Source organism: Lactuca virosa, chromosome 7 (assembly GCF_052849685.1).
Source record: "Lactuca virosa cultivar CGN04683 chromosome 7, Lactuca_virosa_CGN04683_v6, whole genome shotgun sequence".
Taxonomy (NCBI): Eukaryota; Viridiplantae; Streptophyta; class Magnoliopsida; order Asterales; family Asteraceae; genus Lactuca; species Lactuca virosa.
Genome location: NC_136432.1, coordinates 208853036 through 208925124, shown reverse-complemented (window position 1 = coordinate 208925124; position 72089 = coordinate 208853036). Strand labels below are relative to the sequence as shown.

The 72089-nt window shown below is 33.9% G+C and overlaps 3 protein-coding genes, 1 non-coding gene and 1 pseudogene across 4 annotated transcripts; 4 read left to right on the top strand and 1 right to left on the bottom strand.

Annotated features, from left to right (window-relative positions):
• The first annotated feature begins 22415 nt into the window (after window positions 1–22415).
• On the top strand, window positions 22416–23605 carry LOC145125317 (cold-regulated 413 plasma membrane protein 2-like). The gene is made up of 4 exons (XM_079060787.1): window positions 22416–22715; window positions 22832–22939; window positions 23025–23095; window positions 23212–23605. The coding sequence occupies exons 1-4, from the start codon at window positions 22522–22524 to the stop codon at window positions 23463–23465; spliced, it is 627 nt and encodes a 208-aa protein (XP_078916913.1). The 5' UTR covers window positions 22416–22521; the 3' UTR covers window positions 23466–23605.
• A 2656-nt stretch (window positions 23606–26261) lies between these two features.
• Window positions 26262–27529, top strand: LOC145125545 (cold-regulated 413 plasma membrane protein 1-like). Its single transcript, XM_079060989.1, has 4 exons — window positions 26262–26573; window positions 26682–26789; window positions 26867–26937; window positions 27079–27529. Exons 1-4 carry the CDS (start codon window positions 26377–26379, stop codon window positions 27327–27329), a joined length of 627 nt encoding a protein of 208 aa, XP_078917115.1. The 5' UTR covers window positions 26262–26376; the 3' UTR covers window positions 27330–27529.
• Window positions 27530–29810: 2281 nt separating this feature from the next.
• LOC145127501 (uncharacterized) lies at window positions 29811–30361 on the bottom strand. Its single transcript, XM_079062689.1, has 2 exons — window positions 30130–30361; window positions 29811–30007 (listed from the first exon to the last, which is right to left on the bottom strand). Exons 1-2 carry the CDS (start codon window positions 30359–30361, stop codon window positions 29811–29813), a joined length of 429 nt encoding a protein of 142 aa, XP_078918815.1.
• Window positions 30362–36570: 6209 nt separating this feature from the next.
• Window positions 36571–37519, top strand: LOC145125763 (cold-regulated 413 plasma membrane protein 2-like; annotated as a pseudogene).
• A 10216-nt stretch (window positions 37520–47735) lies between these two features.
• On the top strand, window positions 47736–47809 carry TRNAI-AAU (transfer RNA isoleucine (anticodon AAU)). Its single transcript has one exon. It is a non-coding gene; the product is annotated as a tRNA-Ile (tRNA).
• Window positions 47810–72089: the final 24280 nt, after the last annotated feature.

Genomic DNA, 72089 nt, shown 5'->3' with positions numbered 1-72089 from the left:
TTTTCCTTTCTTCCCAAATCGCATAATGCCTTTCCATGGGGATACCTTCAGCATTACGAAATCACCCACCTGGAATTCTATGGGTCGTCTCCTCTTTTCTGCATAGGACTTTTGTCGATCCTGGGCCGCTTTCATTCTTTCTCGTACAATTTGAATCTTATTGGTGGTATCTTGAATCATTTCAGGGCCTCCAAGGATTCTATGTCCTACATCACTCCAACATAATGGAGTACGGCATTTACGATCATATAATGTGTCATATGGTGGCATTTTGATTGAGGTGTGGTAACTGTTATTATATGAAAATTCGACAAGAGGTAAGTACTTATCCCAGTTACCACCGAACTCCAAGACGCATGCACGAAGCATATCTTCTACTGTTTGGATTGTTCTCTCCGTCTGACCATCTGTCTGGGGATGATAAGCTGTGCTGAGAGCAATCCGAGAGCCCAATTCACGTTGCATACTATCCCAAAAATGAGAAGTGAAGCGAGTATCACGATCGGAAATAATCTTTAGTGGCACACCATGTCTCGCAACAATTTCATCCAAATATACTTGCGCATATTTCTCCATTGGAGTTGTTTCACTCATGGCAAGAAAATGTGCACTCTTAGTCAGTCGGTCAACAATTATCCAAATGCTATCATTCTGTCTTGTAGTCTTTGGCAATTTGGTAATAAAATCCATGGACAACTCCTCCCATTTCCACATAGGGACATTAATACCTTCTGGACTACCATATGGATTTTGGTGTTCCGCTTTGACTTGTAAGCATACTAAGCATTCATGCACATATCTTCCAATGTCTCTCTTTAATCCAAGCCACCAATAATCAGCCCGTACATCATAGTACATTTTACTTGTACCAGGATGTATTGACAGTTTAGACGTATAGGCTTCATCCAAAATCTTATGTCTTAATCTGCCAATCTTTGGAATCCACAGTCGATTCTTAGACACCTTCAATCCACGTGGATCATCGAGTAAAATATCAGCATAATGTACCATCCCTTCTTTCTTCACATTTTCTGGCTTTAAGGCCTCTGCTTGCCATTTTTCTAGTTCATCAAGAATAGTGAACTTTACTGTAGTGTGAGTAATAACATAACACACTATTACGATAAACCTTTCTGCTAACATAACACACACTATTAGGATTTCACAGTCATAGTCTTTGATCAGCTCCATAGCTCGTTGTTGTCTCATATTCAAAGTTTGTTGACTGAATATATACTTGAGACTTTTGTGGTCGGTAAACAATTGGCATTTTGTACCAAAAAGATAATGTCTCCAAAGTTTTAGGGCAAATACTACTGCAACGATTTCAAGGTCATGGGTAGGATAATTCTTTTCATACTCTTTCAGTTGTCTTGAAGCATAGGCTATTACTTTACCACGCTGCATCAATACATAACCGAGTCCCAACCTTGAAGCATCGCTATACATGGAAAAATCATTATCACCTTCTGGGAGTGATAAGATCGGAGCATGACTCAAAAGATCTTTTAGAGTTGAGAAAGCTTTTTCTTGGGCTTCACCCCATTCGAACTTTACTTCCTTTCGTATAAGACTTGTGAGAGGTACAGCTATGCGTGAAAAGTCTTTAATGAATCTCCGGTAATACCCCGCGAGACCCAATAAACTGCGAATTTCAGAAGCATTACGAGGCGTTTCCCAATTCTGAATGGCTTCAATTTTGATAGGATCTACTGATATATCGTCACCAGAAATCACATGGCCGAGAAATTAAATTTTGCGAAGCCAAAATTCACATTTGGAGAATTTAGCATATAATTTCTCCTTTCGAAGAAGTTCTAATATTTCACGAATATGAATAGCATGATCAGCTTTTGATTTGGAATAGATTAGAATATCATCAATTAATACGATGACAGATTTATCGAGCATTGGGCGGCATACCCGATTCATCATATCCATGAATACGGCAGGAGCATTTGTCAAACCGAATGGCATGAAAAGGAATTCAAAATGCCCATAACGAGTACGAAAAGCAGTGTTCGGTACATCCTGCTCGTGTACTTTCAACTGATGATAGCCAGATCTCAAATCAATCTTCGAGAAATAGCTAACACCCAGAAGTTGATCAAATAAATCGTCAATGTGAGGTAGTGGGTACTTGTTCTTGATAGTTACCTTATTTAGCTCACGGTAATCAATACACATTCGCATCGAACCGTCTTTCTTCTTGACAAACAATACTGGAGCACCCTAAGGAGAGGTACTCGTTCAAATAAAGCCTTTGTCATGTAATTCCTGCTGTTGGATCATCATTTCCTTCATCTTAGTTGGTGCAAGACGATAAGGAGTCTTTGCAATTGGAGCAGCACCAGGTACAAGATCAATTCGGAATTCTACTTGCCTATCCGGAGGAAGTCCAGGCAAATCATCAGGGAAAACATCAGGATATTCATTAACAACAGGAACATCATTTACAATTTTCTTCCCTCTTTTGAGATATCAACTGTATAGGACAGATAAGTAGAACACCCCTTCGATATAAACTTACGAGCTTTTAGGAAAGAGATTATTTTAAGAATTTTAATTCTTTGTTCACCGTAGACACAAATCGGATTCTCCCCTTCAATAGGAATGCGTACTATCTTCTCATAGCACAAGAGTTCTGCACGATTCTTTGACAACCAATCCATGCCGAGAATAATATCAAATTTAGGCAAGGAGATAGGAATCAGGTTAGCATGAAAATTTTAACCTTCAATTTTTATGGCACAATCTCTATACACTTTATCAGCAAGTAATGAGATACTTCTTGCTTTGTCTACATGAAACGGTTGAGCGAGTGCATAGCAAGCAATTTGAAAAGAATGTGCAAATTCATCAGACACAAAAGAATCTGAGGCACCAGAATCAAATAAGATGTGAGCAGGTCTAGAGTTGACGAGAAATGTACCAGTCACAACAGTCGGGTCTTCACGTGCCTCCTCCATGGTAATTTGGAATGCACGGCCTTTATCTTTTGGCACTTCCTCCTTTTTAGTTGGAGTACTCTTTGGTTGTTGAACGTAAACTTGACTCCTCGCCGGTTGTTGAACAGAAGCTTGACTTCTCGCCACTTGGCTAGTAAGAGTAGGACATAAGCGCTTCCTGTGGCCAGTAATACCACAAGCAAAACATGTAACATTCTTCATCGGGCAAACAGACTTCATGTGGTCTATTTGTCCACATCCAAAACAGATCACTGATCCTTTCTCTAATCTGCATTTTCCCTGATGATTCTTTCCAGAATTTCGACACGATGGTGACTGAAGAGAAAAGGATTGTGACCTACCACGGCCATGAGAAGTATTATGAGATTGCACTTGTTTACCAGGATCAGTTCGAATAGATTGAGCTGGTGGAATAGAGGAAACAGGAACAGTTCGATCAACACATGGATGCTTCGGAACAGAAAGAGTAGCACCACGTATCTCTAAGTTATGCTCGCGCTTTCGGGCATACTCAACAACTTTATCAAAGGATAGAACATCTCGATTGCTCACGAAATCATAGATTTCATATCGTAATCCTTTCATGAATAACTGAATTTTATCATCTTCAGTTGGAATATACTTTGTAGCAAACCGTGTGATTGAATTGAGTTTCATATTCATTCACGGTCATTCCTCCTTGTTTAAGCTCAAGGAATTCTTTCTCCAATCTTCTCCTCATGTCTAGAGGACTATATTTTTCTAGCAAGCGATTTTTGAACATCCCCCAAGATAAATTCTCCTGGTCATACTCGTTGAGAGCTTTAAATTTTGCTTCCCACCATACCAAGGCTTCTCCGTTGAACATTGCGGAAGCATAATTAACTTTGTCTTCATTAATCACATGAGAGATACGGAATACTTTTTCCGTGTTCTGGATCCAGGTAAGAACAACAATGGGATTAAGGGCACCTAAAAATTCCGTAGCACCACTACTCTTGAAAGTTTTAAATGAGGGACGTTTCGCCTCCCCTTTTGAAGATTCTCCGATGGCTTTCTCTTTGCCTTTATCATCATTCTTTTTGTGTTCTTTGAGAGTTTTCCGAATAACACCAGTAATTTTACCCATGATTCGTTCCTCATGAGGGGATACTGGAGTATTTACTTCATCAGGACGAGGACATCCACCCACATCTGGTGTATGGCTACCTTCCTGTTCAGCCATTATTCTGAAAATTTGGAGTAACATAATAATTTATAATATCAGGATTTATTATTACCTAATATTTTACTTAAGTCTTTCCTATGGTTTGTATCCATATACTTACAATGAATTCGTTCATATATTGAACTTCCGACGGTTAAGTCTAAATATCAATCCATGGGATTTAGTTCACTTAAACTACTGCTCTGATACCATGATTGAAACAACCCCTTTCTCTAGACTTTATTATTACTCCAAACATGCTACATGCATATTCATAAAAATAGTTTACATATATGGTTTTATTACAAAAGATTGGATACAAACCGACTAACGAGTTTTTACAAAGTTTTATATATATTACATAACTTCCCAGGAATTTATACACTAAATACAATATATATATATATATATATATATATATATATATATATATATATATATATATATATATATATATATAATATTATCTATTCTACATCTTCTACCAGTACATGACTATACTGGATGCTTATCACCTGCAATAGTTTAAACATTGAGAGTGATAAGCGGGTGATGCTTAGTGAGTTCAATAACAGTTACAATATAACGTTATGCCATATATATATATATATATATATATATATATATATATATATATATCAATATGACAGAAGCAAAGAGGGACAAAGAACAACAAAGACAAATGAGTATCATATGACAGGCTTTCCATATCAACGAATAATCTGATTCAAAGATTTGCAATCAATGAAATACAACAATTTCAACATGATATACATCAATAAGACTTTAGCCCATGTGGCATAGAAAAGACACGATTTCTTAATTAACATTTTGGCTAGCAATTTATAGGCTTTCAGCCCTGCCTAGCCTTCTGCCAATGCCAAAGTGATGCTTAATCATTCACTTCATGGTCAAAGGCTACATACCATAACATACAACTGTCCCTATATTGAACTCACCGTGAAATATCTGATTGATAAAATGGTAATTTGGGCAGCATTCGCCTCTAAAAACGAGTTTCTTTGACGAAACAGGGGATTTTAGTTGAAAACTGGGCCTTGCGCGGGCATAGTTTCAACTTGAAAAGATTATTTTATCGGATCTTCGGAGCGTCGGGACTTGCTTCAGGTGTCGGGGATGTTTTCTAGGCTTCGGGGGGTGTTAGGGTAAATTGAGAGAAACTAGAAGGTGTAAAAGTGTGAAAATTCTAAACAAAATTCGGGCAGCCTCGCATCCTATTTATAGGGAACCAAAGCACCTGATTACGTTGGGTGTAATTCCTCGGTACGCGGGGCGTACTGCCTCGCGCATCTCTACGCTGGCCGTACTCCTTCGGAACAGCCTCGAAGTTTGTGCCCAAAACTTCAAAAATTTGTATCTTCCGCATACGAGCTCCGTTTTTGACATTGTTTATATGCACACGTAGGTGAAATTGTGCTCTACAACTTTCGTTTAGACTCTGTCGGCTAATTTTGACTTTATTTTTAATGTTATATTTTTAACGAGCCGGGACAGGAAAAGTCCGTTAAAAATTCATAACTTCTTCATCCGACGTCCGTTTTTGTCTGTCTTTTTACCGTTGTACTACTATTGACGAGATCTTCGATTCTCGTTTAGGTTGTGTAGGCTAAAAATACTCGATCTTTATTTCGAGTTTCGGGCTGTGTACTGCTATGCCGATTCTTAGAAAAATCATAACTTCCTCATACGAAGTCAGATTTGGACGTTCTTTTTATGAAAATTCTCGGTTTAACGAATACTAAGACTTTCATTTAGATCACTAAAGCTAAAAAAATAGTTTATTGAAAACTCACTTTTTACGTCATTTGACGTTGTGCCGGTTCTGTCGCGAATCTTTAAGGAGTCATAACTTCTTCGTTATAACTCGGATTTCAATGGGATTTTCGCCTAAATGTTTCTAATGAGAATATCTACAATTTTCAATAACATTATTTTTACGTATTTCCAACTTAAATTTTACATTTTTGTTAATTTCAATATTTGCCTTTTGATTGGAATCTCATAAGACTTCCAATACTTCCCGAATGATTCTAAACATAGTTTTACTTCAATTCTCATAAAACTATCTTGTTAGAACTCAATGCTCAAAACCATATAATATTTAATATTATTTATTAACAAAACACGATAACTGAACGTGTATGTTACAGCCGGTTAACCACACACGCTCCACTAACGACTTAACAAGGTGAAAAGTGCAATTTCAGGGGTTAGCACCATATTCACATTTTTCCTAAGTAACTAAGATTGGGAATTTATAAGTTTTTAGTTACTTAGTATTTCATTATACTTTTAATGAGAATTTAAATGTCCTGTCAAACCCGTTCGGCTAACGACCCTCCACCAGTCAAGGAAGCGGTGGGTGAAAGTGGACACCCATTAAACTGCCATTTTATAGGCAGTAACCTTATACCCCCCTTATAGACCGGCTTCGTGAATGAGGCCTACTAACGGTAAGACTGACTTTACTCTTATATGTATAAATAAATATTAAACCTATAATATTATAATAGTATAAGGGCTGAGTTTTAAACTTTTAAAATTCTAGGGTTTGGAACTAAAGTATTCAAAAAGTGAAACTTTACAAATTCCAAAACTTGAGGGCAAGTTTTGAAACTTATCAAAACTTTTCAAATCCATAACTTATGAATTTAATATAGGTTTTAATGAAAAGACTTATGAAAATCCCTAACTTGAGGACAAGTTATGGAGTTCATAAAACCATTTATGTGAAAAAGACTATTCAAGTTCATAACTATGATTTTAATGATCTCTTTAAAAGAAAAACTTTTCATTTTCCATAACTTGAGGACAAGTTATGGAATTCATCAAAACCATTTAGATCAAAAAATTCTAACAAGAAAATCAAAAGGTTTGTGTATGATCTAAATTAAACTCATAAGAACAAGACAATTCATATCAAACAAATTTCATGTAATTAGTCTAACCATATAAACTAATACAAAACATGAAACTTTGACAATTATCTTTTAAATTGGATAAGCGTGATCATTACCACATCAAAAACAGGTTTTTAAGTTCAAAATCGGTTTAGGGTAATGACCCTAGTCCAATTTCAGCTTTAAAACTCGAAAATCTGCATCCAGGAGCACCAACTCGTCGAGTGCATGAACTGACTCGGCGCGTTGGTCAGATTATAGGGTGGACTCGTCGATTTCCCAAGTGGACTCGGTGATTCCACTGTCCAGATAGAAAAAATTCAATTTTTTAAGCATTTGAAAGCAAGTAGCATCAAGTATATTGGAAAAAAACCCTAGGCTCTGATACCATTGTTGGGTTTTGAGCATTCTAACACTCCTATGGTGTACATGAAACCCTAGATGCTTTGGATCTATGTTTTCTCTAATATACATGCAAACTTTCAATTTCCAAAGCATCATCCTAACTAGCATACAATAGAGTATAAACAACATGAAATACAAGTTAAATGACATACCTTTTAGTGTAGTTGGAAACCTTGGACCTTTAAGAACTTAGTGCCCTAAGTGTTGCACCTAAAATGGAATCACATAACACCACCAACAATGGAGGAACTTGAGAAGAGATTCCTTGCACACACAAAATCGGCTATCCCTCTTGCAACTCACTTAGGTTCCAATTTTGGTAGCTATGAGGCTTCTTATATAGTGTGACACAACTAGGGTTACACCATGGAAACCCTAATGTGCATGACTTTCCACATTCCTTAGGCTCCATGGGTTTTAACCTCCATCGAGTATCCATGGGTCACCTCATGGGTTTAGCCCAACATAAAGAACTATGGATCATAAGCCCACTTTATAAGAATGAATGATTTACACAATCAATCCTCATATATTTAATTAGTCTCTTATGATCACACAATTAATTCCAAATTAATTCTTGATCAATACTAATTAAATAATATGATTTCTTATTAATATATTAGAACTTATAATATATTAATAAACCATAAATAACCTCTTCTCAATTATCTATCCTTCAGATTGTTCCGGTGCCATGCAAACCAAATGGACCATGCTACTCTCGGGTCAAGTACATACCAATTATAGTTATGGACTTAGACACTAATCCAACACTGAGTGCTAGTGAATGCTACGGCTACCCCTGTAGTCTTACAACACTTTCCATACTATCTGACTGTTAGTGAATTCTACGGCTACCCCTGTAGTCTTACAACACTTTCCATACTATCTGACTGTTAGTGAATGCTACGGCTACCCCCGTAGTCTTACAACACCGTCCATACCGGGTCGAACACGCACTCGACCAAACACTCAACTGAACTTGAGTCCTAACTGAAGCTCTAACCTGGTTCTCAAAACCTGCTATCTGATGCCAAGGAAAAGCAGACCCAAATGTTGGAACGTTTTCTAAACTCCCAACTCACCCAATCCTCAACCTAGACGGTCACTCGACCGCCTTTCTCCCTATCGGGGATGCGAAACTCATCCTAGTTTCACACCTATTACTGCTCCTAAGTACCTGGTCAATTCTCCCCCACTTAGATTCGACTAAGTCTTCACGGCACGTGAGAATTGAAGGATTCCCAATCCTTCTTGCTTTCCACTAATCCACTGATGACAACCTGTGATTACCAAATGCTAGCGATCAATCACCGGTTAAACCATAAGATCACCCATCCTCTGAAATCCTGAAGATTACTCTTGAAATCTGGTCCAGTCTGACACCTCATTCCACCTCTCATGCTGACTACTAGAGGTCTTAACCTTCACCCTGGCTGACGTATCCTTGTTTCCACTTCCAATCTCGCAGCTCCACTAAACTTTAACCGAACATAGCCTATGTGATAGTACATCTTTCTTGAATATCCAATGTCTGAACACTTATGCATCTAACACCCGCAACTGACACCACCATCTTCATACTACCAGTCCCTTCCTAGCAATGGTAGCGCCTTGAACTCCAAAGTTCTTCCATAGGCAATTGTCAACCATACTCGAACAAATGGTAGAATCATTGAACTCTGACTTCACTGGAGAGTTATCGCTCTAACCCTGAGATACCTCGACCATTCTGAGGACATGGTGCAAAACTCCCTTCCGATATCGATGACAGGAACTAAGAATAGGACCCTCTTTCCTGAAGGACTCTAAGGATTCACAGACTTGGGCTCCATATGAGCCCCTAACTGCCCTGTGACAAATTTGTACTATGAACCGAGAAAACACTGAACACCGTGAACCAACAAAAGGGAAGCAATCTTACACTAACCACTAGTAATTCACGGTATTCAATTGGCATGTGACGATATTTGATGATCTCAACCCAACAAGAACAAAGAAATAAACCAGGGATACACTTACTCATCCTGATACGGTACCCCAAACCACAGCACAATTTCCACAACAATGTGCAGATAAAACTGAAAGAAGGCAAGGTTACATACCCGCAACATCGCCTGCTGGAGTTCTGACTTCTCCTGTCTGACACTGCAGGAACTAACTCCTTCTGTTGACATGACCAACCCCGCTACAAATGTAGCAGCCTAAACCCCTGGAATGTCGAACTCCCTTCTGTACTTTCCCACACGTGTAGCACTGTCTCTGGCCCTGCTGGCCTTTCACTCGATGATCAGAAGTCATGGGTCTCTCCTCGGGACCCTCTACTATATGCACCTGGCACGACCCTCTTTTCTCAAATTGCTCCAAATCGATCTCGCATCCACAAACTCTTGGAAGTCGTATCCTTCAGGGTCTGACACCCTGTCACGCTCACTAGCTCACTTGCCAATAGCTGAGCTGAAACAGCTGGAACATCCTCTGTCCCCAAACCGGGTCACAAACTCCTCCCCGAAGCTTCTCAGATTCTCCAAGACTCTCACCGATTCGCGTATGGATCCTGTGCTTTCAGTAGTACGGGCCCAATACTACCTGCCACACCTATCCATACTTTCCTCAGTAATCCTCCTGAATCCTCCAAGTCACTTCCCCAAACTAATACATCCAAGTCTCACTAAACCTCACTACTAACCCACTGAAACATATCCTAGGCTTTCTTAGGTTCCCGAACCCACCCAGTCCTCAGGTGCTGAAAGATTCCCAGTAATGTCAACTAGCTACCTCATGAATATAGTCGCATGCAACAGAGATCAGATAATCCTTCGAGTAAAATACCCGTCCCTAGAACGGTTGGACTCAAACAAGATCTGCGCAATAGGGTCAAGTCCATCACTCTGAGATTATTTGGCCTGTTTCCCATGTGACTTAGTATATTCACTTAGTAGCTAACTCACATCACTAAGAGTCCCACAAAGCACAAAGCAAACAGCATTCAAACAATGGAAAATCTAACCATCATACTCCAATCAAACCATTCTATCCTCTAATCAGGAATCTGTACATGCAATTCAAAGGCTTATACAATCAGGCATAACCTAAACAGGCTATCCTATCACTGACTGATCAGTACTAGCATGCAAGTCTACAAGCACATACAATAGGCATATAAGGCATCCTCCCTAGATCCTTAGCCTTAATCTAGCATGCAGTTCTCATAATCATATCATATCATAACATAACATGTATGGGTATCTTGGGGAAAACTTACTTGAGCTCGGCTGATTGCACACATCACACATCTTGTTCTTTTTCAAAGTTCCTTTTTCTCTTCTCAAATTCTTTTCAAATTTCTTTTTATAAAAATGATTTTTCCTTTGAAAATTTTCATATCAAGTCCTTAGTTTGAGTTCAAATACACCCGAGAGTGTGCCCGAATCCCTCAAACCAAGGCTCTGATACCAACTTGTAACATCCCAAAATTCAAGACCAAAAATTTCGTTTTTAATTAAGTTATTATAAAACCATCAGTATAAAAACATTCATAATAATATCACATGTCAATACCAAAGTGTCGGTAATCAAAACATGTTATCATAAAATAATATCATAGTGTCATCCCAAATATCTTATGTGTGGAAAATCATAGTGTGATGCACTGCGATCGAGCCGACTCCTTTTCTTTGAAAATGAGTACCTGAAACCAAAACTATAAACCATAAGCACGAAGCTTAGTGAGTTCCCCCATCATACCATATACCATATAACAAACATACTGCCAGGCAATTTTGGGGTGTCTGACCTACCCATGTCAAGCCATTCTGGGGTGCTTGACCTACCCTGCCAGGCAATTCTGGGGTGCCTGACCTACCCATGTCAAGCCATTCTGGGATACTCGACCTACCCTCCGGTTCATCTAAACCGGCTACGGGGACTATTTCACCCCTACTACTACTACCATATAATAACATAGCATAAACATATTGCCAGGCAATTCTGGGGTGCCTTCCCTACCCATCGGTCCTCACGACCGTGACACGGGGACTATTCCCCCTACTACTACTATCACATATCATCATATCATGCTAGCACATAAAATATATCAGGTAGCAACAAACCTAGATAATTATCACAAAGACAATCATCTAACAACAACTCCTACTAGTGGGTCGGCATTGTGGTCGTAGACCCACTTCTACTGGAAGGTAACTCACCTCGCATTGCTGAAGTCCCGTAGACAAAACTCTAGCTGCTGGATGACAGGTTCTCGAACTTTCAATCATCAAAATAACACCCAATCAACAATTGGGTTCCAACATATACGCATAAGTCCATGCCTGGGGTAAAAGGCTACTTTACCCCCAACTTAGCTTGACTTAAGCCCAAGGCCCAATCAAAAGGCCCAAAAGTCAACTATAGGTCAAAGCCCAACATATGGCCCAATTTTCCAAATTGGGCCCAAACCTTTACATGGTCTTATTCTAAGGCCTAACCATTTATTCTAGTCCAAACATTTAGCATTCTAATGGGCCAATATCTCATAACCATTAAGGCCTAAATTACGGCCCATCTATGACCTAATTTTCCAAATTAGGCCCAACCCCTCATATGGGCCTTACCCTAAAGCCCATCTAAATATTCTGGTCCATATGATTATTCTTGGATGGCCCATCAATAGCCCAATCATCAAAGCCCAATGGAAAGGCCCAACTCAAGGCCCAAATGCAATTAGGGTTTTCACATGAAATGATGATTAGGGTTAAGTGTTCCTACTAAACGCATTAAGGACTTAATCCATTAAGTCCAATATTGCTTTAGGTTAATTGCAAATGATTATCAATTAATTATTTTAAGTTATTAATTAATTCCAGTACGGGTCCCGATAAATCCCCAAGATTAGGGTTTCATAACATTAGGGTTTTCCAAACCCTAATTAGGGTTTCCAACCCAAATACTAGCCCATTAGTCATGTGGTTAGGTTTTAGGTCAATTAGGGCTTCATTGGGCCCATTAGGGTCTCATTAGGCCCATTAGGGTTTCATAAGTCGGGCACCACCCACTACCACCTCGGGTAGTGGTGGTCAACGGCGACTCATGGCGGCGGCCACCACCTCACAGTGGTGGTTACGAGTTTTTTTATTATTCTAGCATCGGTTACAATCTTACAAAGCAAAAACCCAAATAACACACACACACACACACATCCACCCTAGGGGTGGCCGGCGGTGGCACATGGTGGCAGCCACCACCTCACAGTGGTGGTGGTGGCCTTTTCTCGGTTTTCCGGCCAAACAAACCATACACACAAACACACCACAACTGAAACACACCCACCCACACTTCTGTTTGCAAGCACCCAGTCACCCTCCAGGCGGCATACGGCGGCGACATCATACGCACGAATGGCGGCAGCAGCAGTTAACGGCGGTGTAGACGGTAGTAACCACCATATTCGGCTGCCATGGTGGTTCTTCACGACCCTACTCGACCGAAATCCCACACACACGAACACAACAACACGTCGGGGTGGAAAACGGTGACCAGAGCAACTGAAACGTGCCATATGGCGGCAACAGCGGCGCTTACGGTGATATTTTGCGATGTAACAGGAGCCTAATGCCCGACGGCAGCTTGTCTTCAATGGAAACGGGCAGCGGCGGCTGAGGCTCTATGATGGCAGCCGGAGAAAGAGAAGGAGAAGAATGGCGGCTCAGGGTCTTTAGCGACAGCAGTCAGGCGCTGGAGGCTGACGGTTCACACCGGCGGCAACGTTATCAGCTGATGACGATAGTCGGATGGGGTCTCGACCGGTCGGAAAGGTAGGAGGTAGGGTGGTTGCTTGGTGGCCTCTAGCTGGTCGGAGAACGGACTAGATGGGTGGTGCGGCGGCCGGTGGCTAGGAGGGATAAGGTGGCGGCTGTTAGGAGAGTTAGGGTTAGAGTTTCGGGAGGGTGGTGCTTATATACCCGGTGCCCTTAACTAGTTTCCATAATGCCAAAAATAGTCCCTCCTTACCCTTTTTCTTTAAAACTCAGTCCATATTTTACCTTTTGAACCCCACCTTCTGAAATCCCTTACAAATTCGATCCATAATTTACCAAACAGACCCTTAGCCTCCAAAATCTCTTCAAATGAAGTCCCAGAAGTTACCAAGTAGTCCCTGCCTTCAGAATTATTTATGAAACCAATCTGAAACTTATACTTTTAACCCCCGAGTTCCAAAATTGTGACAATTAGCTCCTCATGACCAACACTTTGCTATATAATTACTGATTTTAGGGCTATTATACATTGATCAATTTATTTATTTATTTATTTAATAAACGGGGTGTTACATAAACTTTCTAATAAATCTTCCTTTTATAAAATAAGATTTGAAGTTTGATAATTTTATAAAATCTCAATTTTAAACTTATATATTTTTAATCATCGAAATTTATCGTTAGCTACTGTTAGCTAGTTTAAAACGATAAAACTTGTTTAATTTTTAAAACTATTTTTACAATCTTAAGTTAAAAAGTAAATTTCACTAAAACCAAAGTCTGTATGATGTTATTTATGTTCAAAATATTTTATACATGTGAAATGTTATTTAACAATAATACCACAATATCAACATAAATTTAAGCAATACAAGAGTGCAAAACATATGTGCATAAACTAACCATCTAGTGATATTTTTCTGAGTCATCATAAATATGCGAAGTCTATTATGAAAGGGACATTGAGGGACCAAAAAATCTTGTAAAAGTCTTCATGCTCTCACGTTCTTCAACACCTTGTAGCAAGTTTATAAAAATAATTTTATAAAGTTTAGAAACATTAATAAAAACAAGTTTGTAAACTTTTAATCTTCAAAATGGCCATCATCTTCATTCTAGTTACATTTATATAGAAATAAACTATTTCTAAAACTAATATGTTACTTCCAAAAATAAACACAATGAAAACTATCTATTTAATTATTACATACCATATGAATAAAGAAATATTACAACTATTTTAACAAAATCAACACAAAGATATTCACAAGAGGTCCATGACTAGTTTATGCACATCATATATTTATATACATAAAATTATATAAAACAACACTTTGTTTTTCTAAGACAACTTTTGGTGACAAAAAATGTATGTAAACTTTTGTCACTAAAAATTAATATTTACAAAGTTGTCATAGAAAATATGTATGGATTTTCTTACAAAAAGAAAATCATTCATGTTTTTCAAAAACAAAGATAATAACATATTATAAAATAATCTAACCAAGCTTGCAAAAATAACACTGATACTAATTATTGGGTTTATTCAAAAATTGTCTAATTATAAAGTCAAAAATGACATGATTAGCAACATAAGCAATTTTAGATTTAAATAAACTAAAACCATTTACCTACCAATGATCATTTTGCTAAGCTTAGAAAGTTTAAAATAATCATATAAAGGAAAGAGTTTACAACATTTGAAGATTTGGTTCCTTTTGGGAATTAAGAAGTTGATGAAGATGACATTAAACCCCAAAGAAGAAGCTCTTTATAATGTATCCACCAAGCCAGAATCAACCATCAAAGATGCTAGTCTTCACTTGTAAATATTTTGCTCTTAAGCTTTAAGAGTTCATACCAAATGAATCTTAAAGAAAAGCAACATATAATCTCTTAATTCTAGCATGAAAATTGCAAGAAGAAGAGAGGGAGAAGCGTTAATTAATCTTGAAAATATGGCAGCAAAAATGTAACACCCAATTTTCACTTTACTGTATATTTTAATATAACTTCTAATTCCAAAATTCAAAGTGTTAATACTTTGCGTTTTAGCGTTGTGTTCCATACGAAAGTTGTAGTAGACGTCAATATGAATCTATGGATATAAAGAACTTCGAAAACAGAGTTCGTATGAAGAAGTTATAATTTTTGAAAGATATAACGCGTTAGTCTTTGTTTAAAATTATAAAATAAAAATAGGTTTCTATTTAGTTGTTGAAGTCTAAAAGAAAGTCTTAGCACTCGTAATTACGGAACCGAGGATTTAAAGAACATCGAAAATATAGCTCGTATGAGAAAGTTACAATTTATCGAAGAAAACTAGAAAATAGTTGGCAGGGACACGTGGAAGAACCAGGGCCAAGAAGCGCACCAACCACAAGGACATGTGGCAGCATCAGAGACCACCCAATCTACCAACAAAGTGCAACGCGCCTATGGGAAGGGCGCGACACGCCTTAAGAGGCATCCTATAAATAGGAGGCAAAGCCTCCTCATTTCTTACACCATTCTCTATCGGATTGGTGAATGGTCTAAATATTTAGTTGTTATAGTCAGTAATCAGAATAATATATTATAGGTTGTTATGTGTTGGTTGAGCCGTCTGCAAACCATTGTACTTAGCAACTTTGAGATTCTTCAAGTGAGTTTTCTCACTATACTGTTTATTGCAGTATGTGTCCTCAGTATGTTAGGTATGTTATAGAGCATTATCAGGCAAGTATACTAAGTTAGTCAGTTATTTGTTGTGTTGGATTGTTTATCTGTCTATCTGTTATATGCGTGTTGACATATTATGTTGTGAGTTGAGGGCGGACCAACTTTGTACTGAAGGCTAAGAAACTCAGGCGGACCAACTTTATGCTGAAGGCCAACGGGGCGGGCAAACTTAGTGTTGAAGGCCATTTGTGTATGTGTTATATATATATATATATATATATATATATATATATATATATATATATATATATATATATATATATATATATAGTTTGAGGCTCAATCGAGAACACCAAAAAGATTGAGAACGGGAGAACGGTTCTAAACCAATCAGTATATAATGGTATAAATGAAATTTACATTATAATTAAATATGAAAAAGTCAAGGCTAATTAATTAATTCCTAAATTTTGGGATTATGACTTCGGTTACCTAAAGTATCATGTTAATTGATTGTTGTTGCCACAAAGCTAGAAATGTTGTCGATTTATTTTATTAATTTACTAGAAATTAAGAAAACCCTCATCTTGCAATATTGTTTTTTATTTTTTTTATGATACATGAATATGCCAATAATTTGAAAATTAATAATTTAATAATTGTTCGTATATATTTATTTCAACCACTATTATAATCACATGTGAACACAATGATAATTCTAAAGGAATTAAACATAACTTACAAATAAAAAAACCAATAAAATTCTAATCATAAATAAATAAAATGCAAATTACATTAATAATTAGAATACGCGTTTATGTTATTCATAAAGGAATAACAAAAAAAATACAATATATTAATTTGCTATTTTCTTATAATCATAAATAAATACAAAAAAAAAATTAGAATTCAATAATTTACTATTATTTTAATCATAAATGAAGAAGTGGTGATCATTTCCACTACGTAGTGTTTTTTTTCATATTGGTACTCTAACATTGCATTCAAAATTCTGATGTACTAAAAATTGTGTTCAGAATTCCGATCTTGATTTTCTGTGGACATTTTCAAATTCAAAATAAATATCAATACCATTAACTAAATCAACAAAATTTAGAAAAATTAAATTACATTAACATGAACAAAATTAGATCTAATCATAAATGAAAATTAAGCGTCTAATCATATAAAAATACACATTAATAAAATAAATATTACATCTAAATGCTTATGCTTGTAGTTATATTCGTAAATGAATATACACGTATCGAGTAAAATTTACAAAAAACAATGAAAAATTACAAAATATTACTATAAACAAAAACTAATGATCATATAATCATAACTTAATAGAATTTTCATTTGTCTATTGTAAACACAATTTTGGTCATGTGTCAGATCTTATGATCATGTAAGCACAGTTATGGTCTTTGAAATATGTAATCATCGATAAATATGAAGGCTCACTTACAAATACAAAATAGCAACAATTAATAAAAAAAAGCTCATTTAAACTATGTTATTATATATATATATATATATATATATATATATATATATATATATATATATATATATATATATATATATATTAACATAGTTTATTTTTATTAATTGTTGCTATTTTGTGTATATATATATATATATATATATATATATATATATATATATATATATATATATATATATATAAAGAATTTTCCCAAATGAATAGTAAAGTTGTATGTTTTTTTGTCAATTTTATCCTTCATTTTTTAGCCATTTTGACATTTTTGGCCATTGCAATCAAAATTTTTACATTTTTAGGAACCTTTTAATATTCAAAGTTTGGCCACAAAACTTTAAGGAATTGACAACTTTGGTCCATTTTCTAAAAACTTGCTAATTCCAACCCCTTTAATTTTTTACCCATTTTGACACTGTTGGTCCTTACAGTCAAAAGTTTTATATTTTTTCATAAAAAATACAAAAAAATTTTACATTTTTTTTGGAATATTTTAATATTTAAAGTTTGGCCACAAAACTTTAAGCAATTGACAACTTTGGTCCCTTTAATCAAATTTTTTACATTTTTTGGAACCTTTTAATATTCAAAGTTTCGCCACAAAACTTTAAGGAATTGACAACTTTGGTCCATTTTCTAAAAACTTGCTAATTTCAACCTCTTTAACTCTTTAGCCGTTTTGACACTTTTGGTCCTTATAGTCAAAACTTTTACATTTTTTCATAGAAAACACAAAAAACGGTTTGGGGCGAAGCCCGGGTTTTTCCGCTAGTTAGTCATTATAGAAAACAAAAATAGCAATGATTAATACAAAAGACTCATAAATAAAAATAGCAACGATTCAACAGTAAACTTGCATCATAAAGGAAATTATACCACATAAACAATAACTTAGTAATCAAAAATGATTATAAGAAGCATTATTTGTATGCCCTACAAATCAATCACCAAAGAAACAATAATCAGACTACTTAATTAAAAATTCTTTGCTAATAATGAATTTAATTTTAAAGGTTCTAGAAATGTACCATACACTAATCAAAATTCCCCAGATACAAATGTGCTATGTTCCTGTGTTGTTTCCGTGTTGAGGGTTAGGGCATAAAGATCCAAAAGGGACACAACAAAATTTTCGACCACCAGGTTTTCCCTTGGATCCTTGCGTCACCCTAATAACATCGTAACACAATCACATCACCATCAACATGCCTCCGGTAGCCGAATAGAAGGAACGAAGAAATTGATTAGGGTTAGGAATTGGAACAACGGCTTCCCAAATGATAGCTATTAACTAGATTTGAGAGGATAAGAAGACAAGTTTGTACTATTTATCACTTTTCTTCCTCATTTTAACAATGAATGATGGTCATTTCTTCCATTTTATGTCATTGTGGTTTGCCTGCATAACTTATTAGAAGATATGGAGCAGTGGAGAATTTTACTGGAGGGGAGGCTATCATCGGCAATGATGGTGGCGAAGGCAGAGGCGATGCTTGTTCATTCTCCGTCTGTGAAAGTGGCGTCGTGGATGGCGGGGACGTAAGTCGAAAATGGTGGAGTCAGTGATGAAGTCGTAGGTTTAGGTATACAGAGAGAGATTGAGAGATTTTAGGAGTTGTTTAAAATAAGGGAAGGATTAATTACCCTGAAATCATTTTCTTATTTTTAATTCAAATTAATTGAATTTAAACATTTTAATAATAACAAAATTTCTAATTAATTATAGCCTTAGATCTAAGATAATAGATGGTTGAGATATGTTCTTGTGTTCTCAACCTTTTTAGTGTTCTCAAATGAACCTACTCCTATATGTGTGTGTGTGTATATATATATATATATATATATATATATATATATATATATATATTGTGGTATGTGGTAGTGTGGAGAACCCACTGCTTACAGTTATTGAATAAATGCTTTTAAGGTTGTTCCTCTGGTCAAGGAAAAGCTCCAGAGTGATTCTACTCGTATCAAAGGAATAATTATGTTTTTAGACTTCCGCTAAATTATCTTTTATGTTTAAGGAATGTAAGACTTTGATCTTTTAATGAAAAAGAAGTTTTTGAGTAATTCTGTTATGTTTTTAAAATGAAATATTTTGGTTGAAAATTCGGAATGTTACAAAAAAAAAGTGTTTTTAGCAAAAGAACCAACATTTTTTTCTTCTAATTCTCTCCTTTTCTACTTACAAGTGACTACCAAAGTCAAGCATCACATAAATGAAAGTATGTCATGAAAGAAAGAATATGGAAGTGTAAGATACAAGACCACACTCCATCTCTTTCTTTTACTAGTCATTTTCGGCTTTAGTGAACTAAGTCAAGGCCAAGATATGTTCTTCATTTAACCATGTAACTAGTAGTTAGATCTCAAGGACTTACTCTAAGTGTCAAGTATGTTGTACACACCATATATTATTATACCATATAAATATAACTCGTTTCATATTATCTTTTATTATTATTTCATAGAAAAAATAATTTCCAATATGTTGGTAAAATATTAATTTCATAAAATAATGTTTTTCCAATTAAATACAAGTGTTGATATTTATTAATAATCAAAATTACTCTAATAAATAATCAATTAGTAGTAGCTTTCTATAAGGTGTGACCATATATGATCATATGTCATTAGGAATATCATTCTATAATAACTCTTAGGCATAAAGATTTTTCACAAATAAGGACTGAAACTCATGATTGTCAAGCTCGCCCTTATGATCACATTGAAAAGATTTTATTTCAGTATTAAATTGGGTTTTCACATATGCACGAAAATGTAAAAAAAATTTAATGACCTCAGATTTGTTGTGTAACGGATAAATCCATAGAAAATGTGAATAATGATATAAAAATAAGACATAACTGTTTATTCCGGTAATACTCGATATGGGAGAACTCCAAATATCCGAGTGAATAATGTCAAAATAATGAGAAACAACTGAAACAGACGAAGTAAACGACAACCTAACATGATTGCTAAGATGGCACGAGTTACATGCAATAGAAGTACTGTTTTTTATTACATGTGATAAATTTATTGGAAAGTAAAAAATGAAGGACACAGGGAGCTCAATAGGTGGGCAGTAGGGCTGACATGGGGTTGGTAGCCGACCGCAGCCATTCCAAGGAGGTGGGAACCAATACCACAACATCTGCATTGGCAATCGTTGAGGAGACCGAGGAGATCTGACTATTGGCTAACTACAATTGTCGTTGGTTGGTTGTCGACGCTTGTCCCGGTGACCACCACAACTATGATTTTGATTATACTGGTTGTTGTTGCTACAATTTTAAGAGGTTGACTGAGACCTGGAACAGATAACACTATGGGCGGAAGCATGATCAGAATGAGACGAACTAATGGGACGGTGACAATCATTCTCTTTTCCTCAAGAAGAAGGGTGGATTATGCTTGGAGTAAGGTGGGAAGTGGCTCCTTATGATGAATAATGGTGGCAATGTGGTAAAATTTGGGTGAAAGCTCCTTGAGAAAATACGAAACAAGGGTACATTGCGAGACCGGGGAGCCGATGTTGGCAAGGAGGTCGATTGTGGTCTTCATCTTTTCGTTGTACTCATTGATTGAGTGATCATCCATGGTCATTAGATGAATTTCATTGTCAAGATCAATTATATGGATGTCCTTATTGTCATGAAATAAAGCTTCAATAACCATAACGAGTTTGCAGTAGAGTCAAGTTTGGTGACCATATTAAGAAGAGATTAAGTCAAAGTTCTATAGATGCACATCTTAACAAGAGAATCAATGGTCTCCCATTTGGTGTCATCATCATTGGTGGGTTTGGAAGTTCCGTTTAAGTGGCCAATAACACCAAAACCGGTACAGCTGAAACAATTCCCTCCATGAATCATAATTGAGTTAGTTCACATTAACAAAAAGAGGAACATATGTGTTGATATTGGTGATGACATATGGCTTCATTTTGGCAGCAGTAGGGTTGTTGTTGTTTTCGGAGGAGCTTGGCATGGTGACACGAGAAATTGAGAACTAGAAAAGCAAGAGAGAAAGAGGGAGAAAGAGGGAGAGAGAGAGAGAGAAAGGGAGAGATATGAACGACCGATAGATGTAAGAAGTGAAGAATGGTGGTCGTAAGTGTGCGGCCGACGATTATGGTTTTAAGAGGATCTATTTAGGGCTTGGATACCATAAAGATGTGTGTAATATTTTCCTTGGTGTACTTTGCAGTGATACGAGAATATAAATAAATAATACAATACATTTGGGCTATTGTTCTAACTAAGCTAATTGAAATACACTATATAATACTACATAATATAACATACAATATAGACATATACACTAATACTCATGTAACTAAACTATTTAAATTGGTTGTCAACCAATGTTTTAAAAACCTGTTCGAACCGGCCGAACCGAAAATCGGAGACGATAGTCGTTCAACAATGGTCGATTTTATACTAATTTTTAGACCGGATCAAACCGAATGGTTTCTTCAAAAACAGGGTTGAATCGATGTGATAAAACCGGTAAAAATCTGTTTGAACCAATTTATTAGACTTAGATAATTGGATTTTACCTAGTCCCTTAAAAAACAACTCATTTCCAAAGAAAACTGAATAGATCGATCGATTAGGTTATTCGAAGTGTACACAACTCGAAGGACGAAACACTTCACTGCCATATATAGACCGACGGTCACACCAATTGAACCAACGGTCGAATCGGTAATCAGTCATCTAACCGGTTCAACTAAAAGATCAGTTTTTAAAACATTGTTGTCCACTTAAGTTAATGAGTAAAAAATCCCAATAAACATGTTAGTTTTGGATTGGATTCGAATTGAATTCAGGGGTTGGACCGTATCTTTATGAGCTCTAGTTTTGAAGGACTATTCTGGTAATAAAACTAATTGGGGGGATGATATCATAACTTCAATAAACAAAAGGGCGATTTTTGTAAATTATTTATGAAAAAAATGTAAATATCATGTCGACGGTCTTATTACAGCATTAATTATGATATCAAGAAGTATCACCGTGTGTACTCTTGACCTCAGTTCCTACTTATATACCTCGGCTCTTCCTCTTCCACAAATCTCATTCATCACGTTTAATTCCTATAGATCACGATGAAGGGAGCTAAGAATTACTTGAAGATGTCGACCGATCCAACTCTATCAGAAGCAGCATCCAAGTTAATCAACTCCGATTTGAAAGATATCGGAGAAGCTACGAGGAAATTGGCTGATCATGTCATCAAGCTCGGAGTCAGCGGTGGTTTCATCACTACCTGCCTCCAATGGCTCGCTTGCTTCGCCGCCATGTAAGTACAACTCTAGCTTCGAATGATCGAATCATCTTCTTCAGTTCATCGTGTTTAATTATTTGATTTTAATTGGATCTAAATTGACAAATTTTGCTTGATGTGTTGTGTTACAGTTATTTGCTGATACTCGATCGAACAAACTGGAGGACGAAGATCCTTACTTCACTTTTGGTCCCCTACATCTTCTTGACTCTTCCTGAGTGGCTCTTCGGAATTTTGCAGTAAAGTATCGATCCGATAATCGAAATTTGTCTCTCGATTCATCCTTCTTCGTGTTTTAATCAGAAACAATTTCGTTTTTTTCAGCGGAGACATCGGGAAATGGATCACTTTAGTCGGAGTCGTATTGCGCCTCTTCTTCCGTGAACATTACCCAGGTCTAGTTACCTAAACCATAATACAATCCCTAATTTAGGTTTTCAATTGAAATCGATTGCAATGAATTTCGTTAATTTGAAATCAAATCTCATTACGATTGTTCTGAAAAATACAGAATATCTAGAGTTGCCGGGATCTTTACTCCTTTTGGTTGTGGTAGCTCCAAACTTCGTCGCCGGCTATGTCAGAGTAGGGTGGATCGGAGTGATTGTCTGCTTGGTTATCGGATGCTATTTGCTTCAAGAACACATCAGAGCTTCTGGAGGGTTCAAGAACGCTTTCACTAAGAGCAATGGCATTTCCAATACCATCGGTATCGTTCTCTTGTTCGTCTTCCCTGTCTGGGCTATAATCGGGTTAATATTCTGAGATGTTTTGTGCTTTCTGTGTATTCGATAACATGAATCCTTCCATTGATGTGTGCATTGAAGGTTCGTTTGTATTTATGTGATGTGAGTCTTTTTTTTCTGTGATTCGAATTCGCTAAATAAGTTTGATTCATTCTGTTCTCTACTTGGTGTTAATGCATGGGTTGAAGCTCCAAATTTGTTATGGGTATGGAATTGACTTAGGGTATAGTTCTTTGTCAATATGTAGTTCAAAAGGAAAGAAAAGAAAAAAAAAATAACTAATTTTGTATTAAACTAAAAGTAAATGTCCCTTCCCTTTTGGGATTGTGGTTGACAAAATTTTGAACCCCACAAAACGCTATTCGAGCTAAAAAATATCTAAAACACTAGAATAAATTGTGATTTTGGTCCATATTATTTACTAAAAAATACATGTTTGGTCCAATTTTTCTCATCCTTACAACTGGTTCAAATTTGAAACTTCTACATAAATTTGGTTCTATATGGATTTGGTTGATTCAGTTAACTTCTCTTAAGTTGGTCACATACACGACACCTCCTCATATGAGATGTATTTGTCATTTTAGTTTATTTATTTCCTGTTATTTATTTATTTAAAATTAAAAACTTCTCGCCCACACTACTAACATAGCCACCGCACCAGGGTTCATGAGGTGGTCGGTGAAACCCCTCAAATTTGTAGTGCAATGTAAATTTTTTGGGAATTTTTAAGGTGTATCACGATCTAAAATGTGCTAACCTTGAAATTTTGTCTTGTGTCAACCTCTCTCTCTATATATATATATATATATATATATATATATATATATATATAATGACATGACATGACATGACAGTTTTATTGGGGCCTAGTTTGTTAATTAATTAAATGTTTAAATAATTAATAAGAAACTTATAGAGTTAAGTGGTTCAAGTGTAAAGATCTGTAAGTCAGATGTTTAGTATAATTACCAAACTTATGGATAATTATTTAGTGACCAAGTAATTATCTCATAATGTTCAAAACTCTCCTTATAAATAAAGGAGCCTTAGAATGAAACGCGAGTGATTTCCAACCCTAAATTCGAGTACCCTCTTCCCAATCTCGAAAATCTCCCAAACCTCAAAGATGTGGCGCGTCGACGACGAATCAAGAATCAGTTTTGGTGTTCAGTGTATTCATCTGATCTAGAAGTGTCAAGGTTGTTGATCTACTTTTCGAATGCGACTACGAAAAAATGGTTCTGGTTTTCGCTCTTTGCATCCTCTCCATCAAGAACTATGAAGATTTCAAATGACTGCAAGGGTATGTATTCATTATTATGCTTCTTTATTTTAGTTGTATTAAATTTGGTTAAACTTGGATCCTCAATTGAATTATGAGATCATTTTAATATTGCTTATGTTGTGTCTTTGTTGCTCTGTTGTATCCCCACAACCCAACAACGATTATACGACAATATTATTTTTTGGACAGAGAAAATATATAGTTAAGTAGAGAAAATGAAATAAAACTACAATAGAGAAAAAGAAATAAAATTATAGTAAAGTAACGTACATATTACCAAAGTAACATTTTTTTTATGGAAATTTGTTAATTCCAAATATCACATGTGTTTATTCCAATAATAATCTATCCAAAAGAGATTGTTATTTGCATAAAATTCAAACACATGTATGGTAAAATGTGACAATTTTTCCATGTTAATATTAAATTAGTACTATAAGTTTTTTAAAAAGTTTTAAGAGATTTCTTTTTAAAAATTAAATTAAAGGAAAAGCTTTATTCATACCTTATATTTAAAACAAAATTTTCAAAATTTAAAAGTTACTTCAAATAAATAGTTTTCTAGAGCTTTTAGGATTTTAGAGATTTTAAGTTTTAATTTTTAGATAATTTTACTTTTAAAAACTTTCAGCTAGTTTATTGAATACTTAAACTTTGTTTGACGTGATTACAACTAGCTAATATGTTAGATTTTTTTAAGCATTTTTAAGTTATTATGTTGGACAAACAAAAAGTAATTTATAAGATAGCTATTTAGATTAGCTTTTCAAGATTTTTTTTTAATATTTTAAATATATCAATAATTAATTAGAAAAAAACATGTTTCTCTAAAAATCAATTTATGCCATTTTATATCTATAGTTAATTTTATGAAATGTTATTTTTTTATCTATTATCAGCTAATTTTTCATATAACAATTAATTTTTCAGTTATTATACCTAACATATTCATAAATAAAAACTACGTATCTATGAATGAAAGTAAGAAGAACTGCTTTCAATTAAAATTCCAACTAAAAACTGTTTATTTATATCAAGAAAACCACATATTAAGTTGGACTAAATTCTCACACGTAAGCAAATTTGACCTTATCTCTTTAAGTCTTAACCATGTTCCCTTTGTTGTATGTCATCTCGACATTGGATGGAATTCGAAATTGAAAAGACAAATATAGCATTATAATAATATTATTAAATTGAGAAAATACAAAAATCATACTTGTAATAATATATATAAAATCATGAATCCCAACTCTTAAAAAAATTATTTAACTTTTAGATCGTCTAACTTAAGGCTCCATCTATTAAGTTTATATAAATTATAAAACAATAGTTTTATCTTCATATTTTGTTTATGAAAGTTGAAGGAGTTAAAGAAAAACTATGTAAAAAAATGTAAGGACTATTCGGATAATAAAACTATTAAAAGGATGATATCGAAAATTTCAATATACATAAAGGACGATTCGTATAAATTATATTTAACATTTCATATTTTCGACTGTTTTATGATTTTATCACTGTGCGTAAATTTGTTCTGGATCCTACTTATATCTCCGCTCTCCCTCTTCCACAAATCTCATCCTTGAAATCAAGTTTTCTTCCTCCAAATTCATCACAGATCAAAAGAAATTTCAACAACATGTTAAAGGGAACTAAGAATTACCTGAGAATGACAACTGATCCAACTGCATCAGAAGCAGCATCCAAGTTAATCAACTCAGATTTGAAAGAAATCGGAGATGCTACCATGAAACTAGCCGATCATGTCATGAAGCTCGGAGTCACTGGTGGTTTCATTACTACCAGTCTTCAATGGTTCGCTTGCTTCGCTGCCATGTAAGTAAAGTAAATTTCATCATCATCATCTTCATCATCATCATCGTCGAGTTTATTTGATTTTGAACAGATCGTAATTAATTTTTGCTTGATGTGTTGTGTTTACAGTTATTTGCTGATACTAGATCGAACAAACTGGAGGACGAACATGCTAACTGCACTTTTAGTCCCTTACATCTTCTTGACTCTTCCTAATTGGCTCTTCGGAATTTTGCAGTAACGTATCCGACGATCGAAATTATCTCTCTATTCATCCTTCTACGAGTTTTAATCAAATTGTTTCGTTTTTTCAGCGGAGATATCGGGAAATGGATCACTTTAGCCGGAGTCGTATTGCGTCTCTTCTTCCGTGAACATTATCCAGGTCTAGTTACAATAACACAATCGGTTTCAATTTCACTCATCCCCAATTTGATCCGATGTGATCTAAAAAACTCCGTTTCTGTTTTCAATCAATTTCGTTTTTATGAAATCAAAGCTCATCACGATTGTTCTGAAAATGCAGAGTATCTAGAATTGCCGGGATCTTTGCTCCTATTGGTTGTGGTAGCTCCAAGCTTCGTCGCCGGCTATGTGAGATCAGAGTGGATCGGAGTGGTTGTTTGCTTGGGTATCGGATGCTATTTGCTTCAAGAACACATCAGAGCTTCTGGAGGATTCAGGAATGCATTTACCAAAAGCAACGGAATTTCCAATTCCATCGGTATCGTCCTCTTATTTGTCTTCCCAGTTTGGGCTTTGCTCGGCTTACTGTAATTTAACACCAGTCTTGTTTTCTGTGTATTCGTTAATCATTCATGAATCCTTCGATATTGATTATGTGTGTATTGAATGTCTCTTTGTGTTAATGTAATTTAAGCCTTTTTTGTTTGTTTGATTTGAATCCATACCTACTGGGTTTGATTATGTTCTACATGGTGTTAATGACTTAATGGATCGATTTTGTTCAAAGGGTATATTCAATGGTTTTGTTTGCTTTTGAAGACAATGGCATCTAACAAGATGTCTAAACATAATTAGTTAACAGTTTCAACTTTTAACTTTCAAGATTTAATGTTATACAAACTATTTCTTTGTTTCTAGTAAGCGCCCTTTTAAAATAAAAAAAAAAAAAAAAAAAAAGCCAGGATATTTCTTTGTTTCTGGTAGGCACTGCCGCTCTAGGCACGTTGTTTCCATCTATATAAGTATTTAAAAAGGTAACCAATTTTCAATATTATTTATATGTAGTAAGTTGAAAAAGAAAATGGTCGTTGATTTATTTTTGAATTATTTGAAATTGTTTACATTTTATTTTTATGATTGGTTACAATTGATCATAAAGATAAAATATGAATAATTCTAAATATATCAGGCATAAATCAAATCTGGAAAAAAATTAAAAATTTGTTACCATTTCTCAATATTACATAAATAAATACTTTTACCTTGATAAATCACATTTTTATGTTTTTTATTTCAGGACTTCTTAATAAATTTTATTACATTATTTTTAAGCTTTAAATAATATATTTATTTTCACTACAAGATTTAAGGGCATAACCGACGACATATGTCACCGCCAAAGGTATCAAGAGTTGTCGCAATTACCTTTACTGGTGACATTCTGCAACTAATATGTCATTGATAATGTTTCGTTGAAACTTTTCCGGCTTTATATCTCTTGATATAGGTTGAAACAGATGTTTTGTATATAATGCAAAGTTGTAGAAAACGCTAGACGTTAGCTAGTCGGTGGACTGGGGTATAGGGATTAATCGGCTTGGCGGAGATTAATCGGATACCATTAATTATTAAGAAAATTATTCAAAAATTTATAAATCTAAGTTTAATCTTAAGAATATAAGTAAATAAGGATAAAAGTTTAATAATAACTTAATAAGTTTAAGAAGCACAACAAATCATCATCCAAAATAAGCATAAAAGTTTAATAATAAGTTTAACTAAGACACAAAATCATCATCCAACAAGTCCATTAATAAGTTTAAATAGCTCAAAAATAAACACACATTTTCTTCTAATCTTCTCCGCATACTTCCATTATTTGAACCACATCCGACTCGTATTTGTCTTCTTCTAATACTTGCTCTTCACTTTCGGACTCGAAATCTTCATCTAAAAGTTCCCTCGTTCTTGGACTTTCTCGGGGTGCTTGACTAACATCGGTTGCTAGAGCTTCATCAACCGTTTTTGGGTCTACTTCATCTACATCACAATCATCGCAATCAACAATCCATTCTTGAGCCGAGAAAGAATGATTTGCTAATAGCACTTCCATGTTTCTATCTTTTCTCCTTTTGTTTTTTTCCATTAAATTAGCATCGAATTGAACATAAACAAGATTGTTCAATTTGCTTGTCTCCAATCTATTTCGTTTCTTCGTATGTACCTACAAATTTAAAGACAACAAATACTTTAAACATGCTTAATATTTAAATTTTATAAAATAGAAATTTAATGCTTTATATTACTAACCCCTTCAAATGTGCTCCAATTCCTTTCACAACCCGAGGAACTACTAGTTAAAGAAAGAATCTCATTGCAATCTTTGTCAAATGAGGAGTTGTGCCACCAAATAGTCCCCACCAACTAGCTATGGTTTTGAAACAAAAACACGTTATTAATCGATAAATATCAAAATTTTATAAAATAGATAAGTAGATAACTAAAAGGAAAACGAATTACCCGGATCAAAGTCGGCATCGTTCACTTTACAATGTTTAATTGCAAGATCGCAACTAAATCTATCAACTTTTTTCTTGTACTTTGGCAAGTCAATAGTTACGACTTGCCTTTGCATCTCTAAATCTCCACGAAATAATGTATCAAAAAAATCAAGAACCGCATCCATTACATCGGGATCATATTGGAGTTGTGGATCCTTATAATGATAATATGGATTCAAAAGATAAGATGTTAAATGTAAAGTTGAATCTAGCCGACCTTTCATCTTTGTGTTTATGATATCTATAATAGGCTTGTAATGTTTCTCGTTTCCACCCAAAGATTTGATAATTTCTTCTTTTGCAACTTTAATCTCCCCGTAAACAAAACCCATTGAGGGCTTCCAATCCGCATCAACCATTCAAACGACTTTCACCAAAGGGGAGAACACCTTTAAACATTGTGTCACACCGGACCAAAATTGGACACTTGTCACCGTTTTATACGAGGCGATCCCTTTAGGCTTACCGGAAAATTTACATTCGTCTCATTCATTGCTAGAGAACATATGTCTTAGTTGTTCCTTTTTTCGGACAAACTTTGTAATGTTAGAAAGGCGGAAGCAAATCTTGTGACTCTCGGTCGGATAATTTCCCTTTTGTTGGTGTAACTTCTCATCATCGCCAAGGTTTTGTGGTGAGCATAAATGAATATGGTTAGTTTCTTTGCTTGATCTGGGATTTTCTTAAACCTTGGGAGTGCTCTGATACCTTGAAAAAATAAACACGATTAAATAACAAATTATAATATACGATTAAACATTTTTAAACTAAATAAAGTAATAAACAAATAAAATAATAAATACAACAAATAAACAAAATAATGTAAATACCTTCAAGCATAAGTTTAATGGTATGTGTCGCACATGATGTCCAAAAAATAGATGGTCTTTTCTCTTTTAGCAACTTCGCCGCCCCCATATTATTTGTGGCATTATCGGTCACAACTTGAACAACATTCTCGGGACCAACTTGTTGTATACAAGATTCCACATACTCATATATGTGTTGGCTTGTATGTGCTTCACTGGAACATTCTTTTGAAGATAAAAAAACGGTACCCATCTTCGAATTAACACATAAATTCATTATGCTTCTCCTCTTTCGATCGGACCAAGCATCCGTTATAATCGAGCATCCATCCTCTTTCCATTCATTTTCGTTTTTTTTTTCAATAAATTTTTTGTTCTTTCAACCTCATGCTTTAGAAGTGGGTCACTCAAAGCATATCTAGAAGGACAAGGAAGCCCGGTTCCAAATTGGCCAATAACCTCCAAGATCATTTTGAAGCTATCCCTTTCAAAGGCATGAAAAGGAATCTCACTCTCATATGCCCACCTACTAATGAATTTATGGACCATTAATATTCTTTCTTTCCGGACAATATTGTTAAGATCAACATTTTTTCCCTTTCCCGCCTTCAAAGCTCCTTCGGGGTTTATTACGTTTGCAAAGTTATCCATGGGGCCTATAACATTTGGTTCCTTCGACCCTAAAGAACTTTCTACTTCATGAAATTCTTGTCTCGCCTCCACCCTTAAGCCTTCATTATGCACTTGTTTAACTTTCTTTTTTAACTTCCCTTCATTAAGATAATTTTTACATTTCAATTGATCATCTTTTGTAGAGTTTGGACATGAAGACACATTACCCGTCACATGAGCAATATGTTGTTTCATTCTATAAATCCCCCACTAAATGTTTTTCCACACAAGATACATTTCAATCTATCCATGTTGCTTTTATCCGGGATAAAACCATAATCCCAACCAACATCATCCGAATTACGTTTATGTGCACCGGTGGCGGTGGATCCAACAGATGGTGTAGTCGAAGCATTAGATGTCATTGACTGTCAACTGTTACAATAATCAACGGTTATAAAAAAAACATCACATTAACACATTTAAAATGAATTAACAGCTTAGAAATTCTTGACAGATGCAGTGTTTTTGATCACAGATATGAATTAACAAAAATCAAATGTCATTTTTCTATAGTGGTATACTGGTATGTAAAAAAAATTGATTTTCATCACTATATGGATTTTATACAAGTACACCATCCATTTTGAACAAAGCTAACTATCATTATGCAATCATCTTTAGGAGGTAATTCAAGAAAAACAATCATCTGTACTATGAGCCCAGCAATAATTCATGTTGAACAATCAAGAAACACACTTTCAATTGCAAGCTGTGAAATGGAAGTAAGTACAAATGCCCAGTTCAATACGTAATTTCAAAAAAAGATTTAGTGAATCATCTTCAAACAGAATGAGATAGATTGGAAAGTGAGATAAGAACTCTAGGTTCTAATCGTTTCACATCATGTACAGATGCAGAAGCAAATAGATGATGCACGATCACATGTTCACTAACAAATAACAATTCACAAATAATAATATTGACATGGAATCTGGTGAAATCAAGCAACGAAAGAAAGAACAAACGAAAGTAGCGTGACTTTGAATCTGGCTCGCATGGAAATCAGTAGCCCAAATAATGAACAAGAACCAGTGAAATCAAGCAACAATAAATCGAATATTGAGTCGTCCAGAAGAACTAACCTTCGTCGATGATAAGAGTTGGTGTCAGAGGTTTTCCAGAGCAGTACACGGCGTCGGAGGAGCAGGGGCGGACTCAAACACGAGTTTCCTGAGCGAGCTTCGAAGTTGAGAATGAGACGACGGGCTTCTCTAACTCGAGAACGCGATGACGAAGTTCGAAGTTGAGCAGGGTCGTACCGGAGCAAAAGACGACAACGTGATCGGAAGAATAGGATGTCGGCGGTTCAGTTTCTCAGTCTGTTCAAGGTTGAGACGAGAGAGAATACGTTTTCCTAATACTTCGAATGAGTAAATTTGGAACCAACCCTAGAAAAGTTTTCAAATTGACATTTTTGCCCCTAATTTTTTTGAATTTTCGTTGACCGATTTTGACCGTTTAAAGCGCCTAGCTCCGATTAGTTCCGAATTTGACCGGCGTTGACCAAACCGATTACAATGACCGATTAGCCATAAACCTCATCGGTGGAGCTCCGCCTAGGCGGCCGCCTAGACCGATTTCTGCAACACTGATACAATGCCTACAAGTAGCGGTGCGTTCACATTTCACAACACTTTGTATTAAATAGCATAACTGTTTTTAACATATATATATAGTACATAAATTATTATAATATGTGGTTGGCTAAAAGATGTCCCATTATAACCTATAAAATTGTAATTATAAGGAGGAAGAGCATAACCGAAAAGACCCTTCAATTATCCTCCTGATCGTTCATATATTGTATCATTTGCATCTTATGGAAAAGATATTGAAACCACATAATTATAGTCCCTTAATTTATGGAAAATTATCATATCCATCATACTATAAATATTTAATTCCAAAGACCTGATACGTCATTATGGCAAACATTATGGTACACAATATAAATGTACATAACATGTACTAAGTATTACAAAATAGTCCTAAGGCTACAATATTGTGCTATTTTCCAACAAAAAACTCTTCAATGGGACTACCATTAACAAACACCGACAATCTAGAAGACTTCAACACGCCATAATCCACCTTTTTCATATATAACCAAAACCAAAGGAGGACATAACTTCAAATAAAAAATCACATGAAATGGAGTCAAGCATTCTCAAAATCAATCTTGAAGATCATAAACTTTTTCTTGTACTTTCTGAAGCAGTCTGAAACCTCATTCACCTTAATTCATCATAAGAGGTCCATCTAAAATATGTCTTCCTTTAATAAAGGTTGACTGATCAATCCCCACCACCAAGTCAACCACATTTGCCAATCTATTAACAAGAATCTTAACAATGATTTTGTATTGATTACCAATCAAGCTAATCAGTTGGAAATCCTTAGGAAATCTAGGATCAACTACCTTTGGAATAAGATGTAACGCCCGTAGATCCGGGCTAGTCAATTTAGAGATAATAGGGGTCGAAAACGACTTTTCTACAAAAGATAATTTAGAATAAATAATCTTAACCAAGTTGTAGAATATGTCGCAAGGGTTCCGTACATATAAAGAACACCGAAATCCGAGTTATAACGAAGAAGTTATGGCCCGTCGAAGTTTTTCGGCAAAACCGGCACGACACGGGAGACGTAAATAGTGAATTTACAATAGAGGACTTTTTAGCCTTAATGATCTAAACAAAAGTTGTAGTATATGTTAAACCGAGAACATCCATAAAAAGAACGCCCAAATCTGACTTCGTATGAAGAAGTTATGAATTTTCTAAGATTTGGCATAGCAGTGCACGGCCCGAAACTCGAATTTTAGTTCGAGCGGTTTTTGGCTTACGCAACCTAAATGAGAGTTGAAGATCTCATTAATAGGAACTCAACGGTCAAAAAAGACAGACGAAAACAGAGTCCGTATGAAGGAGTTACGAATTCTTCGTGGTCATTTAACAGTCTAATCTCATCCTACTGTTAAATTTAAGATCGGTCGAGAATTAGTCGATGGAGTCTAAATGAAAGTTGTAGATCTTGTTTTTACCTACGCGTAGAAAAAAAAAACGTCGAAAACGGAGCTCGTATGTGAAAGTTACGGGGTTTAGAAGTCGGTAGGGTGCTGCTGCAAAAGAGGTGACGTGGCTGATTATGGGCCAAGGCTTTCTCCCCAAGGCAAGCCACCAGAAGGTGACATGTGACATGGACTCGACGAGTAGGAGGACCTACTCGACGAGTAGAGCTGTTTTCCAGCCTATAAATAGAGGTGTCGGGTTCCCTCATTCTTCACACCATTCCAACCTCTTCTCTCTCTCTCTAGAACCTCTCTCTAGCCCCTAAACCCCCCAAAAAGCCTAGGGAACCTCCCTAGCACCCGAAGGAAGCCCCGAGGCTCCCGGAGTCCCGAGAAAGGAGCCTTTCGGCTCGGGAACGCTGCTCCGGCGAAGCCCGATTTTTTGAGAAAAACTCGCTGTAAGTGCGTTACGCCTAACCTATCTTTAGTATAGCTTATGTTTTAATATAGTAATGTTATTAGGACCTTATAATAATTATTTGGACTATTATTATGAGTTATATAGTGTTGTTTAACGCTTATATAATAATAATAATAGCTAGACTATTAATTAGTCTCGGTTAACGTTAGACTAAACCCTAGTGGTATTGATACTAGGTTTTGTCAAGGGAAAATTGTTTTGAGATAACGAACCCCTGTCCGAGTTCCGAGTCACCACCTTTCAGGTGAGTGCATAGTCACTTTCATCTTACACATAAATATGAAGTATTTAATATAAATTACGTGCTATGTGTGCATATTGTCTGTATACTTGCCGTCTGTGCTGGGTGAAAGATTTGTATACATGTTTTAAATGATTTAAACTGTATATGTATTTTATATCTACAAAATGTGTTGGGTAAAACATTGGTAGATGAAATAGTTGCTGTGTGACAAAAATAAAATGATGAGAAGTGATATAGACCATGAGATAAGGGTGAGAGGTAAACCATGAGAGAAGCCTTTTACCCATGTGTTGGCCCCGTCATTCAGCAGAGTATGGATGACAACCACGGACTATTCTAGACAGTGCAGTGGACACTAGCAGGCTCGCAACCTGTAGGTGTTTTGAACTGTGTATTCACCAGATGTACTCTAAAAACCCATTGACATGTATTGCGAGTGGATTCTCGGAAACGATACTGTCGATAAACGAGATAAAAACCCATTGACATGTATTGCGAGTGGATTTTCGGAAACGATACTGTTGATAAACGAAATAGCCCTGACAACTATGGATTTAGTGTCTATTGAGCAAACCCTGGCAACTATGGATTTAGTGCCCGTTGAGTAAACCGTGGCAACGATGGATTTCGTGCCTATTCCTTAGGATGATCCTTAGGAACGAATGAACAAGAAATAGTTGATTCTTAGGGTAGATCCTTAAGAGTAAATAAGATAATGGGGATGGGTAATTGGGTTAATTGTTTGATGATTAAACATAATAATTATATTATTGTGGGTTGAAAACCCTATGTACTCACCAGGTTTCCCAACCTGACCCACTCAGTTTATTTGTATCACAGGTGTCGATATGAAGTTACATTACACTGAGAGATTTAAAAGAGATGTAGATCACTAGTGTAAATGAATGTAAGTTCTGTTTATGCTTATGTTTCTGTATTGACGATGACATCCCAATGTTTTAAAATGAATAGAAATACATTTCTTCGGAAATGTTTTGATAACGTATTTGTCATGTTTTTCTGAGAACAAATTCCGCAACATTTTTATTAAAAGAGGTACTCTGATTTTTATAAAGCATAAACAAAATCGGCCTTTTCTGACCGTGAAAATGAGAATGTCACATAAGAGTTATAAAAGAAAAAACTTGAATTATATAAAAAGATTTGTTTGGGAATACGAGTTTAAAGCTTAGATTTAAAACAAAAAATTCATAATCTAAAAACTATTTCAAATAATTTTTTAGGGTTTTTAAAATTTTGGAAAAAAAAAACGTGTATGTATCGTGATTACTACACCAAGAAAATTACAAATAAGTTGGATTAACTTCTATATACACCTAAGCAAATTTGAACATATATCTTAATCATGTTCTTTTTGGTTCTATCTCATGTCAACATGGGATGCAATAGCGATGACCGTAGGACAAAACTTGTAATGTTCCTTATTTTCTGAAAACTAAATTTGATCGAAAGTCAATCCCAAGTATCGAACCGAATTAACATGATGGTACAGAGAATGATACCAATTTTCAGTGCTTTTACCGGTACCGACGGTACTGAATCCCGAATTCCATGATTTTAATGTACCGAGTACCATCTTTTATGTTTAAATTCGGTACGGTTCAGTACCGATTCCGATACAATACCGGTACAGGATCAAGATTTGATACTAACTGCTTTCTATGGATGCAATTCAAAATTCAGAAGACAAAGATATTATTATAATATTATTAAATTGAGAAAATTACAAAGATCATCATATACTTGTAGTATATACAAAATTATGAATCTCACCTCTTAAAAATTTTAATTACCTTTGTGGTCTGAAAAAATTAATTTTGGATCATCTAACTTAATACTCCCCGTCTGTTAAGTTTATATAAAACAATAATTTGATCTTTATACTAGTTGAAGAAATAGTTATATAAAAACTATGTAAAAACGTTTAAGGACTATTGAGCTAATAAATATATTTAAAAGTATGATATCGTAAATTTTAATCTACATAAGGACGATTTATATAAATTATTTTTAAAATTTCATCCTTCAAATCACGTTTTCTTCCTCGAAATTCATCACAGATCAGAAGCTAGAAATTTCAACATGATCAAAGGAGCTAATAATTACTTGAGAATGACGACTGATCCAACTGCATCAGAAGCAGCAACCAAGTTAATCAACTCAGATTTGAAAGAAATCGGAGATGCAACCAAGAAATTTGCCGATCATGTCATGAAGCTCGGAGTCACCGGTGGTTTCATTACTACCAGTCTTCAATGTTTCGCTTGCTTCGTCGTCATTTAAGTAAAATGCATTTCATCATCATCATCATCTTCGTCGAGTTTATTTGATTTTGGACAGATCTTAATTAATTCTTGCTTGATGTGTTGTGTTACAGTTATTTGCTGATCCTAGATCGAACAAACTGGAGGACGAACATACTTAGTTCACTTTTACTCCCTTACATCTTGTTGACTTATCCTAACTGGCTCTTCGAAAATTTACAGTAAAGTATCGATCTACGATCAAATTATCTCTCTGTTCATCCTTCTTGGAAATTTAATCATGATTGTTTTGTGGTATCTCCAAGCTTCGCAGCCCGCTATGTGAGATCAGGGTGGATCGGAGTGGTTGTCTGCGTGGGTATCGGATGCTATTTGCTTCAAGAACACATCAGAGCTTGTGGAGGATTCAGGAATGCATTCAACACAAGCCATGGAATTTCCAATTCATGTCTTCCCAGTTTGGGCTTTGATTGGCTTACTGTAATTCAACACCAAGTCTTGCTAGTGTGAGATGTTGGTGAATTCGTTGATCATTCATGAATGATGAATCCTTCCATTGATGGATTGAATTGGTGAAACTTTAAATGGTAGAGTATATTCTATGGTTTTGTTTGCTTTTGAAGTCAATGGCATCTAACCGGATGTTTGAACATATTTAGTTAATAATTTCAACTTTCAAGATTTAATGTTAAACAAAGATTTTCTTTGTTTCTAGGCGACTTTTGAGTGGAGAAAAAAAACAAAAGTATTATCACTTATTATTATATATATTAAAGTTATGAAAAGTTTTAAAATTATATATATTAAAGTTATGAAAAGTTTTAAAGTGGTTGTCAATTTTGGTTATCCAACTTACAACATTGACCCTTCATCTTTATGCTTTTGTTCACAAACAACCCTTTCACTTTGGTTTGAATTTTTCATAACCCTCGCCTTTTACTACATATTATTAGTATTTAGTCTTTTGGCAGAAATGGTCCCTCATCATTATTATTATTATTGTTAGACAAAATTACACGATTGGTCCTTGTGGTTTACCAGATTTAACATTCTCTTTTTGGTTTTAAATTAATGTTTTATTTATTAGAAAATACTCACCCAATACCATAAACTCACCCACCATCTGCAATCACCACCTCCACCACCACCGCCAAAATTACATAAATGGTCCATATGGTTTACCCATGGTGACAAATTCATCCAACTTACAACATTGACCCTTCATCTTTATGCTTTTATTCACAAACAACCCTTTCACTTTGGTTTGAATTTTTCATAACCCTCGCCTTTTATTACATATTATTAGTATTTAGTCTTTTGGCAGAAATGGTCCCTCATCATTATTATTATTATTGTTAGACAAAATTACACGATTGGTCCTTGTGGTTTACCAGATTTAACATTCTCTTTTTGGTTTTAAATTAATGTTTTATTTATTAGAAAATACTCACCCAATACCATAAACCCACACACCATCTGCAATCACCACCACCACCACCACCGCCAAAATTACATAAATGGTCAATATGGTTTACCCATGGTGACAAATTCATCCAACTTACAACATTGACCCTTCATCTTTATGCTTTTGTTCACAAACAACCCTTTCACTTTGGTTTAAATTTTTCATAACCCTCGTCTTTTATTACATATTATTAGTATTTAGTCTTTTGGCAGAAATGGTCCCTCATCATTATTATTATTATTGTTAGACAAAATTACACGATTGGTCCTTGTGGTTTACCAGATTTAACATTCTCTTTTTGGTTTTAAATTAATGTTTTATTTATTAGAAAATACTCACCCAATACCATAAACCCACCCACCATCTGCAATCACCACCACCACCACCACCGCCAAAATTACATAAATGGTCCATATGGTTTACCCATGGTGACAAATTCAGTCCATACTACCTGAAAAGACCAAATTACCCTCACATTAACGGACAAAAAGCAACCAACATGCTACTTTACTTTACAAAGCAATACCTTCCGACCCCGGCAACGCCGGGGAATCTTTTCTAGTATCTAAAAAAAACTAGAGTAAATTACAAAAAATGTCCCTAAGCTTTATCAAAAGTCGCAAGATCGGTCCCTACTTTTGGTATTTTCCGAAAGAAGTCCCTGTGTTCGATTTCTATTTCCAAACCGGTCCCTCTCCATACACCTGTTTCATCCACTATGTTAGACCCATGTGCATGCACGTGAGGGTAATATCATATTTATCTTTGTTTCTTTTTTTATTAATCTTATGCTATATTATATTATAAAGTATTTCAGTCATATTTTGAATTTTAAGAGATATAAGTTATAAATTTTTTTATATAAATCATTTATGCATAAATAATTTATTAATATTTGTTAAAAGTTTGAAGATTTGAATTAAGGAAAATAATTAAGAAATTTAATTTGGAAAAAAGAAAATTTAAAATATTAAATTCATATATATAAATTTATTTACATTTCTTAAATTAGACACCAATATTAATTAATTTACATCAATAGTATAAACAGACAATATAAATATAAGATATAAATATAAATAGTTTATTTAAAAACAGTAATTTTTTATTATATAATAACAAATAATAAAATATAATAATTATTTTCCCGTACAAGACTATTCGCCAAAAAATCTATTAATTACCGCCGCTTTACGCGGGCAAACATCTGGTTATCTATAACTATTTTCAACTTTAATTATAGAGATTCTCTTTAATTATATTCTTATTTTATTGGCTTTGAATTCAATAATGACATGTGTTTCTATTTTCTCATTTATCATAAAAAAATCATTTGTTTCACTAATTTCTTCTAACTCTCTAAGACTGGTGGGTGTCATACCATACTCACCACACTACTCACTATCACGTCATCGCCACATTACTTTTTCACGCATTTCATAAAACTGATGGATGTCATACCACATCTTAGCATATTATTAATTTTTTTTTATTTCTTTTAAGTGAATAAAATATAATTTAATAAATTAAAATTATATACAATTAATATAAAGAAAATACTTCAATAATTAAAAAAATTACACACTACATTAAATCGTCATCGGTAGAGTCGAACAACTCGTCTTCATCAAAATCGTCCACATCGGGATTCACTCGAGCATTGAAGACGTGTTCCACCAAATACGCATGAAGTTTGTGGTGTCCGACTCGGTCGTATACCTCTGATATGTTCGCCATGTATGTGTGTATACACATTCCTTCGTCGTTCGCTCTGACATCCTCAAATTCTCATCCTATGAGTCTGGTCTCATATCGAACGCAAGTTGACAAACTACAGCGGTACATTTGGAATTAAGGAGAAACCTTTTGACCTCTTCCATTAACTCGCTGCTGAAAATATGAAAATCGATATTTAATGTCGTCGACAATGCGTAGAAATAATTAAATCTTCATCCGGAATCGACGTCTGAATTTTACGGCATATATATATATATATATATATATATATATATATATATATATATATATATATATATATATATATATATATATATATATATATATATATATAACATCCAAAAATACGACCCAAAAATTTTTGTTTTAATATTACTAAAAACCACATCATCAAATGTCATATATACTAAGAATCATAGAATGAGTAACTCAAAAGTCAAGTAACTGTGTCAAAACAAATACTGTATCAATCATATCAAAATATCTGCATAAAACTCCCAGGTTAAAACTGAAGCGGTGGTGTGTGTCATGTCATCATCCCGAGCTCTTCCCCTTACTTACGGAAGTACCTGAAACCAAAAACTGAAATTGTAAGCACAAAGCTTAGTGAGCTCCCCCAAACTACCACATACCATACAATAACATATAAAACAACTACTGGGCCTTGCCCACTGCATCGGACCGAAGTCCGGAAACTGCATCGGACCGAAGTCTGGAACTAACCAGGGCCTTGCCCTCTGCATCGGACCGAAGTCTGGAAACTGCATCGGACCGAAGTCCGGAACTAACCAGGGCCTTGCCCTCTGCATCGGACCGAAGTCCGGAAACTGCATCGGACCAAAGTCCGGAACTAACCAGGGCCTTGCCCTCTGCATCGGACCGAAGTCCGGAAACTAACTGAACATAGCATAGCATAAACACAGATACTGCATACTGCATCGGACCGAAGTCCGGAACACATAACACAAAGACATGCTTGAATCACAGAGACAACAAGCACATTGAACTACTGCATCGGACCGAAGTCCGGAACTACTACTAACTAAACGGGCCGGCATTGTGGCCGTAGACCCGTTCCTACTGGAAGGAAAACTCACCTCGTAACGCTGGCTGCCGAGATGCTAAATCTGAAACTGCTTGACTGCTGCTCCGGAACTCCCCGGCTACAAATCCCATAAACACTAAATCAATTACTGATTACTAATCTCAGGGTAAAATAACTATTTTACCCCCTGGTCAAAGTCAACTCCCTGGTCAAAGTCAACTTCCTGGTCAAAGTCAACTCCCTAGTCAAAGTCAACTTCCTGGTTGACTCTACTCGCCGAGTCCTACTATGAACTCGCCGAGTTCCCGGACTCACACTTCTCTAACTCGTGACTCGACTCGCCGAGTCGGGACATGGACTCGCCGAGTCCCTCTACTTCCAGATCCTTATTCTAACTCACTGAGTCCTCTTCCACTCGCTGATTCAACTCAAAATTCCAAAATCGGAGAAATCGGGAGGATTGCGCTCCGACTCGCCGAGTCCAAGAACAACTCGACGAGTCCTATGCATGTCCTCCCTAAATAGTTGATTCTAATCGATTTCAGTGCATCCAATTCATAGATCTGGGTTCCTAGGACTGATTTCATACGTAAAGTTTCTAACTTTACGTTCATGCATGCTCATGATAAGCTAAAATGCCCAATAAGGAGTTAAAAGAGGAGATCTAGGTTTGGAATGGGTGCTTAGCTCAATAAAGGTGGCAACCTTGAGCTTAAGGAGCCCTGAAATGCTTAAATCTAAAACCCATTCGACTTAACTACCCATAAATCGACCTCAAAGCCTAGAAAAGGCTCAAAAACTATACTAGCAAGCTTTTAAGGAGATCTACATAATGATAAGCCAAGATTCGAGCTTTATACCTTAATGGATGCTGGAATGACACAATAAACTCAGATCTTCTTTGCTTCCTTTGAGAACTCCTCTTCTCTCTTCTTCTTCTAACTTCAAAATGCACCAAAACCTTCACAAAATGAGAAATATTCCAAGAATGCTTAAAGGGAGGCTAGGGTTTAGTGAGGGACGTTCTGAGGGTGATGGAGGCTGTTTTGGGCGCATACTATTGTTTAAATAGGGTGCAAACCCTTGAAATTAGGGTTTCATCCAGACTGGCAGACTCGCCGAGTCCGAGGATATGGACTCGTCGAGTTGCCAACTTAAACCGCGTGCCAACTCCCGTCTCTACTCGACGAGTCGGGCTACTGACTCGTCGAGTACCCCTTAAGAAATGAAAATTTACTTTATTAAATCACATACTAGAAATGGGGCGTTACAATATATATATATATATATATATATATATATATATATATATATATATATATATATATATATATATATATATATATATAGTTTTCCATATAAAAGTTAAAATAAGTACCTTCTACATATTTGAAATTAATGTGAAATTGGAATTTGTTGAGAGGTCAAATCATCTCCTAGACAGTCCAAAAACCATGCCCAAAAGAGTTTATTGCATAAGCAAGAAGATAAGTTTCGTTATTTGAATGAATGCCAACTACATTAAGGCTATGTTTCGTTATTTGAATGAATGCCAACTACATTAAGGCTATGTTTGGCGTGTCACAGCTAGCTGATAAGCTAGCTTATTTTTCGAGCTTTTTTATATTGTTGTGTTTGGAAAGCCAAAAAGTAGCTTATAAGCTAGCTGTTTTAAAAGCTTATTAGACTAGCTTTTTAGGAAATTTTTTAAAATTTTCCAAATACACCCTTTAATTAAATATAGAAACACATACTCTTACATGTCCTTTTATGTAATTTTATATATTTCAGCTAGTTTTACCAAACGCTATTTTTTATCAGATAGCTTTTTATTTAACAGTCAGCTTTTCAGCTATCAGCTAGCTTTTCAGCTAACAGCTAGTTTTTCAGCTAGTACGCCAAACATAGCCTAAGAATTTAACCAGGAAATGGTCATTTCAAGAAGGGTACCATCTAACTCTAGTAGGTCTCAAACAAATGTAAACCCTTTTGAAAACCCTTGTGTGTGATAAAAGGTTAAGCACATGTTCCATTATATAATCCCTTAGCAAGGTATATTGTTTTTCATAGTCACCTAATACTTGTCTGTGAGCTAAAGTCTTTGCTCCGAACACTTTCATTTTAGATAAACCAACCTCATATTTCTTCTGCAGTTGTTCTTGTAATGCTTTTCATCGGAATAGATGCATTTCCCTCTAGCTCATCGATAATTTTGTTTGCAAACTTTTTTGCAAGCCTTTAAAGACTCATAAACTCCAAAAGAAAAATATGAAAAAGAATATATGTATATATATATATATATATATATATATATATAATATCTACTATAATAAATAAAGATTCTTTTGTCACATGTCACATTCTTATTCATTTTGCCACATGTATTTTTATGGTTATTTAAAATTAATTTTTGAAAAAACATCATAAATGGTCCCTGTGGTTACCTAAAATCTGAAGTTTAGTCCCCGTGGTTTAAAAACCTCATAGATGGTCCCTGTGTTTTCAAAACTTTTGATGTTTGGTCCTTTTTGCTAACTCCGTTAGTTTGTCCGTTAATTGAAGGGTATTTTCGTCATTGCACCACCACAGGGACCATTTATGATGTTTTCTCGTATTTTTAAAAAAAATAAAAATTAAACATAATTAAATATATAAAAGGTCTCTCTCTCTCTCTCTCTCTCTCTCTCCCGTCAGCAACCAACACATATATTGGTTTGTTCTTCAATAATCAAGAACACACATATAAACATACCACCACCACTACCAAGATAATCGATAAAGTAACCCTCAAGGATCAATCCTATGCCGTCTACAATGCATTGGAAGCCTTCCACCCACCCTTTCTCCTACATTGACAAACCCCCAAACCAGTGAATTCAGAATCGTTTCTGGAACAATTTTTCTTTTTTGAATCTGAAATCATTTCTGGAAGAGAATTAAATACATCCTAACCCTTCTGCAAACAAACATACAAAGAAACCAGAAAAATAAAACCCAACACTATTCATCGTTTTGAACCCTTCATTTCCTATTTTCTCCCTTCTTCTTGTTTTTGTTCTTATTTATACACCAAATACCCACCTGAATCAAACAATTCACACATCAAGAGGGGCTGTTTTGGGACAAGATCCAGAATAATCCCAGATTTCGTGTGTGGCTTTCGTTTCTGGAATGATTTGGAACCAAAAAAACAAATGAAGCTCTAATAGATACCCAGATGTGGAGTGGTTTTCGCCCGATAGATACCCATATATGGAATCGAATCAATCAAATCCTAAAGAGAAGAAGAAGAAAAGATTTAGGGGTTGGGAGAAAGAAGACACACAGAGATACAAACCTAAATGGGTTATTGTTGGTTGCACGTACTAGAAAACTTGGTCCAGGTGTGTCTGTAAAAAGGTCAACAAAACTGAATTCAGATGAGCTGATCTGAGAAGGAGGAATTAAAGGGTGTATACCTGATGTGGATCAAGTTGGTGGGTGCAAGAACGACTTCTGCATTACCTAGATGAAAGGGTTGACGACTGCAAGTCGAGTGAAGGGAAAGGGGTAGGAGACTCAAATTCGTCGGAAAAATCAACATCAATCTGGGTTTCTTTGAGATCGATTAATGGATGAGATAATAGGGTAGTGGGTTGCTGAAGGGAATGATGTTTCATCGGAGGTGTGTTCACCGGCAGTGGGGTTTAATCCTCAGGAGGTTGAGTAAACGAGGGGGGATGCCGACGATAAGGTTGAAGCTTTTGACTGTGAAATGTCCGACGATTGTTGAGCATGGTGGGATTGGGTACGGTGGGGCGGTGGATTTGCCACAGTGGGTGCAGTCGGTGGTCCAGGAGGAGTGGACGGTGGAGGTGTTTGATTTGGAGTTAATGATGAACAAGGATATTGAAGAGGAAATGGTGATGTTGTTGCAGGTATGAGTGTGTATGTAAGAGAGAGAGAGAGAGAGAGAGAGAGAGAGAGAGAGACCCATTGGATATTAAATTTAATTATTTTTTTCTTAAAAAAAATAAAATAAAGGAAAACCTCATAAAAGGTCCTTGGATAGTTAAATGACAGAAATACTCTTCATTTAACGGTAGAAAACTAACTGAGTTAGCAAAAAGGACCAAACATCAAAAGTTTTGAAAACACAGGGACCATCTATGAGGTTTGTAAACCACGTGGACTAAACTTCAGATTTTGGGTAACCACAGGGACCATTTATGATGTTTTTTCTTAATTTTTATTTCACATATCATTTTATGGTTTTTTTATTTTATTAAATTCCACATATTATTTAAATGTAATAGTAAATGCATATCAATTTCATTAATGAACTTTCCTTCGAATTTCAAATTTACTAAATTAAAGTTTCATTAATTTTCTTTATTTATTTATCTAAATTATTTGTTTAAATTTAAAAGAGAAAAAAACACTTTAATTTTTATAATTCAATATTTTTCTCACTTTTCTTATAAATTCCAACTTCTCAAATATTTTGAATTTTATATTTAAATTTTCTTTTAAATAAAATCATGTAATAAATGGGTCTCACACCTAGCATAAATATAAATAATCCTAAAACCTAGGCATGGGCAAAAAAACCGGTTCACAAACCGAACCGGTTTATCCCCAAACCGGTTCACCTATGAACCGAACCGCCGGTTTATACTAATTTGCCTTTCCAACCGTTAGGACCGGTTTCGAACCGGTTTATTACGAACCTGTTTATAGAACTGGTTTTGGAACGGTTTTGAACTGGTTTTTTGTGTTCAAGATTTTTGTCCGTTTTTTTGTCCTATACTAACGGCTATATAGTCGTTTAAGGCTGTTACACACTCGATTTTGGGTCCCTTTTGGCCATATTCACCCATACTTGATAGTACAAATAGCTATTAGATGTTTTGGCATAACCAAACCTCAAAAAACCTCTCTTAGTTCACAAAACAAAGCAATACAATCTAAACAAAAAAACTCATTCTTATTTTACACTTACTAGCCCAAAAAAAAAAAAAAAAAAAAAAAAAAAAAAAAAAAAACCTTATATGCGTCGAACCAGTTTTGAACCGGTTTTTTCTGAATCGGTTTCGATAAAACTGAACCGGTTTACATATGTTCGGTTTTTTTTTGTGGTAGACCGGTTTGGAATCGAACCGGTTTTGACTTGATTAACTAGAACCGAACCGGTCCAGTTCATCAAAAAAAAAAAAAAAAAAAAAAAAAAAAAAAAAAAAAAAAAAGCGGGTTTGTGCATGCCTACTAAAACCTACCTTAAATATCATCATTCAAATTTTGACCCAAAATTACTTAAAAACATAACTTCTTTGCAAGCCTAACTTTGCAAAACGGACCGGATCCCATAGATGTATGGGTCGAACCAGTACATTAACCCACCTAAACTTTATACATTTGCTACCCCAAAGGCCCAAACAATAACCAAACACCCCTTTGCCATATTTAATTGTTATTAGGTTACCAAACAATAATATTAAAGTTTAATAAACATAACAAAATGAGAACTATATATGATACAAGGACTTGAAATTAGATATCTGACTGGAAAACATTAATATTAGAATTTCGGAAATAAGTAAAGAAAGTTTCTTTCGGAAAAAGTTGTGCAAATGAAAAAAAAAACATCAAAATTTCAAAAACAAATGAAAAATAAAGCATTCTAAAGAAAATGAACATTTTTCAAAAATTAAATAAACGACAATTTTTGTTAATAAGTTCGTTTATAAGGATTAATTTAATTAATAACCAGCCATTTATCCATTTTAACCATTTGGATTTTGGCATATGCAAGAAATAGTTATAGTACTACCATTTATTTGATATCACCATTACACTGTTATTTTTTATGACCAATAAAAAAGTTGACGCTGGCCTGTAAATAGTACATTATTAATTTATTAAGCTACCATCAATGGTCCATGTAGTTATTTTAGTGAAAAAAATGGGTATAAATTCATTAATTTGTAAAGTTACTAAAAAGTAGAGTAATACTGAAAAATTATGTAATCAAATATAAAAAAGAATATACTCAAAATATTCTGTTTTGATATAAAAAAAACAATGCAATACACTATAGATAAATAATCATCAAATATTTTTGTGAGTGGGGAGAAATTTAACCCAACGAGCTCTATTCCTTCAAGCCATGTTAGATAAAAAAAATTAAAATAAATAAATAAATGGGATAATGACTTAAAAGAGTAACGAACTTTCGACTTTGTTCACATGTAGTCACTAAACTTTTTTTCATTATCTATTTGTCACTGAACTATTGAAACTGTTCACATTTTACCCTTATGACCGGTAACAACCATATTGTCCGGAAGGAAGCCAAACACCATCACTAATCATATTTTGAATGTATTATCAAATTAGCTCATTGACCAAGATGAATAATCAATATAAACAATACAGCTATAAACATATAATAAGTTAAAAGATTGTTACTAAAACATATTGATGATACTGATTATAGAAATAGACTTACAATATGCATTATACATTGGCTTCAAACTCTTGTAAGTCGTTCTATAACTAGCAACCAATTAGTGAAAAATCATATTTCATAGTTAATTTACTTAGAAGTAAGAGAGAATGTATGTAAACGGTATCTTTATTCATTGAAAGTATGCACTAAACGTTAAAAAGATTATAAATAATTTCACTGGTAAAATTAAAACAAGTTGGCCTATTAGCTCAGCTGGTTAGAGCGTCGTGCTAATAACGCGAAGGTCGCAGGTTCGAGACCTGCATGGGCCATATTTTTATTGCTCTTTCAGTTTTAGAATTTTAATTAACTAATGGGTTATTATGGCCCATTATTTTTTTTTGTCTCCGTCTTATTTATCAAAATAAAACATATATAGATGGTTAAGTATTGTTTTAATTTAAATAAAATATATATATCAATTTTATGATTTTGCTTCATTCCTAACATGTATGAAGAAGGTTTTAAATGTTATCTTATGCCATTTTAAATCTTTATCTTATTCATTTTTCTTTTACATACTTGTTCTTTTAATATGATAAATTTCAAAGAAGAAGGTGATATAATTGATATATAGCTACTACTATCACGATGGTTAAGAGGTGCTCTTTTGATAAACATTATAAAGAAATTGTTACATGTTCGAACTACACAAGCTTTAATCTTGGGATAATAAATTAGAAAATGATTATTTGAAGAAATAAATACGTAACTGATAATTTTTGAAAATAGAATGATATTTCTATCTATTTTTCCCAATTAAAAAATATGTCATCTGTTTGTACGGTTAAGATAATAACATAACGTTCAAGTAAGGCCATCACCCCTCCTTCTCTTTCAAAAAGTACTTGATGTAGAGTCTTCACTCTCAACCGACTTGATATCTTGAAATTTTTTTGATAGAGTTGTTGAGCTTGGTCTGTTTTTTTAAAGGGAAAATTTGTTTTAATCTAACAAGAAATTAGAGAATCAAATATTTCAAAGAGGAAATAGTCATTTTGGGTTTTGTAACCAACTCAAATGATTTTTAGCTTAGCCTTCCTATAACCAACTAAAAGAAATATCGGTAAACAACTTATCAAAATATGTATCTAGTAATTTCGGTAGATGTGTATCCTTTCTAAACCAACTCACTCCAAACACATATGAATTCTGATAATTTCAAAGAATATATATATATATATATATATATATATATATATATATATATATATATATATATATATATGGTTGAGATCGGTTGAGAACTCAAAGTTTTCAGAGAACCCGAGAATTAAAAGAGGAGCGTTGGATCAAAAGTAATTCGTTGAAGACATGATCGTCATCTTACCAATCTCATTTAATGTCTAATTTTTTTGTGTTATTTAATATATTAATATAAATGTCTAAAAATTTACATCATATATCAAATTTTCAGATTTTTTAAAAAAATAGTATTTTACGTTTTTTTTAATGCAGATTTTTTAATTTTTTTATAGAAAACATGTGTTTTTGAAAAAAAATTGAAAAAAATATTTTGTTTAAAAAACTGCAATTTTTTTTCAAAAAACTGTATTTTTTCAAAAAAACTGCAATATTTTTAAAGAAAACTGCATTTTTTTCAAAAAAAAAACTGCAATTTTTTTTAAAAAATGCATTTTTTAATAAAAAAAACTACATTTTTTAATAAAAAAATTGCAAGTTTTTTAAAGAAAATTACATTTTTTCAAAAAAAAAAAACTGCATTTAAAAAAAACTGCATTTTAAAAAAAAAAAAATTAGGTGCATATATGCATATTTTTTCAAATGAATATATTCATATTTTTTATACTATAATATTCGTAAGTAAATCATAAAAAACTCATTTTATTTACCAATTTATAAACACAATAGAATAAGTATTTTATTCGATACAAAAAAATATTAAAAACAAAAAAATTGTACAAAATTTCAAATCGTTTTTATATCTTCGTGTCAATATTTCCATATTTTTCTTCAATTTATCATCTTCACCTCTTCAATATTCACCACAATTTCTTCCAAATCTACAAGAAAAATTAAAAAAAAAAATGATTGATGCAAAAACACTCACAAAAATACATATGTGATTTTCATGTGATTAACATATGAATCACATGCGATTCACATATGAATCACATTTACATATGACATCATATGTAAATCACGTGCGATTCACATATGAATCATATATGATTCACATGTGAGTTACATGTGAATCACATGTGATTTACATGTGAATCACATGTGAATTACATGTGAATCAAATGTGATTTACATGTGAATCAAATGTGATTAATATGTGAATTAAATGTGATTAGTATGTGAATTACATGTGATTTTCGTGTGATTAACATATGAATGTGTCCATATATACGTAATTCATATGTAATTCACTTGTGATTTACATGTGAATTACATATTATTCATATATGATTTACATGTGATTAATATGTGAATCACATGTGATTAATATGTGATTTACATGTGAATCACATATGATTTACATGTGAATCACATGTGATTTACATGTGAATCACATGTGATTTACATGTGAATCACATATAATTCACATGTAAATATATAATCTTTCTCGTACCTTGTAAAGTAAATAAATAAAATTATGTAGCTATTTTTTGTATTTGACAATGTCTAACAGGGATTTTGTACAATTACCTTTTCCCGGGTAGAATATTTGCATCAGATGTAGACTTTAAATATGTCCAACTCCTTCATTCACAACTGTTTTGAGATTCATGAGCTTCTCTTCATGCTATTGAATCATGTTCTTGACACCTGGGTGGGAAGTATATAATTATAGCCAAAGTTAGCATTGATTTCTCTTATCCTGGAGCTTGCATTAGCAAATCTGGTATACAATTTTGATTTGACGTTGCCAGATGGAGTGAAAAAAGAGGATTTGGATATGAGTGAGGAATTTGGTATAGTCCTCCATATCAAAACCTCTCTAAAGGTTATGGCAACTCCTGGTGCTACTTGTTAAATCACAAAGATATATATGTTTTTCACTGTGTTTGTAAAGTTGCATTGCAAGCAAATAATGAAATACAATATATAATAAAGAATGCAACTTTTCTTAATATAAACACCAACAAAAGTTAAAGACAGTCTGGTGCATGAATCAAATTATACCTCGACTGAATCAAATTCAACTTTCCAAACCGATTACGTCCCTTAAGAACTGAGATAGTTGATATTAACCAATTTTTCGTATCCTAGATTAATCGAATGATTATCTCGTTATTCAATTTCAAGCAGCAAAGCTCGAACTCTATCCAACTTCATTATATGTGATTACGATTACAATTATTCAATATCATAGAATTACTCTCATTTCTATTAATCTGTGCATAGATAGCATCATCTAAGGCAATTAAATTTCTCGATGATTTTGGCTGGAAAAGAAGCAATAAGGAAAAATCATGTAACCTAGATTCATGGCGTTGAGAGCTTTTGGACGGTAGAGGGTATTAACAACAACACCGTTTGGTAAGACGTTCCCTTTGACAAAGTCGGTGGCGGTGGCCATGGTCGCGTAAGCTGCTACAGAGAGAGACCGGTTTGATATGTAGAGAGAGAAAGTGTGAGTGAACAAATCAATCGTTAACATGATCGACTGTGTGAGCGATGGATTAGGAAAAATTATGGGACTGAGACCGAGAGATAGAGTGACTGAGATCAAGAGATCCATATGTCAATCTCGATGTGAATCGATTGTACGAAATACGGTGGAGATGTGAATTAGGACTGATTGTTTAAATAGGAGTACCTGATTCTTCATATCAGTGACTGCACCATGGTCTCTCCAATCGAAATCATCCGGGAGATTGTTCGTTGGAAGGATCGGAACTGAGATGAGATCGAGATCTTCGGAGGCGATGCGACGTTCGTGAGTGGGATGAAGGGGGGGGGGAGAGACGCAGACATGGAGGGGTTGGGGCTAACGTGATTTACTCGATGATCAGATGAGTGAATTATGTTATCACTAAAATGCCCATGATTCATTTAATTACGATGCCCCCCTTGTCTTTTTTTCCTAAGTATTTACAAAAGTGCCACAAAACATCCTAACCTTTTATTATTTTGATCTAACGGCCCTGGTTTGGTTCTCGGGTTCTCGGGAAACTTTGAGTTCTCAAATGATCATTCCTATATATATATATATATATATATATATATATATATATATATATATATATATATATATATATATATATGAGTAGGATCAAATGAGAACACCGAAAAGGTTGAGAACGCGAGAACAAAGTATATTCATTTGCGATTCCATGTATTCATTTGTGGAGAAATGATAAATTTTTACGCACAATCAACATGAATATGTTTTTTCTCTTAAATTGAAATTAAAGGCGTAAAAATTTATCATTTCTCCACAAATGAATACATGGAATCGCAAATGAATATACTTTATTCTCGCATTCTCAACCTTTTTGGTGTTCTCATTTGATCCTACTCCTATATATATATATATATATATATATATATATATATATATATATATATATATATATATATATATATATATATATATATATATAGAGAGAGAGAGAGAGAGAGAGAGGAAGGATCTTTTGAGAACTCATAGTTTCATGAGAACCCGAGAACTAAAGGTGGACCATTAGATCAAAAAATTTAATGACTTAGATTAAAAGTGGCATATTTGTAATTATAACTCAATTTGATGGCAGTTTAGGTTTTTCTCAATACACCTTAGGGGTAAGTCTGGTATAAAAAAAAATATTATCCCTCAATATTAATAAAATTCAAATTAACAGTTTATAGAAAATCCCCAAATAGAAAATCCCCAAATTACTTTTCTCTCTTTATCACTCTTTCTCTCTCTAGCGTATGATCCTCATCTTCGATTTCATCTATAGATCGCCGAAGCCATTAGTTGTTCGATGGTGGATTGATGGAGTATCCATCGTCATATCAAACAAAAAAGCTTCTTCATTGAAATCGAAGCCATGTCTTGCAGAAGCTTGAATCTGCTAATAAACCCTTTCTCTCTTCGGAGCTCACGCATGATAACCCCTGTCTTCTCCTACAAGGCACAATGCCCTAAAGTCGCGCCTCCATCGATTCGATCCGATGGCCAGAGCCGGAGACATTTATTGTTTCTTATGACGTCAACAATGGCAATTACGGAAATGGAGAGACCGTCGATGGCGGAGGACACAGAGCTATTTCGGATTGGGGAAGAAGCTGAAGAAGGCAGAGGAAGAAGAGGTGGAGATCGCGAAGGAAGGAATTGAGTCAGCTGAGAAAGGAGTCGAAGCGGAAGAGAGACAGATCGAGGCTACGTCGATGGTTAATGGAATATTAGGGCCTGAAAGTTAATTTTGAAATTTTAATCGATTACTATCACAGATTCACAGGTAATCATTAATCAAACTTTGATTTCTGATTGTTGTTTGTTAATCAGTTGTTTGAATTGAATTGTATGTATGTTGATCGTGTTTGTTTCTTAAAGTAGTTTGGTGATGAATAGATGATCAAATCATCAACAACATTTGTTTTCATTTTTCTATTAAGGAATTTACGATTATGTTAATATAATTGTAACTAAACTAAACTAATTGTAGTTAGATTTGAAAGATTCGTTCCACACCCACACCATTTACTAAATAGTTGGTTTTAAAATTACTAATCTGGCGTTGAATTCCATATACATCTTTGTTTGTGTAAAATAGCAAATAAGATTAGGTTTGTTAAGTAGTAAGAACTCTTTTAATGTTAAAGATTTAAAAAAATAAATAACATGTATTTTGCTGTTTTCTGTAATTGTAGGTATTTATAGCTTCTGGGCTGATGATATCAGGTAAATGAAAATCATAACTAGTTTATTTAACAGGTGAAATATGAAATATGAGTGCTGTGATGGATGACATTGTTTTGGTTTTGTTGGTTGATAGTGATAATGATTATTTACATCATTAAAGTTGCAAAGGCTTCTTTGGAAAAAGCACTGGCTAAAAATAAGGAGATAGATGACATAGATTTGGATTCACCAGGGCTGCCTATTTTAGCAGATTCAACACTTGGTCTACATCAACCTCTCATACACACCACTCCAGATGATCTCGTTTGACTCCATTCACTTCACTATATGTAATGTAAATTCTTTCTCCCTTTAGAATATTATATAACATTAAGTTACGAAACTTGCTAAAATCAACACAACTCATGCACATGCAATACAGATATCTAAATTAACCATTTATAGCAAATAAAATTACTAATTTGTTTCCGTTTAGCGATTCACATATGAATCACATGTGATTCACATGTGAATCATAAGTGATACATGTGAATCATATGTGATTCACATGTGATTTACATGTGAATCACATATGATTCACATGTAAATCACATATGATTCACATGTAAATCATATGTAAATCACATATGATTCACATATGAATCACATATGATTCACATGTAAATGTGATTCATATGTGAATCAGATGTGATTCATATGTAAATCACATGTGATTCATATGTTAATCACATATGTATTTTCATGAGTGTTTTTGCATCAATCAATTTTTTTTTAATTTTCTTGTAGATTTTGAAGAAATTGTGGTGAATATTGAAGAAGTGAAAAATGATAAATTGAAGAAAATAAGGAAATATTGACACGAAGACATGAAAACGCATTGAAATTTGTTGAATTTTTTATTTTTTATATTTTATTTTGTATCGAATAAAATATTTGTACTATTATGTTTATAGATTAATTAATAAAAATGAGATTTTTTATGATTTACTTACGAATATTATAGTATAAGAAATATGCATATATGCATTTGAAAAAATATGCATATATGCACTTAAAACTTTGATTTTTAGTGTTAAAAAAATTAGTATTTTTTTTAAATATTCTAGTTCTTTTTTTTTTAATTTATGGATTTTTAAAATTTTACTTTTTAAAAAAATATGCAGTTTTTTTAAAAAAAGTTGTAGTTTTTTTTTAAATGCAAGTTTTTTAGAAAAAAAAATGTAGCTTTCTTTAAAAAACTTGCAACTTTTTTAAAAAAAAATTATAATTTTTTTATTTAAAAATGCAGTTTTTTTTAAAAAAATAGTAGTTTTTTTTTTTAAAAAAATGCAGTTTTCTTTAAAAACAGTTACAGTTTTTTGAAAAAAAATGCAGTTTTTTTTTTTTAAATTGGAGTTTCTTCAAAAAAAAGTTTAATTTTTTTTTCAAAAATTCATGTATTCTATAAAAAAATTAAAAAAATCTGCACTTTTTTAAAAATAAAAATTGAAAAATACTATTTTTAAAAAAATTCGAAAATTTGATATATTATGTAAATTTTTAGACATTTATATTAATATATTCAATAACACAAAAAATTAAGCATTAAATGAGATTGGTAGGATGACGATCATTCCTTAATGAATTAATTTTGATCCAACGCTCCACTTTTAGTTAGTCTCGGGTTCTCGGGAAACTATGAGTTCTCAACCTATATATATATATATATATATATATATATATATATATATATATATATATATATATATATATATATATATATATATATATATATATATATATGGAAGTTAAAACAACCACATCAAAATATTGACATCATGAGATAACCATTATTTTATCGATCATATCTCTAGCATTGGAATATCTCACCATCGAGCAATAGTTCTCCAAACTTTATTTCCACATCGTATAAAAAACAGGTGGTCAATAATTCTCATGTAGTTATAATAAACAAGACACAACAATAAATCTATATCGACTCTATTTCCCAAATTCGATCTAGTAGGTAAACAATCCAAAGATCTTTAACCCAAAATGTTTATTGTGATATGAACCAAGTGATTCCATCGAGTAGCAACATCACTTTGAACGAACTATGAGAATCAATATGATGACTAGTATAACCAAATGCGAACACCCCAATCATGTTATTCATACGAATAATCCATGGTTACTACATAAAGAACTTCGCTCATACCACAAATTACCATACAAAGTGTCATGGACAACGAGCATCACACTACCAAAACATTCTTATCAAATTCTAGTAGATACAACATAGGGAATCGACTTTTAAGAGTTTCTCGGTCCATGTGTCCCCTTAAAATTTGGTCGTATTAACATTCCCCATATCTGTATAAAGGAATGAAACACAAAATTCTATGAGGCATTATTACTTATACGAATTGACTAGATTTTTCTATACGTAGATCGACAAGTAGGTCATTATCAGTTATATATTTGTGTTATTAAACATGTGTGTTGTTTTTCTTGTGTTCTTCGGACCTATATATCATGATAGATTATCATATTAGACATTCAATATTGATAATCACAAAAATCATAATTGAGATAGTAAATATGATATCCTCAAGACCTACCACTAGACACATCGACTTCCTTCACCTTATTGTCATAAATGTGCAGTTTAGATGCTATTTGTTAGTGGTCGGAGCCCAATCATATGCACTTATCGTATTAGCTTTTAGACCACTTATTTAAACATCTCAATTTTGAAATCACAAGGTTCTAGAGAATAGGACAAAACATCACCACCATAAACATTGCAATAGGTTGTATTTATTTGAGGTCTTCCAATAGATGGTCATCTCTTCGACTCTAATGTTAAATGATGCAGAATTAACCAGGAATGGAGAAATCCATAAATAAATATTAAATGCTCAAAACTCACAATGATAATATCTTTCCTTTCAAAATTTAATCTCGAGTTCATCTTATTAAAGTTATGAAAATTCAACTCAATCTTTAAACAATTTTATAACATTAAACCTTTAAAGACTCATAAACTCCTAAAGAAAAATATGAGAAAGAATATATATATATATATATATATATATATATATATATATATATATATATATATATATATATATATATATATATATATATATATATATATAACCCTAAAACCTACCTTAAATATCATCATTTAAATTTTGACCCAAAATTACTTACAAACATAACTTCTTTGCAAGCCCAACTTTGTAAAACGGACCGGACCCCATAGATGTATGGGTCGAACCAGTACATTAGCCCACCTAAACTTTATACATTTGCTACCCAAAACAATAACCTAACACCCCTTTGCCATATTTAATTGTTATTAGGTTACCAAACAATAATATACAAATTAATTATTAATGCTACATTAGCACCTTGTTACCGGATAACTTGCTGAGTTCGAGCAAAATGGCTTAATTGACACACTACTACAGTGACTTTATCCTTAAAATCTAGGGAAAACTGTAATAAAGTCCCTACATATTGGCCTCATAATCGATTTAGTCCCTATATATTTTTTTTATTCAATTAAGTCTCAAATACCGGTAATCGTATTCAATTTAACCCTTTGACCCGGTCAACAGGTCATCTAACTTTCAAAAATTACATTTTTGGCCCAGATACAAACACGTATTATATAAAAAAATTTATTCAAACACGTTTTTATAAAAAAATATAAACAAACACGATTTTATAAAAAAATAATATAGATAAAATAGGTGTTTGTATACATTTTTTTGTAAAATACGTTTTTGTATATATTTTTTTTATAAAAACGGATTTGTATATATTTATATACTTAATAAATATCTATTTTTATAACTAGATATTTCATATACAAAAAACATTTAAAAAAAAGTTTTTATATAGAAAATATAAGACTTTTATGTGAAAATACGTTTTTTTTATATAAATATGATTTTATAAAGAAAAAACATATTAGAAACAACTCTTTGAGAAAAAAAAGTTGTAAAAAAAACTAATGTTAGGATGAATTCATAATAAAATTCTAAAATTTGGGCAAAAAAGATAAACTTTGGACCAAATTTGTAACAAAATTTGAAATCTGGGCCAAAAGTGTAAATTTTGGACCAAATCTGTAATAAATTTTGAAATCTGGGCCAAAAATGTAATTTTTGAAAGTTAGATGAACTGTTGACCGGGTCAAAGGGTTAAATTGAATACGATTACCGGTATTTGGGATTTAATTGAATAAAAAAAAATATAATGACTAAATCGATTATGAGGCAAATATGTAGGGACTTTATTGTAGTTTTCCCTAAAATCTATTACAAAATAAATACATGCTTTTAGTTCCTAGAAAAATTGATACTTCTTAATAAGTTTTCATTTTCGTTCACATATGATAATTATGATCGGCTGTAGCAGGTTACATCCGGTCATAACCGGTCATAATGGTCATATGTGAACACTTCTAAAAAGTTCGTTACCTAGATGTGTACAAAAAAAAAAGATAGTTATCCAGATGTAAACAAACCGAAAATTTAATAGTAAATTACACGAATGGTCCCTGTGGTTTGGGTAATTTATGTGTTTGGTCCCTACTTTTTTTTTAAATCGGATGATCCCTACTGTTTATTTTTGTTGTGCGTTTGGTCTCTGTCTTACCTCAAAAGACTATTGTGTCATTTTTAATTTACTTTTAAATTAATTTTTTTATTTATGTATTTTTATTTATATATTTTAAAAAATTAATAGACCCCACATATATGTATCTCCTCACCCTAAACCTGAAACCATATTTGAGAAATTTAAGCTGGATCTCACTAGTCACCATCCCATCTCTCATCCTCCTCAATTTCTATTTCATTTCCATCTGTAGTGACATCGACGTCTTCACCATCCCTTCTTTTTTCGGTCCTTCAACTCCGACGAACCAACACCACAACCCTTCTATTGGGTTGTGGTGGTGGAAAATTCAATGAAGAGACAGTGGGTTGTAGTGTTGGTTCGTCGGAGTTGAAGGATCGAGAAAAGAAGGGATGGTGAAGACGTTGATGGCATTAAAGATGGAAAGGAAATAGAAGTTGATGAGGATGACAGATGGGATGGTGATTGGTGGGACCCAACTTAAATTTCTCAAATGTGGTTTCAGGTTTAGGGTGAGGAGATACAGATATATGGGGTCTATTATTTTTTTTAAATATATAATAAATAAATACATAAATAAGAAAATTATTTAAAAAATAAATTAAAAGGGCACAAAAGTCTTTTGAGGTAACACAGGGACCAAACGCACAACAAAAATAAACAGTAAGGATCATCCGAGTTAAAAAATAAGTTAGGGACCAAACGCACAAATTACCCACACCATAGGGACCATTCGTGTAATTTACTCTTACCTTTTCGGTTTGTTCACATCTGAGTAACTATCTTTTTTTGTACACATCTAGGTAACGAATTTTTTGGAATTGTTCACATATGACCATTATGACCGGTTATGATCGGATGTAACATGCTACAGCCGGTCATAATGGTCATATGTGAACCTGCTACAGCCGGTCATAATGGTCATATGTGAACACTTCCAAAAAGTTTGTTACTTAGATGTGTACAAAAAAAAGATAGCTACCCAGATGTGAACAAACCAAAAAATTAATTACCTTAATAAGTTTATTTCCCTTTACACAAAGTTCACTTGCTTATTAAATTGAACTATTGAAATTCTTTTTTTAGAAAAAACAAGCTTAATGGTTTAGAAAAGACAAATTTTTATTCATTTTGAAAAGTTTTGCCTGTTTTGGCATTTGGTATCTATGTCGAACACTTTGATATACATAAAATATATTAATTTAATATTTGAAAATAAAAATTGTAAATGTTTATTTGTTGATCTATCTACTCTAATAAATGAAATTTTTTTTGTCGTATGTCACACTCTAATGGATTTGGCAACATATCATTTTGTGGTTTTTTCCATTATATTAAATTCCACATAATATTTAAATATAATAATTATAATAAATGTAATAATAAATGCATATCAATTTCAATAACTGACTTTCCTTCTAATTTAACATTTTTAAATTAAAATTTCATTACTTTCCTTTGTTTATTTATCTAAATTATTTGTTTATATTTAAAAGAGAAAAAAACACATTGATTTTAATAATTCAATATTTTTCTAATTTTCTTATAAATTCAAACATTTTCAAATGTTTAGAATTTTTATATTTAATTTTTTTTAAATAAACTCATGTAATACATGGGTCTTCTACATAGTACTTCTTAATTAAACATCTAAATTTCAAAGCGGAAGTTAGAACTACGAATTGATAGACAAAAACAAAATATTTCCCAGTATCATAAGTCTATAAAATAATTATAAAAAAAAACAAATAAAAAGTGAGAAATTTTGGCTAGAAAACTTGAATAGATTTTTTTGTATCTTAGTTGCGTCTTCGCATCATATTCCCTCATATGTTTTTGTTAGAGTTAGAGTTTGGACTTCGAATATTAATAAAAATACATAGATAATTCAAAGACCGTGTATACAAAACACTTTTCAAAATATGTGATTTAGATCATATTGTCTTGGGGTATCACAAAATCCAATTTGGGAAAATCTAAGAAAAACAATTCAAAATTATAAGCCTATTCTAAATCTCAAACACATAATACATTGCTTGTTTTATGTTCTAACTATCTATAACGTCAATGACCGTTTATACAAAACACTTTCTAAAACATGTGATTTCGACCGTATCGCCTGGGATATCACAAAATCCAATCCGGGAAATCAAATGAAAATTATTCGGAATTTCAAGCCTATTTCGAATCACAAACACATAATACCTTGCTTGTTTTGTGTTCTAACTATTTGCAAAGTCAATATTTCCAATATATACGAGGATGATGATAGTTATGAAGGGAATCAACGTCATTTTAAGAAAATATGTAACCATTCGTACCCCTGACATGGGCTATGTCCCTTGTACCCCGCTAGTGGTGTTGCCCCTAGACCACGTCGGGGGCGATGCTCCTTAGAACCCCACCAGGGCGCTGCCGTTAGACCCCGATTGTGTTCCTGAGTTCATATTTAAGTATTCGAGTATGCACTTTGTAATTTTGGTCTCTGGCTTTTTTATCATAGCAAAAATATGCCATACAAAATCTCCAATGAGCTAATATGCTCAATTACAACCTATGTCGAACCACATTTGAATATATTTAGAAGCTACACTCGGGTGGAACCCATATGGCCGATCCATCCTTATACTGTAATGTGGTCGATGCATTGCAATATCTTTCAGTTACTCGTCCATGCATATCCTTCATTGTAAAACATATATGTCTATACATGCACGATCTCAAGGAGCCACATTTCTATGCTCTTAAATGGATCTTATGATACATCAGAAGGAATACTGATCACGACCTCCAGCTTCACACTTTGCCTCACTCTGATTTCGTCACCTACTTTAATGTTTGTTAGGGTGGATGACCATCTACATGATGATCTACTTGTGGTTACTACATATTCCTTGCAGATAACTTTGTCTCGTGGTCTACTAAAAGATGTATTGTTATCTTCCAATCTAACATCGAGGTTGAGTAACAGGAGTGGCCAATACCATGGTTGAATGTTGTTGGATCCTCAATCTCCTTCGAAATTTGTTACTTGTATGTTGATGAAGTAGCATCCCCAGACCTCCAAAAGAAAGATTAAAGGGAAGGATAAACACTGGAGGACAGAAAGGACTACTAGATATAAAAGTATAACAAATCTCTAGATTAAAAGAAGATATGGCAAGGACACAAGATCCAATATTATATTAAGTAGGCTATTGCACTAGCTAATATAATATTGCTATCGCCTTCCCTTCATTTTCTATAAATAGCGGCTCCTCTCAACACTCCACGTAAATGTTCCTCACTCACTTCAATCAAACCCATGGAGTCATATTTGTCTCCGCACAGTTGGCTCCCTCTCGGTAGGAGGATTTGGCTCTCTTTACATAGCCATATAACTTGATCATCGGAGCTTGCTCCTGGAGCACAATCCCTTGGGCAAGTTTAACGGTCTCTTTCTTGTTGTTCCTCAGGTTTTATAGTCGAAATTTGTTATGTCGTGATTTTTACCATAATTTTTTTAAATCATTTATTTTAACACCTTTTTAACGGAAAACCACAACAGAAGACTTTGTTTAATTAAACCAAAAATGTTTCAAACCACAACGTTACTTCAAAATTCAAACATAATTCCAAACCAATTAAAATGTAGTGGAAACAAAAGTACTTTAAAGTAAATAATAAAAAAGGTGTCCAAGAGTGGTATCGATAATAAAAATATACTACCCATTAGCAACCTCTCTCACTAATCCAAGCTGTTAAGTTACATGTACAGACCACATGGTGCAAAATAAAAGAAAAACAAGTGTCAACCCATGTTGAGTGAGTTTATAAAGGTTGCAAATAAACCATACAAACCCCAAATGGGTCATTCATGCATTTTACGATGAAACATAAAAATGATAGACAAATACCACTTATCAAACCACCGCATATCATAATTATTCAATCACATATATTCAGCCGCATACATGGATATATGTTTAACCGCAGTTCTACCACCTAACATATATGATCAACCGAATACCATATAAACAACTGCATAACATATAAACAATCACATTTCATATATAAGCAACCTTTCATTATTTATTCAACCTTTTATTAATAACCAACATTTTGTTATATATTCAACCTTTTAATATATAACCATTCTTTTGTTATTTATTCAACCTTTTATTATATCTATCCAACCGTTTGATAGAAAAGTGTCCCTTAGTGCTACCTAACCCAAGAGAAACACCCCGTTCACTACTTGTGTGCTCGGCCGGTCGAATGCTCTAAGTGGCTCGTGAATTCCACCTAAAACACCAACCCCGAGACTCCACTTTCGCTACTTCGACTTTGCTAAGTACAAGTACTCCACAATGTCGTTTCAGGAATCGGTACAAGCGATGCCAATTCTACCACAACACCTCCTGACTCCCACGTGATGCCTAATCTGGTCACGAACGAGGGACCAACATCACTTCAGCCCACAAACACCAAAGTGCCCGCAAACCATGTGTCACATGGCCATCTAGAAGGACCGAAAACTAACAACCTCTGTGGATATAGTTGTAACGTACCAAAAATATCGAGTAAAAACTTCATTTTAAATTATTTGAATCCATTCATTCATTGTTTCAAAAGACGATCAGAGTCAAAGTATTCTCAAAACATCAGAGTAATTTATAAACATTAAGTGCAAAATAAAACTCCAGGGGATGCAGTGCGATCAAGTCGGGCCCTTCTTTTTGAAAATGGAAGTACCTAAAACCATAAACATAAACTATAAGCACAAAGCTTAGTGAGTTCCCCAAAGTACCACATACCAAACATACAACTAGGCCTAACCCCGAGGTGTATTCCAACCCAATATACAATCATGGGCCTAGCCCCGAGGCCCATCCTTGGAGTCTCTTTCAACCCATTCATACAATAATAGGCCCAACCTTGGGGTTTATTTCAACCCAATCATACAAACATGCAAGAGTCACAAAGACAGCTAGCATTCTACATACACAATTTAGTGGGTCGGCATTGGTGCCTTCGACCCACAAGCATAATAAGAAAACTCACCTCACAGTCTGAAAGAATAGTTGCACCAATCACTGTTCCAAAAGCTATATCTACCAGTCACCTATACAATTAATAGGGACCCAAATCTCAAACTATTATTTAAAATACCCAAAATGCCCTTAGGTCAAACTTGGTCAAAATCCTGGTCAAAGTCAAGTCAAAAAGTCAAACTGACTGAGTACTCCTGCGTACTCAGTCACTACGTTAGGTATAGTCGTGACTCACCCAAACCAGGAGGTTTTAACCCAGTATGTGCAACGTACCTCTTGGTACGCCCAGTGTACTCCGCATGGGTCCAAATCTTCTCATTAAGTGCTTATTCCTTAAAGACCTTTCATCTAAATACAAATCTAGACACAAAACATTGTTCTAAGTCATAAAGTTTCCACCTTTATGACTTTACATAGCTAGAGAAGGTCCAAAAGCTAAAACCCTAACTTAATAATCCATTAAGACATCATAACTTTTGCATGGAGGGGATAGAAGGACCAAGATCACATTTTTATGGTTCCTAATAGCTCCATAATGGATAAAGTTTACAACTTTATCCATTCGGATGGTCCAAATTGTAACATCCCAAGTTCAGGGATATAAGTTTGGGGTGCTATGTGTAAATAAAGGAGTAGACTCGACGAGTAGGTGTCTTAACTCGTCGAGTCGGAGCGGGTTTTGGTCACGTGTTAAGTGAGCAACTCGCCGAGTCGGCGGCTGGACTCGACGAGTTGGTGCTGGGAAGAGAAAACCCTAATTTTAGGGTTTGCACCCTATTTAAAGGACCTTATTTCCTCACCTCAGCCCCCTTATCCACTACAAGAAAAAGTTGAAATACCTACGGAAAAATTCTGTAGCTGAAACATGATATTCCGTAGCTAAACATGAATAGAGACAGAATTTCCTACGGAACCACTCTGTAGTAAAATTCTTCGTTGCTAAAGGGTTGTTACGGAATCTGTAGCACTTTTGCAACGGAATTTGCAACAGATTAATTATGTAGCAAAACTTCTATGGACTACATTTGTAGCAACGCCATAGCAAATTAACCACGACCTAATCCATAGAAAATCCGTAGCAAATTAACTACGAACTATTTGTGTTGCTAATTTTCATAGCAAATCCACTACAAGTAATGTCGTAGCAAATATTTTATAGCAAATCCAGTACTAGCAATATCATAGAAAATATTTTGTAGAAAAATAAATATAGTCCACTTATGTTGCAAATTTTTCGTAGCAAATTAACTACGTTTATTTTCATTGTAAAAATATGTGATTGAAGTGATTCCAAAGCAAAATACACAACAATTTAACTAGAATAATAACTACATAAAAATATTCGTAGCAAGTTAGCTAGAGAACAAGAGACCAAGAGACCAATTCAGTAGCAAAAAATGATGGCAAAATTAATTCTATAACAAAATACATATAAAATTGACAAAAAAATTCCAAGTCACATTTATAATAAAATCAATCAATATTACCAAAATGCTATAAACAATAAAAGAAATTACATAAATTCTTGATAAAGGTAGTGTATCATCCAATGTTATCCTAATTTCATCAAATCATAAATCAAATTAATTGAATTGTCAAATTTAGCTACAACCAATCAATAAAAAATTAAATCACTTGTTAATCATGCTTCGTATATCATTGGTCATTCTTCTATCATTGTTCAAGTTGATCGGTTGTTCCTCTATAGTTTTGAAATCAGAGGCTGCCAAAATATGGTTCTAAATAACAAGAAAAATGTGAGGAACATGTCCCATGAGCTCTTACATGTTCTCGTCTTCTCGACATCATCCTGAGGGAACACATGGCTGTTTTGAGGTTTCCGAGAGCAAAACGAGGCTGCTGGAGCAGGTTCTTGGTGGTATGCCATCGGGACTTCCCTAGGACTACTTCACAAATTTGTCACCAATCTCTAAAATATGTATGTTCATTCCACTCTCTGAGTGATGGACAGCTTCAATGACCGCCTCTCTTTGTTGTCCCCGACCATACACCAAAAACATGGGTGTACGAATTAACCTATAAATGAGACATATTTACATACTTATCAACAAGTGACAATGTTGAAATGAGAATGAATGGTAGGTGTTGATCATGAGTTCCTTTGTTGTTAGTGTGAGTGTCATATAGCCAATATGTTAGATGCTTCAATTCCCTAAATTAATTTGTTTTTTTATGGTCAAAACAAACACACATAAAACTTGTAGCTCTCAATCATAATGGCAAAGAAAAGTCAGGACCTTGTGCAGGAGCATTAAAATACTCATAATGGTGGATCTGAAATTAGAAAGCAAGCGGATAATATATAAGAAAGGTCTAAACAAAAAAAAAGAGTTGTAAATAGTGAAATAACAGACTTACAACCTAACCACTTCGGGGACTCGCAACAAGCATTAAAGGTACCATATTGTCGCTGGAGGCTGCTTCACGTTTCTATCATTTAAAGACTGCATATACTTTGCATACACTGTATGCATGCCTTCAATTTTTAAAGTCTTAGAACTTTCATCCAAAATATTATCACTTTGGAAGTTCTCTAAACCAACATGACTCAAATCGGTATTAAGTCCACAAATTCTTTTCAGAATGTGATTTCTTCACTTGAATTAATGATATAACTAGACTCCTTAATTACTAGCTTGGACTTTGTCTCATACTCACATAACTCATTGATTTCAGCAAGAATAGAATCATTAAAATCTTCATAAGCAATAGTAGGCAATATAAAAACTCACCTGGTATGACCGCATAGCAGGAAAAAATAATAGAAGCAAACACGTTTTCGTTCTCTATCTGATCTCCCGATTGATTGTCTCTCTCTCTATCCCTGTCTATCTCGCATCTAGGGTTTTATGGACGGTTACAAAGGTGTTTACATGTAGGTGGGAGCTTCTTTGGGCCGAAGTAAGCAAGGGGCTTGAAGGTTTTGCGGCTGCGTAGGGTTGCAACCGCATGGGGGTGTTATAAACTCAATGTTCAAGTTTAGCCCCTGGACTGTTGATGCTTGTCATATATAACCACATTACATATTTATGTCACACAATAGATACTTTCCAGAATGACAATTTACCCCCTCTACTTTATAATTTGTCAAATGATTTGGTTTAATTATTTTAAATTACATTCTAGTTTGAGTATTATAAATTTAACCCTTTGCATTTATTTAAGCATCAATTAAACACTTTAATTTAATTAAACTCTTATATTTAAATTAACATTTACATGTAAAAGTGTTAGAAACGCCAATTAATAAAATAAAAGATTAAAGAGACAAATTTCTTTTGTATGCATATTTTCACTAGGAATAATAAGATAATATGAGGGGTAGGGTGTCCAAAACCCAAATATCCTAATTTTCACCTGTAATGAAGATAATAATTTATCATTATAACAATATTTCATTGCCTGGATATAAATGTAGTAAAGCCATAAATGTTAAAAACTATAATCTACTAATTATAAGAAGAATAATAAAGAATGATCAAGGATGCAAAAAAAGTAGATAACTAATTGTAACCATAGATCGATGTTAATTTTAAATTAATATCTGGTCTTCATATGTATTTTGTAATTAGGAGGCTTTTTTTTCAAGTACTAAATAAAATGTTAAAAAATAAAATAAGAAAACAAAATTCATGAAATTACTATCCAGATCTAAATACTAAATATTTAAGGTTTTTTATCACTTCAAACCCAACAATATATGTTAGCCTACGGGTCAGTCGTGTTCGAGTCATTCGTGTTAGTTGGGTTCGGGTCATCCGACCATCTGTGATCGTTTAAGGAGTCTAAACTTTGCATAAGATGCCTCCAAGCACTAAAAATTCTTATTGGCCAATTTTGTAGAATAATAGTTATGGATTTTTATCAAATAGCAAATAGCTACAGTTTTTGATTTCGTAGAAAATATTGTAGCAAACTAGCTACAAACTTTGATTTCGTAGCAAAGATGGTAGCAAGATAGCTACATATTTTAATTTTGTGGCAAATTCTATAGCAAAAATAGCTACAAACTATGATCTGTACAAAAAAAATCATAATGAAATAGCTATGGATTTTGATTATGTAGCAAATTCGTAACAAGATTACTACGGACTTTAGTTCTATAGTAAATTATGTAGTAAAATAGCTATGGATTATGATTTCCTAGAAAATTTTGTAGCAAAATTATTGCGGACTTTGACTCGTAGTAAGTTCTATAGTGAAATAGCTATGGATTATGATTTTGTAGCAAATTTCGTTACAAACTACATACAGCTTTTGATTCTGTAGCAAAATTCCGTAGTTATTCAACTATTAGCTATGGAATGTAATTTTGTAGAACATTTCGTAGTAAAATTGCTATGCATGGCCATTCCGTAGCATATTCCATAGCAAAATAGCTACGAATTCTACTTTCGTAGCAAATTTCCGTAGTTATTCAAGCTTTTTCTAGTAGTGATCACCCCTTGACGTCCAGAGGCAGCCCTAACCGATCCAAACCCCATTTTGAGTGTGTGAAGGAGGGAAAGTGTGTTTTGAAGCAATTGCAAGAAGAAGGCTTGGAGTTTAAGAAGATTTGTTCATAGAGGAGCTGGTGGATTCGATCTCTCTGCTCAGTGGCATCAGTCTGAAGGTAACAAGTTGTTACCTTGACCTTGTTCTTTCTAGATCTCTTCATGTTCAAGATTAGGGCTTTTATAGCATGGGTGATATTCATTTTCAGGTATGGGCTAAGATTTGAAGTTGCAACTTCAGATCTGAGCTCATCTTGGACTCTAGAGCCATAAAGTCTCCAGCTTTGGCAAGCATGAACCCTTCCTTTGAGTTAAACTCTATTTCAAGTTTAGTTTTGGCATTATGAGTCATTAAAGCCTTGCATGCACGTAAAGTTTGCAACTTTACGTGATAAACGTGCATTGGGAAGCTGGATCTACAATTTGGAGCCTTAGCATGGATTAAAATCGTTTGTATGAAGAAATGACTGAAGAGACTCGACGAGTTGTATGAACAACTCGGCGAGTCCAATGAAGATTGTCGTAGACTCGGCGAGTTGTATGAACGACTCGGCGAGTCTGATGAAGGTTTCCGTGGGCTCGGCGAGTCAGTCGAGTGACTCAGCGAGTCAGCGAGGGTTTTCCCAACCTTTGGACACGTTTAGACGTGGCGAGTTATAAAGGGAAAACTCGGCGAGTTGGCCAAGGAGTTTCGGCCACTGACCCTAGGAACTCGACGAGTCACACGAGTGACTCGCGCGGGTTGGCAAGTAATGCAAGGAACTCGGCGAGTAGCTAAGGGTACTCGACGAGTTAAGGTCAACATGGACTGTTGACCTTGACAGTCGACTTTGGCTTTGACCAAGGGTTGATCAGTTGAATTCTGAGGGTAATTTGATAAATTGGATATTTATAGTAATGGACATTGGTGAATATAGGTGTCGGAGTTGGAGCTACATTTGGAGGAGCTTGACACTACCTTCCGAGCTACTTGCAAGGTGAGTTATCCTCACTATACTCAAGGGTCTAAGGCACCAACGTCGGCCATTTGATTTGTTATTTGGGGTAGTTACTATTGTCATATGAAAGCTTGGTATCCTGGTAGATGGGATGGTTGCATGCTAGTGCGATCGGTTAGATTAGTATCTTGGTAGATCAGATGTGGTAGTGTTCTTAACAAAATTTTGAAAGAAATTCATAGGCATGATTAATAACACTTTTGAGAGTGTTCTTAACAAAATTTTGAAAGAAATAAACCATCAAAATACACCCAATAAAGTTGGAGTTTATTCACAAGAAACTTCAAAGATTATAAGGAGAAAGAAGGTATGATCAATAATACCAATTATGAAGCAATTCACACATGTTTTCACCAATTTGTCAAGCAATTGATATAAACATGAGAAGAAGAAGAAATAGAGTTTTACCAAGATTGGGATTGTTTTTTTTTTCACCTCTGAACCTCATAGGATCGATAATAGCAATCTTTTTCCCACTCTCTTCTTGGTTCGCTGCCTTCTCACTCCTCTCTTCTCGGTTCGTTTTTTTTCTCTTGATCGACGCAAGCTAGCAATGAAGGAAGACATGATCGTTTGGTGAAACTTCTAATACGCACACACAAAAAAATGGATGAATCCTTGAAAGCTCATCAATATGTCGATTAAAGAGCATGGGAGTTTATTATTTATTATTTTTTTTTATTTTCTAATTATACCCCTCAAGTGTCATAAGTACTTCCCAAACACTCCTAACCCTATTACTTAACAATACAAATTTATTTTAATGACCACCTTAACCCCTCAATTCATTTTAAACCATTTTTTCTATTTTAATGACTAGAGATTATGTTAAATGCCCCCACATTAAACCCCTAAATTTTAATTACACGACATTTAATTAAATTATTTCATCTTAATTATTATATAAATCTTTTGGATATTAAATAACATTATTTTTATTTAATTCGTTTTATTTTTATAACCTTTAAACCGAAATAATCATATGAAAATAAATATTCGTCTAACAGAAGCTAATATCGTTGACAGAAACAAATCCGAGTCATTACAGAATCTAACCACGGCGCACACCCGACAGACATATGAGCTAGAACCAAGACCCGTATAACCGATTACAAAACCTGACGTAACAACATTGGTGCCATATATGGGACTCCGAACGAAACAATCATTGTCTCGTGTGGTGAAAAAATGCTCTTTTCGCGATCTCCGCATATTCGCATTTATCGCAAATAACATAACAAGTTTTATCTTACTAAAACCTTACCCACAATGCAACACATAATGTGACCTTGCATGCTTTCTTACTTACAACATCTCTATTCTAATAAATGAATAGATTTATTCTCCTATTGCCAAGTGTCATACTTTTAGAACTATACATTAATATTGTATGTTACATATCATGCCACTTGTCAACTTATTAATTATCAATTTCAAATTTCAAATTTTAAAATTTTCACTCTAATTACATTAAATTATTAATTGATTCTTATTTTAAATTTCAAATTTTAAATTTTTTTTTTCACTCTAATTATATTAAATTCATAACATTAGATTAAGTAAAATTAAATTAATACAGATTAAAAGGTGATATAACTTCACGTATTTATTTAATCAACGATTATAATTTTATATAACTAAAAAAATATCTCTTAAGTAATAATTTATTTAAAATAATTGATTAATAATTTTGATTTTTTAATATGAAAGTTTAATTAATTTTATAACCGTGGTTCTCACGGGTTATAAACTAGTATTTCATAAACACATGGCAACTTCATAACCTTATAATACACAATACAAAAACACGGTAACCAAAAGTAAAAATAGTAAATGGCTCTAGAATAATCACGTAGACTAAATGCTTTAAAAATATACCATTTGTTTTATGCGTACCATTATCCACTTGCTAGCTTTTAATAATCTAATTTTTTAGACATGTAGATTTTATGCAATATAAAATATATTGTGCAAGCCTTTGAAAATAATGTTATCTACAAACATACATACTAACACGTTTAGTTTTGTACATATAGTTTTTAATATGATACACTACACCAAAGAATGAAATGCATGAAAAATATAACACAAATAGTAGGTTTTCAATACATGTGTTCTCAGCACTAAACTACCGCAATAAATGTTATACATTAGATTAGAGATGTCAAATCAATTATTGGCAACTTTACGTTATTTTATATTATTCACTTGGTAGCTTTACATAATTTTATATATAAACTTACTTTTATACATGAACCTTTGACAAAGAAAAACAAAAGGGTACATTACATTACATAACCATGACTCTACTTGATTCAATACTTCAATACCCGGAAAAAAGAAGGCAAATTTATCTAGTTCCAAACAGTCAAATTAACCTAGTTCCCCAAGCCCCACCCTCGAGAATCTTTAACTATATATTCAGTAAGCTACCATATACCAACCTAAAGTACCTTGTTGCTCGATTCCCTTGCTATGGGACGACAACTACCAAACCCTTAAATTTGACTCAAACCTTACTCAACTATCCTGCTGCTTAGTTCCCTGGCTATACGGGACGTATCAGGATTGTAGATTTCACCCTCTTCAGCTATCCACAAAACAATTAAAACCTGTAAAAACCCATCACCATTTACCATTATACACATCTAATAACACGAGATATAATCCAACACCTTTGAAAGAGACATTTTACATTACCTATTACAACCGATCCAACAAAGTGTTATTTAGAAGACAACCAATTAGATTACCCATCTAGTCCTACCCAATGATATCATATCACATGGAATGTCCACTTACTTCTAAACAGTAAAAAAAATGCATAAGTTTCTTCCGATGCACACATGCCTATTAGAATAAAACCAAAGACACACATATTTGATTCCAGCACAACTTACTCGACAAACCTTAGGGTGCAACACCGATTGAGTTCAATAATTGAATCCGCAAAGAAAATAAAAAGAGATCTTATATCAGCAACTTACCCGAAGGCAACCTACCCGGAGGTCAAAACGATAATCTCGTGACCCGGTTCAGACTCGTTAAATTCCAACGAGATGATCTGTAACGTCCCAAAAATACCGAGTAAAATTTTCATTTTTAAATAATTCAAAACCATTCATTCATTATCCCAAAAGACGATCACAGTAAAAGTATTCTCAAAACATCATAGTAAAATCATAAACAATCATTGCGGAATAAATCTCCAAGGGATGCAGTGCGATCAAGTCGGACTCTTCCTTTTGAAACTGGAGGTGCCTAAAAATGTTTAAACCATAAAATGTAAGCACAAAGCTTAGCGAGTTTCCCAAAATACCACATACAACATATATAAATATAACAACACGTGGCCGTGTCAGATCCGTATCAACCCCGAGTCCATAATGACTCCATGTAAAATCATGTAGTTGTGTCGGGTTCGTATCAACCCCCGAGTCTGTATCAACCTCGAGTCCATAATGACTCCGAGCCCAGATTGGCTCTATGTATATAACATATAATCATACCAGTAATAGGCACATAGACAATCAAGCACATACATACATATCAACAGG

Excerpts from the sequence above, each read along its gene's own strand:
- LOC145125317 (XM_079060787.1), top strand. The coding sequence starts at position 22,522 with ATGAAGGGAGCTAAGAATTACTTGAAGATGTCGACCGATCCAACTCTA. Across the intron at positions 22,716-22,831 it reads CTCGCTTGCTTCGCCGCCAT|TTATTTGCTGATACTCGATC; the intron begins GTAAGTACAACT and ends GTTGTGTTACAG. Across the intron at positions 22,940-23,024 it reads TGGCTCTTCGGAATTTTGCA|CGGAGACATCGGGAAATGGA; the intron begins GTAAAGTATCGA and ends CGTTTTTTTCAG.
- LOC145125545 (XM_079060989.1), top strand. The coding sequence starts at position 26,377 with ATGTTAAAGGGAACTAAGAATTACCTGAGAATGACAACTGATCCAACT. Across the intron at positions 26,574-26,681 it reads TTCGCTTGCTTCGCTGCCAT|TTATTTGCTGATACTAGATC; the intron begins GTAAGTAAAGTA and ends TTGTGTTTACAG. Across the intron at positions 26,790-26,866 it reads TGGCTCTTCGGAATTTTGCA|CGGAGATATCGGGAAATGGA; the intron begins GTAACGTATCCG and ends TCGTTTTTTCAG.
- LOC145127501 (XM_079062689.1), bottom strand. The coding sequence starts at position 30,361 with ATGGGTACCGTTTTTTTATCTTCAAAAGAATGTTCCAGTGAAGCACAT. Across the intron at positions 30,008-30,129 it reads CATTAAACTTATGCTTGAAG|GTATCAGAGCACTCCCAAGG; the intron begins GTATTTACATTA and ends TATTTTTTCAAG.